Source organism: Oncorhynchus keta, unplaced genomic scaffold, assembly GCF_023373465.1.
Source record: "Oncorhynchus keta strain PuntledgeMale-10-30-2019 unplaced genomic scaffold, Oket_V2 Un_contig_23010_pilon_pilon, whole genome shotgun sequence".
Classification (NCBI taxonomy): Eukaryota; Metazoa; Chordata; class Actinopteri; order Salmoniformes; family Salmonidae; genus Oncorhynchus; species Oncorhynchus keta.
In genome coordinates, this window is record NW_026283158.1 from 1 (window position 1) to 66340 (window position 66340).

General features: G+C 45.0%; 1 pseudogene across 1 annotated transcript; it reads right to left on the bottom strand.

Annotated features, from left to right (window-relative positions):
• Window positions 1–30598: 30598 nt before the first annotated feature.
• LOC127921664 (coagulation factor X-like) lies at window positions 30599–34908 on the bottom strand (annotated as a pseudogene). Its single transcript, XR_008109235.1, has 7 exons — window positions 34900–34908; window positions 33656–33680; window positions 33354–33467; window positions 33113–33247; window positions 32768–32883; window positions 32420–32537; window positions 30599–32239 (listed from the first exon to the last, which is right to left on the bottom strand). The product of XR_008109235.1 is annotated as a coagulation factor X-like (transcript).
• Between the last annotated feature and the right edge of the window lie 31432 nt (window positions 34909–66340).

Below are 66340 nucleotides of genomic sequence, written 5' to 3' on the forward strand. Positions count from 1 at the left end.
CATTATTAGTGAAGGGACATTCTGCTTGGTTCTGGTTCTGGTTACATTTGTAACAAAAAGGGCACTTTCATAGACAGACTTGAATGTCAAATCAAAGCAGGTTCAATAATTCAATTATTAGTGTGTCTTATGGTTGTGGAAGGCTTATATTTAGTATACGTATAACTTCACAGTACCTGAATTCGTTAGATTATTGCAGACTGTTTGAAATGCTTATATATCGTTTTTTTATATATATATATATATATGATTTTAAAAAATCAAATATATTGTGAATTTCCCATAAGTTAAAATAAATAAATAGAGATGTGATTTTTAGGCCATATCGCCCAGCCCTACATACAATCATCAACATGACTACACCACAGCACCAGAGACCAAGTACGGGTAGGGAGACCAAATAAATCTCTTGTCTGACACCATTCCCTCACTGCCAAAGACACAACAATGGTCAAGGCAAAGAAGGGTCCTGTACATGTATGTTGGAGGAGATCCTCTCCCATGTTCCAGAGCAAAGTTACATTGATTCAGTTGTTATGACCTTTAATAAGTGCATCATCATTGATGTATGAGCGGTCAGCAGTGGTCACTTACCCAGTATAGTAGAATCATAGCCCTGGTTAGGTCAGGGTGCTCGCTAGAGGCCAAAAATCATCTGGTCCTAAGTGTTGCTGGCCTTGCCTTTAACTCTTTCACTGACCAAGTCCCTGTTTTAGGCAGATACCTATTTAGAGAATGTTATTTTTACAGGCTCAGTAAACCCCCCTCCCTTAAACAATACTGACCACATGGGAGGGTCCGGAGGGGTTTCCAGAAAGGATTGTTAGTGGGGGGACCCGGGCCCACCCATTGTTAGGTTGGCGGGGGTGATCTTAATTCCTAAATAAAGAATATAATCTCACCTTGAATGTTTCCAAAAATAGAGTAGGGAGGGTGTTTGAGGATGAGAGAACATCAGTGTTTCCCCTAAGATTTTGTTCAGCAGCTGAGGTTTCTCAGATGATCTCATGTTTTTACTCTGGTGGGGGGTTTTCAGTGGCTGCAAGATTTGCAGCGTATAGGAGAAACATAGAACATCCATGGATATGATTGGAAATGTGCATTTACATGAAATCCCCAAATGGTGTCAACCACCATGGAGACCATGCTGCTCATATTATGCACTGTGAGCTGTGACATCAATGGCAGAGCACAGCAGAGGCATCATTCATGTACAATCACTGGGTTGACATATGATTCTGATGTAAACAGTATTGCCGTTTACCCTCACTCAAGCTTAGATGTTGTTATTGATGTTATGCTTGGTCAAGTGGCAGGTGGTCCTTTTCATCAATTACCCTTGAGGCCACTCACTAAGGCATGGCCCTGAGCATCCCATTGGTTCCTGCATGAAATGTGGGTGAAGGAAACTGTCTACCGGTGTACAGCAAGCGACCATTGTCGCCACCACCCCTTCTTCTGTTGGGTTTATTGGCGTTTGGCATCCAACGTTATTGCGCATTACTGCCACCTACTGTACTGGAATCTCCTAGTTTAAAAATGGACCAATATAAGTATAATGAGGGGTTCCTGCAGAAGCAGGAATGTCCACATGCAGGAACGCCCTGAATTGCGGCAGCAATTGCACTCTTCTCGATGATAGAGCTTTCCCAACAACGTGCCCAAAGACAAATACCAGACCACCTGGCAAGTTTACACATTAGAACCCCGCATCTGGTGCAGCCACATGACCAGCACTCACACAGGACTGTCAAGGGGGCAACTTCCACCCCTGTGAATGACGAACCCTACAATAGCCAGTGTCCAGTTTAACCTCTAACAATAGTGTCGTGCTAAAACTGCCAATTGTCCATTGACAATGATTATATCACGTTCACAGAAAACCATGCACGTATACAAATAGAATCTCTCTCTTGAATCACTCCCCTCCCTCTCTCCTTTATATCATCGATACTCGAGGGTAAATCAAGGGAACGTACCTTGTGCGACGTAAACAAATCCGATGGAAACGATTGCAGAATGCACGTGTCACTTGTATAGCGGGGATGTATTGGAAAAGGTCACATTTTAGAGTTGAAGCCCTCCTGCTTCGTTTGCGTTTACACTTTCCACCCACATTCCCACGGCTGTGGATCAGCTCTGCGCCCCCGACCGAATTATTCAACCCTCTCCTGGGTTAGGAAGGTGATAAAACTGTGTTCAACCCTCTCCCGGGTTAGGAACCAGACAGAGAACACTCTGTATTCAAACGTACTTTTTCTCTTCTGGTAACTGTCCCGATTTGACACGCCAGGAGGGAGACGCACTCAGAATGGCAGAATTGGGTTACAGTTGTCGTTTCTCCTAAATCCTTTGTTCAATGGTGCGTTTCCCCAACGAACCCCCTTTTGTGATGAATAAATTAGGAATAATCTAAATAAATAAAAGACACGAATGCAACTTTAATATCCCCGCTGTTAACAAAATATCGTGCGTTAAATCCAGACGGATTCCCTGTCACTGCTGCGCACCTTTACACTGTTCACTGCCCGGGTCGAGGCTCAGCTCCCCCTGCTGCACATCTCGTGACTGACTGCATCAACGTGTATGACAGTTTGGAGCTCTGCAAAGCATGCGTCATTTTAATCCGTCTTTGAACAGCCAGCGAACATGACAGCTCTACGTGGAGCAACGGGAGAAACCACAATCTACTCACTTCACTGCACTCCGTCCTCTCTCTCTATCTCTCTCACTCTCTCCAGTCCGCTTCTGCTCTGTAGGCAGTCCTATATTCTCCCCTCCAACAAATTGGTGTGCTGACCGCGGGTTTTCCCGTCAATTCCTCTTTAGCACCACGTCCATACACCTTTCACCCAAATCTGTCTATTGGCCGGCGATTCAGTACACTCTATTTCGGATTAAAATTGAAATGATAATCCGTGGTTCATTTACGGTTCTTGGCATCAAGTTCTTCCCTTCCACATTCGGTCTGTGGTTGGTTCGGAGCTATGAGTATAACGGTGTTGTGATGCTGGTTTCTCCTTCTGCTTGAACACGCGCGTCCTCAGCCCTTCGATTCGATCTATTCAGGGAGGCGTGAAGTGAGTGACACATAACTCGCCCCGTGCCAGACCTGCGCAGCCTACTATGAGCGCAATCAACCCACTAGGATTGGGGGGTGATCTGTTGTTGTTACCCCTCTACACCGCCTGAAATTGTATCCAACTGCTTCTGCTCGGGATATTGCCTCTTCACCGATATCCCGCGTAACCAGCGGGTTAGTCAGATACCGCTGCTCTGCTTCGGAGGACAATTTGAGTAACAGTCACATTGATTTCTGTCCAGAGAGTCGCGCCTTCGTAATCCCGGTAATCACAGTCTATCTGTCAATATCCCCGTGCCATTGCCACACAGATATAACAGATAAACGCTGCATTCGTTAAAGCATGGAGCCTTTGTTGTCTGCTCTAATGTTCCAATGGGATTGTATTTAATCTGAGATTTGGAGTATTAGTACAGGAAACTCTTTGGTCGTCCTGACCTGGCCCCAGGCCCAATTCTTTAGCATGACCATGGAGGATGGACATAATGACAACACAGACACAGATCTGACACACTGACATTAACACACTTAGACACCTAAATGCAGACACACTTGCACACGCACAGGTTTAAAGTATGTGCACACACATGCACACACACATACCATTAACATGTGCATTGCATGTTAAACAAATGCTCAGAGCTATAACTCACTTGAGCTCTATATGCAAACTCATATAGGCTCGCTGATTCTCTCTCGCTGACTGATGTGACAATAGAGTGACCTCATTGTGTTAATGAGGCAGCCATGTGCATCTCACACACACACACACACACACACACACACACACACACACACACACACACACACACACACACACACACACACACACACACACACACACACACACACACACACACACACACACACACACACACACACACACACACACACACACACACACACACAGTATGCACCTTGAGGCAATCATATGGAGCTGTGGCTGAAGACAGGGGCCTAACCTGACAGGTGCAGTCTAGGAGAGTGACAGGAGGGAGGGAAGGGGGGGGTGAATAGGGGTGAGAGGTGAACGTTTCACCCCAGTGAGAGGGGCTCACTGCAGCCTGAGGTAAAAAGGAGTACTCTCAGATTACAGATGTTACCCTCAGTTAAATGTCACTCATATTCATTACCATCATCTGGGGTGTATTCATTTGGCACCAAACAGAAGAAAATGGACTGAAACAGAGAGGGACTATCTGGACTTGTCCAATAAGATACGTTCCTTTTGATTTTCTGTTGCAAAACATTTTAAAACATAAGGCACTTAACCCTAATTTGCTCCAGGGGCACCTTACTACTACAGTATGGCTGACCCTGTAAAACAACAGACTGCACCAATCCAATGTATGTGACAATCATTTAAAAATATATATAATAATAATATAAAATAAATAAATATGACCCCTTTGTTATAGCGTCTCCTTCCAGTCAAATTACTTAAAAAATATCAAATATGATATACATGAGTGAGTGTACAAAACATTAAGAACGCCTGCTCTTTCCATGACATAGACTGACCAGGTGAATCCAGGTGAAAGATATGATCCTTTATTATCCCAGAAACCCTAGACCCACTCCAATCTGCATACCGCTCCAACAGATCCACAGATGACGCAATCTCTATTGCACTCCACACTGCCCTTTCCCACCTGGACAAAAGGAGCACCTGTGTGAGAATGCTATTCATTGACTACAGCTCAGCGTTCAACACCATAGTGCCCTCAAAGCTCATCACTAAGTTAAGGACCCCGGGACTAAAAGCCTCTCTCTGCAACTTGATCCTGGACTTCCTGACGGGCCGCCCCCAGGTGGTAAGAGTAGGTAACAACACATCTGCTACGCTAATCCTCAACATGGGGGCCCTTCAGGGGTGCGTACTCAGTCCCCTCCTGTACCCCCTGTTCACTCATGACTGCATGGCCAGGCACGACTTCAACAACAGCATCATTAAGTTTGCCGACGACACAAAAGTGGTAGGCCTGATTACCGACAACGACGAGACAGCCTATAGGGAGGAGGTCAGAGACCTGGCCGTGTGGTGCAAGGATAACAACCTCTCCCTCAACGTGATCAAGACAAAGGAGATGATTGTGGACTACAGGAAAAGGAGGGCCGAGCACGCCCCCATTCTTATCGATGGAGCTGAAGTGGAGCAGGTTGAGAGCTTCAAGTTGCTTGGTGTCCACATCACCAACAAACTATCATGGTCCAAACACACCAAGACAGTCATGAAGCGGGCACAACAAAGACCATTCAGGAGGTCTCTAATGCACAGATACAGGTTCAGACCATTCAGTGTTTTTGGTGTGTGTTCATTGTCATAGTGACAACTGCAAATAATATTTCAATGTATGTAGGTCTAATAAAAAATAATATAGTAACTTGTATTTAAATGTGTCAATTCAACAACACCGTTTAGCCTGCACAGCTTTTTGCAGCAAGTGATTTCCATTTTTCCAATTGACTGTCGTGTTCAACTATTTGCATTGCTTCAATGCAACAATGTTATCATATCTGGCCAAAAGTGATGCACCAATGCACTTTCCCAAAATTAATTTTCTATGCTGTAGGTTGTATCAATAGTTTCTGCACTTTGCCTCCATGTTTTAAAATAATTGGAAAATTAAGTGAATATGGTCTGATACACCACGGTTTTCAGCCAACCAGCAATCAGGGCTCAAACCACCCTGTTTATAAGGTCTGATACACCACGGTTTTCAGCCAATCAGCATTCAGGGCTCAAACCACTCTGTTTATAATAATAGATCTGTGATACCTGTAAACACAACATGGCAGTCCCTTTACTAAAGGAAGACACCAGTATATCAGTCACACATTGAAATAAAATGACAGTCCCTTTACTAAAGGAAGTGTCACGGTCGATGAAAGGAGCAGACCAAGGTGCAGTGTGGTGAGCGTATATGTTCTTTAATTAACAAAAGACAGAGAACAAAACAATACACACTACAAAACAAAACCGTGAAGCTTAAGGCTAAATTCCATAAAGAAAGTCAACTTCCCACAAACACAGGTGGGAAAAAGGGTACCTAAGTATGGTTCCCAATCAGAGACAACGACAGACAGCTGTCCATGATTGAGAACCACACCCGGCCAAAACATGGAGACAGAAAATCATAGAAACACAAAACATAGAAATGCCCACCCTAACTCACGCCCTGACCAAACCAAAATAGAGACATAACAAGGATCTCCAAGGTCAGGGCGTGACAGGAAGAAACCAGTAAATTGTACTGTACAGTACATTTATCTCTTAAAGTTGATTATTCTTCCCTAACACAACGCAGACTATATTGCAATTTAAATATAAGCACTTGTGAGCAGCATATGCCTTGTATAATATAAGCCATTTTAGCAGTCATTTTTTATCCTAAGCGACTTACAGTCATGCGTGCGTACATGTTGGGTTTGGGTGGCCCCGGGAATTGAACCAAGAATCCTGGCATTGCAGTGCCATGCTCTACTAACCAAGCCCTACCTTGTGCAGGCGTTCTTTCTTTATTCATAATACCTGTTATACATAGTCCTCTCAAAGACACTTTGGTACCTCTCATTTTAATATCTCTCTCTCTCTCTCTCTCCCTCTCTCGCTCTCTCGCTCTCTCACTCGCTTGCTCACTCTCGTGTGAACTCTGGCTCCTCTAAGCTCATTTCCTCTAACACCTCCACCTGGCAGTCAGGGCTCTCCCCGTCACCCTGCTGTGCCCCAGACTGGCACTGCCATCCATTCCTATGCCACTCTCCAACCCCTCTCCTTGGAGGACTCCTCACCACTCCAGGGCATGGCCGGGCTTCCTCTCCCCATGATGCTGGCTCTATCGCTGTGATACACTGAGACTGTTTCCACAGTCCTGTGTATTACTGAGATGGTTCTCTCAGTCCTGTGTAACACTGAGACTGTTTCCACAGTCCTGTGTAACACTGAGACGGTTCCCTCAGTCCTGTGTAACACTGAGACTGTTTCCACAGTCCTGTGTAACACTGAGACGGTTCCCTCAGTCCTGTGTAATACTGAGACTGTTTCCACAGTCCTGTGTAATACTGAGACTGTTTCCACAGTCCTGTGTAATACTGAGACTGTTTCCACAGTCCTGTGTAATACTGAGACTGTTTCCACAGTCCTGTGTAATACTGAGACTGTTTCCACAGTCCTGTGTAATACTGAGACTGTTTCCACAGTCCTGTGTAATACTGAGACTGTTTCCACAGTCCTGTGTAATACTGAGACTGTTTCCACAGTCCTGTGTAACACTGAGACTGTTTCCACAGTCCTGTGTAATACTGAGACTGTTTCCACAGTCCTGTGTAACACTGAGACGGTTCCCTCAGTCCTGTGTAATACTGAGACGGTTCCCTCAGTCCTGTGTAATACTGAGACTGTTTCCACAGTCCTGTGTAATACTGAGACTGTTTCCACAGTCCTGTGTAACACTGAGACTGTTTCCACAGTCCTGTGTAATACTGAGACTGTTTCCACAGTCCTGTGTAACACTGAGACTGTTTCCACAGTCCTGTGTAATACTGAGACTGTTTCCACAGTCCTGTGTAATACTGAGACTGTTTCCACAGTCCTGTGAAACACTGAGACTGTTTCCACAGTCCTGTGTAATACTGAGACTGTTTCCACAGTCCTGTGTAATACTGAGACTGTTTCCACAGTCCTGTGTAATACTGAGACTGTTTCCACAGTCCTGTGTAATACTGAGACTGTTTCCACAGTCCTGTGTAACACTGAGACTGTTTCCACAGTCCTGTGTAATACTGAGACTGTTTCCACAGTCCTGTGAAACACTGAGATGTTTCACTAGTCCTTATTTCTGTTGCTATACAGTATGTTGTCTGTGTGGCTACTATCCACTGTCAGTCCAGCAACAGTTATGTCACTTGGGGATAAATATAATTTATTGAATTGAACTGAATTGAACAGTGCACTGCTCGATGAGACGACCCATGACACGTGTTCAGAGAGTCAGAGACACACAAAGGACGATAGCCAATCCTGGGTTGTATTCATTAGGTAACAAACGGAAGAAAACAGGCTGAAACAGGGAGGGATCTGATCTGGTGAGGACAGACACGCACACCGGTCGCACGCCTGAGCTGTCCTTAATACGAATGTCAGGATGCGAGTCCATGACCTCACATAGGAAGTAATCACTATGACAGGATGCAGACCTGTAAGGCTAGCTGTACAGGAAGAGAGCTAATTTTAATACTGAATGGTGAGTGGAAGGACGCAACATCAACACTCCTCTTAAAAACAGTGGAAGGAAATGACATCCCCTCTCCTCCTTAATGCAGTGGAAAGACATGACATCCCCTCTCTTCCTTAACACAGTGGAAGGAGATGACATCCCCTCTCCTCCTTAATGCAGTGGAAAGACATGATATTCCCTCTCTTCCTTAACACAGTGGAAGGAGATGACATCCCCACTCCTCCTTAACACAGTGGAAGGAGATGACATCCTCAATCCTTCTAAGCACAGTGGAAGGAGATGACATCCCCACTCCTCCTTAACACAGTGGAAGGAGATGACATCCTCAATCCTTCTAAACACAGTGGAAGGACATGACATCCCCTCTCCTCCTTAACACAGAGGAAGGCCTCTCCTAATTAACCCAGTTAACCCAGTGGAAGGACATGACATCACCTCTCCTCCTTAACACATTGGAAGGAAATGACATCCCCCTCCTTTCCTTAACACAGTGGAAGGACATGACATCCCCCTCCTCCTTAACACAGTGGAAGGACATGACATCCCCCTCCTCCTTAACACAGTGGAAGGACATGACATCCCCCTCCTCCTTAACACAGTGGAAGGACATGACATCCCCCTCCTCCTTAACACAGTGGAAGGACATGACATCCCCTCCTCCTCCTTAACACAGTGGAAGGAAATGACATCCCCCTCCTCCTAAACACAGTGGAAGGACATGACATCTCCCCTCCTCCTTAACACAGTGGAAGGACATGACATCCCCCTCCTCCTAAACACAGTGGAAGGACATGACATCCCCCTCCTCCTAAACACATTGGAAGGACATGACATCCCCCTCCTCCTTAACACAGTGGAAGGACATGACATCCCCCTCCTCCTAAACACATTGGAAGGACATGACATCTCTCCTCCTCCTTAACACAGTGGAAGGACATGACATCCCCCTCCTCCTAAACACAGTGGAAGGACATGACATCCCCCTCCTCCTAAACACATTGGAAGGACATGACATCCCCCCTCCTCCTTAACACAGTGGAAGGACATGACATCCCCCTCCTCCTAAACACATTGGAAGGACATGACATCCCCCTCCTCCTAAACACAGTGGAAGGACATGACATCCCCCTCCTCCTAAACACAGTGGAAGGACATGACATCCCCACTATAACAGAGTGGAAGGACATGACATCCCCTCTCCTAATTAACCCAGTGGAGGGACATGACATCACCTCTCCTCCTTAACACAGTGGAAGGACATTACTTCCCCACTCCTCCTTTCCTTAACACAGTGGAAGGACATGACATCACCTCTCCTCCTTAACACAGTGGAAGGACATGACATCACCTCTCCTCCTTAACACAGTGGAAGGACATTACTTCCCCACTCCTCCTTTCCTTAACACAGTGGAAGGACATGACATCACCTCTCCTCCTTAACACAGTGGAAGGACATGACATCACCTCTCCTCCTTAACACAGTGGAAGGACATTACTTCCCCTTTCCTTAACACTCCTCCTTTCCTTAACACAGTGGAAGGACATGACATCACCTCTCCTCCCCAGTGGAAGGACATGACATCCCCCTCCTTTCCTTAACACAGTGGAAGGACATGACATCCCCCTCCTCCTTAACACAGTGGAAGGACATGACATCCCCCTCTTCCTCCTTAACACAGTGGAAGGACATGACATCCCCCTCCTCCTTAACACAGTGGAAGGACATGACATCCCCCTCCTCCTCCTTAACACAGTGGAAGGACATGACATCCCCACTCCTCCTTTCCTTAACACAGTGGAAGGACATGACATCACCTCTCCTCCTTAACACAGTGGAAGGACAACTTCCCCACTCCTCCTTTCCTTAACACAGTGGAAGGACATGACATCACCTCTCCTCCTTAACACAGTGGAAGGACATGACATCACCTCTCCTCCTTCACACAGTGGAAGGACATTACTTCCCACTCCTCCTTTCCTTAACACAGTGGAAGGACATGACATCACCTCTCCTCCTTAACACAGTGGAAGGACATGACATCACCTCTCCTCCTTAACACAGTGGAAGGACATTACTTCCCCACTCCTCCTTTCCTTAACACAGTGGAAGGACATGACATCACCTCTCCTCCTTAACACAGTGGAAGGACATGACATCAACTCTCCTCCTTAACACATTGGAAGGAAATGACATCCCCTCCTTTCCTTAACACAGTGGAAGGACATGACATCCCCCCTCCTCCTTAACACAGTGGAAGGACATGACATCCCCCTACTCCTTAACACAGTGGAAGGACATGACATCCCCCCTCCTCCTTAACACAGTGGAAGGACATGACATCCCCCTCCTCCTTAACACAGTGGAAGGACATGACATCCCCCTCCTCCTTAACACAGTGGAAGGAAATGACATCCCCCTCCTCCTAAACACAGTGGAAGGACATGACATCTCCCCTCCTCCTTAACACAGTGGAAGGACATGACATCCCCCTCCTCCTAAACACAGTGGAAGGACATGACATCCCCCTCCTCCTAAACACATTGGAAGGACATGACATCCCCCTCCTCCTTAACACAGTGGAAGGACATGACATCCCCCTCCTCCTAAACACATTGGAAGGACATGACATCTCTCCTCCTCCTTAACACAGTGGAAGGACATGACATCCCCCTCCTCCTAAACACAGTGGAAGGACATGACATCCCCCTCCTCCTAAACACATTGGAAGGACATGACATCCCCCTCCTCCTTAACACAGTGGAAGGACATGACATCCCCCCTCCTCCTAAACACATTGGAAGGACATGACATCCCCCTCCTCCTAAACACAGTGGAAGGACATGACATCCCCCTCCTCCTAAACACAGTGGAAGGACATGACATCCCCACTATAACAGAGTGGAAGGACATGACATCCCCTCTCCTAATTAACCCAGTGGAGGACATGACATCACCTCTCCTCCTTAACACAGTGGAAGGACATTACTTCCCCCACTCCTCCTTTCCTTAACACAGTGGAAGGACATGACATCACCCTCCTCCTTAACACAGTGGAAGGACATGACATCACCTCTCCTCCTTAACACAGTGGAAGGACATTACTTCCCCACTCCTCCTTTCCTTAACACAGTGGAAGGACATGACATCACCTCTCCTCCTTAACACAGTGGAAGGACATGACATCACCTCTCCTCCTTAACACAGTGGAAGGACATTACTTCCCCACTCCTCCTTTCCTTAACACAGTGGAAGGACATGACATCACCTCTCCTCCTTAACACATTGGAAGGACATGACATCCTCCTCCTCCTAAACACAGTGGAAGGACATGACATCCTCACTCCTCCTAAACACAGTGGAAGGACATGACATCCCCCTCCTCCTAAACACAGTGGAAGGACATGACATCCCCCTCCTCCTTAGCACAGAGGAAGGCCATGACATCGCCCCTCCTCCTAAACACAGTGGAAGGACATGACATCACCTCTCCTCCTTAACACAGTGGAAGGACATGACATCACCTCTCCTCTATAACACAGTGGAAGGACATGACATCTCCACTCCTCCTTAACACATTGGAAGGACATGACATCCCCCTCCTCCTAAACACAGTGGAAGGACATGACATCCCCCTCCTCCTAAACACAGTGGAAGGACATGACATCCCCCCTCCTCCTAAACACAGTGGAAGGACATGACATCCCCTCTCCTCCTAAACACAGTGGAAGGACATGACATCCCCCTCCTCCTAAACACAGTGGAAGGACATGACATCCCCCTCCTCCTAAACACAGTGGAAGGACATGACATCCCCTCTCCTCCTAAACACAGTGGAAGGACATGACATCTCCACTCCTCCTAAACACAGTGGAAGGACATGACATCCCCCTCCTCCTAAACACAGTGGAAGGACATGACATCACCTCTCCTCCTTAACACAGTGGAAGGACATGACATCACCTCTCCTCTATAACACAGTGGAAGGACATGACATCTCCACTCCTCCTTAACACATTGGAAGGACATGACATCCCCCTCCTCCTAAACACAGTGGAAGGACATGACATCCCCCTCCTCCTAAACACAGTGGAAGGACATGATATCACCCTCCTCCTTAACACAGTGGAAGGACATGACATCACCTCTCCTCTATAACACAGTGGAAGGACATGACATCTCCCTCCTCATTAACACATTGGAAGGACATGACATCCCCCTCCTCCTAAACACAGTGGAAGGACATGACATCCCCCTCCTCCTAAACACAGTGGAAGGACATGACATCCCCTCTCCTCCTAAACACAGTGGAAGGACATGATCCCCATAAACCCCACTCCTCCTAAACACAGTGGAAGGACATGACATCTCCACTCCTCCTAAACACAGTGGAAGGACATGACATCTCCTCTCCTCCTAAACACAGTGGAAGGACATGACATCCCCACTCCTCCTAAACACAGTGGAATGACATGACATCTCCACTCCTCCTTAACACAGTGGAAGGACATGACATCTCCACTCCTCCTAAACACAGTGGAAGGACATGACATCTCCACTCCTCCTAAACACAGTGGAAGGACATGACATCCCCCTCCTCCTAAACACAGTGGAAGGACATGACATCCCCCTCCTCCTAAACACAGTGGAATGACATGACATCCCCCTCCTCCTAAACACAGTGGAATGACATGACATCTCCACTCCTCCTTAACACAGTGGAAGGACATGACATCTCCACTCCTCCTAAACACAGTGGAAGGACATGACATCTCCACTCCTCCTAAACACAGTGGAAGGACATGACATCCCCCTCCTCCTAAACACAGTGGAAGGACATGACATCCCCCTCCTCCTAAACACAGTGGAATGACATGACACTAAACACAGTAGAAGGACATGACATCCCCTCCTCCTAAACACAGTGGAAGGACATGACATCCCCTCCTCCTAAACACAGTGGAAGGACATGACATCTCTCTCCTCCTAAACACAGTGGAAGGACATGACATCTCCACTTCTCCTAAACACAGTGGAAGGACATGACATCCCCACTACTCCTTAACACAGTGGAAGGACATGACATCCCCCTCCTCCTAAACACAGTGGAAGGACATGACATCCCCTCTCCTCCTAAACACAGTGGAAGGACATGACATCTCCTCTCCTCCTAAACACAGTGGAAGGACATGACATCTCCTCTCCTCCTAAACACAGTGGAAGGACATGACATCCCTCTCCTCCTAAACACAGTGGAAGGACATGACATCCCCACTCCTCCTAAACACAGTGGAAGGACATGACATCTCCTCCTCCTAAACACAGTGGAAGGACATGACATCTCCTCCTCCTAAACACAGTGGAAGGACATGACATCTCCTCTCCTCCTAAACACATTGGAAGGACATGACATCCCCCTCCTCCTAAACACAGTGGAAGGACATGACATCTCCACTCCTCCTAAACACAGTGGAAGGACATGACATCTCCACTCCTCCTTAACACAGTGGAAGGACATGACATCTCCACTCCTCCTAAACACAGTGGAAGGACATGACATCCCCACTACTCCTTAACACAGTGGAAGGACATGACATCCCCCTCCTCCTTAACACAGTGGAAGGACATGACATCTCCACTCCTCCTAAACACAGTGGAAGGACATGACATCCCCACTACTCCTTAACACAGTGGAAGGACATGACATCCCCACTCCTCCTTAACACAGTGGAAGGACATGACATCCTCACTCCTCCTAAACACAGTGGAAGGACATGACATCCCCACTCCTCCTAAACACAGTGGAAGGACATGACATCCTCCCTCCTCCTAAACACAGTGGAAGGACATGACATCCCCACTCCTCCTAAACACAGTGGAAGGACATGACATCCCCACTCCTCCTTAACACAGTGGAAGGACATGACATCCCCCCTCCTCCTAAACACAGTGGAAGGACATGACATCCCCACTCCTCCTAAACACAGTGGAAGGACATGACATCCTCACTCCTCCTAAACACAGTGGAAGGACATGACATCTCCACTCCTCCTAAACACAGTGGAAGGACATGACATCTCCACTCCTCCTTAACACAGTGGAAGGACATGACATCTCCACTCCTCCTAACACAGTGGAAGGACATGACATCCTCCTCCTTAACACAGTGGAAGGACATGACATCCCCACTCCTCCTAAACACAGTGGAAGGACATGACATCTCCACTCCTCCTTAACACAGTGGAAGGACATGACATCCCCTCTATAACACAGTGGAAGGACATGACATCCCCTCCTTAACACAGTGGAAGGACATGACATCCCCTCTCCTCCTTAACACAGTGGAAGGACATGACATCCTCACTCCTCCTAAACACAGTGGAAGGACATGACATCCCCACTCCTCCTAAACACAGTGGAAGGACATGACATCCCCACTCCTCCTAAACACAGTGGAAGGACATGACATCCCCACTCCTCCTAAACACAGTGGAAGGACATGACATCCCACTCCTCCTAAACACAGTGGAAGGACATGACATCCCCACTCCTCCTAAACACAGTGGAAGGACATGACATCCCCCTCCTCCTAAACACAGTGGAAGGACATGACATCCTCACTCCTCCTAAACACAGTGGAAGGACATGACATCCTCACTCCTCCTAAACACAGTGGAAGGACATGACATCCCCACTCCTCCTAAACACAGTGGAAGGACATGACATCCCCACTCCTCCTAAACACAGTGGAAGGACATGACATCCTCACTCCTCCTTAACACAGTGGAAGGACATGACATCCCCACTCCTCCTAAACACAGTGGAAGGACATGACATCTCCTCTCCTCCTAAACACAGTGGAAGGACATGACATCCTCTCCTCCTAAACACAGTGGAAGGACATGACATCTCCACTCCTCCTAAACACAGTGGAAGGACATGACATCTCCCCTCCTCCTTAACACAGTGGAAGGACATGACATCTCCTCTCCTCCTAAACACAGTGGAAGGACATGACATCTCCACTCCTCCTAAACACAGTGGAAGTGCATGACATCTCCCCTCCTCCTTAACACAGTGGAAGGACATGACATCTCCCCTCCTCCTTAACACAGTGGAAGGACATGACATCTCCACTCCTCCTAAACACAGTGGAAGGACATGACATCTCCCTCCTCCTAAACACAGTGGAAGGACATGACATCCTCCCTCCTCCTTAACACAGTGGAAGGACATGACATCTCCACTCCTCCTAAACACAGTGGAAGGACATGACATCCCCACTCCTCCTAAACACAGTGGAAGGACATGACATCCCCACTCCTCCTAAACACAGTGGAAGGACATGACATCTCCCTCCTCCTAAACACAGTGGAAGGACATGACATCTCCTCTCCTCCTAAACACAGTGGAAGGACATGACATCCTCCTCTCCTCCTAAACACAGTGGAAGGACATGACATCTCCACTCCTCCTAAACACAGTGGAAGGACATGACATCTCCCTCCTCCTTAACACAGTGGAAGGACATGACATCTCCATAACACAGTGGAAGGACATGACATCCCCCTCCTCCTTAACACAGTGGAAGGACATGACATCCTCCCTCCTCCTAAACACAGTGGAAGGACATGACATCTCCACTCCTCCTAAACACAGTGGAAGGACATGACATCTCCACTCCTCCTAAACACAGTGGAAGGACATGACATCCCACTCCTCCTAAACACAGTGGAAGGACATGACATCTCCACTCCTCCTTAACACAGTGGAAGGACATGACATCCCCACTCCTCCTAAACACAGTGGAAGGACATGACATCTCCACTCCTCCTAAACACAGTGGAAGGACATTACATCTCCACTCCTCCTAAACACAGTGGAAGGACATGACATCCCCCTCCTCCTAAACACAGTGGAAGGACATGACATCCCCACTCCTCCTAAACACAGTGGAAGGACATGACATCCCCTCCTCCTAAACACAGTGGAAGGACATGACATCCCCTCCTCCTTAACACAGTGGAAGGACATGACATCCCCTCCTCCTTAACACAGTGGAAGGACATGACATCCCCCTCCTCCTTAACACATTGGAAGGACATGACATCCCCCTCCTCCTTAACACAGTGGAAGGACATGACATCCCCACTCCTCCTAAACACAGTGGAAGGACATGACATCTCCACTCCTCCTAAACACAGTGGAAGGACATGACATCCCCCTCCTCCTTAACACAGTGGAAGGACATGACATCCCCCTCCTCCTAAACACAGTGGAAGGACATGACATCCCCCTCCTCCTAAACACAGTGGAAGGACATGACATCCCCTCCTCCTAAACACAGTGGAAGGACATGACATCTCCACTCCTCCTAAACACAGTGGAAGGACATGACATCCCCCTCCTCCTTAACACAGTGGAAGGACATGACATCCCCTCCTCCTTAACACAGTGGAAGGACATGACATCCCCCTCCTCCTAAACACAGTGGAAGGACATGACATCCCCCTCCTCCTTAACACAGTGGAATGACATGACATCCTCACTCCTCCTTAACACAGTGGAAGGACATGACATCCTCCTAAACACAGTGGAAGGACATGACATCCCCTCTATAACACAGTGGAAGGACATGACATCCCCCTCCTCCTTAACACAGTGGAAGGACATAACATCCCCTCCTCCTAAACACATTGGAAGGACATGACATCCCCTCTCCTCCTAAACACAGTGGAAGGACATGACATCCCCCTCCTCCTTAACACAGTGGAAGGACATGACATCCCCACTCCTCCTAAACACAGTGGAATGACATGACATCCCCCTCCTCCCAAACACAGTGGAAGGACATGACATCCCCCTCCTCCTAAACACAGTGGAAGGACATGACATCCCCCTCCTCCTAAACACAGTGGAAGGACATGACATCCCCACTCCTCCTAAACACAGTGGAAGGACATGACATCTCCACTCCTCCTAACACATTGGAAGGACATGACATCCCCCTCCTCCTAAACACAGTGGAAGGACATGACATCCCCTCCTCCTAAACACAGTGGAAGGACATGACATCCCCCTCCTCCTAAACACAGTGGAATGACATGACATCTCCACTCCTCCTTAACACATTGGAAGGACATGACATCCCCCTCCTCCTTAACACAGTAGAAGGACATGACATCCTCCCTCCTCCTAAACACAGTGGAAGGACATGACATATCCACTCCTCCTAAACACATTGGAAGGACATGACATCCCCCTCCTCCTTAACACATTGGAAGGACATGACATCCCCTCCTCCTAAACACAGTGGAAGGACATGACATCCCCACTCCTCCTAAACACAGTGGAAGGACATGACATCCCCACTCCTCCTAAACACAGTGGAAGGACATGACATCCCCACTCCTCCTAAACACAGTGGAAGGACATGACATCCCCTCCTCCTAAACACAGTGGAATGACATGACATCTCCACTCCTCCTTAACACATTGGAAGGACATGACATCCCCCTCCTCCTAAACACAGTGGAAGGACATGACATCCCCACTCCTCCTAAACACAGTGGAAGGACATGACATCCCCCTCCTCCTAAACACAGTGGAAGGACATGACATCCCCACTCCTCCTAAACACAGTGGAAGGACATGACATCCCCCCTCCTCCTTAACACAGTGGAAGGACATGACATCTCCACTCCTCCTAAACACATTGGAAGGACATGACATCCCCCTCCTCCTTAACACAGTAGAAGGACATGACATCCTCCCTCCTCCTAAACACAGTGGAAGGACATGACATCCCCCTCCTCCTTAACACATTGGAAGGACATGACATCCCCCTCCTCCTAAACACAGTGGAAGGACATGACATCCCCCTCCTCCTAAACACAGTGGAAGGACATGACATCTCCACTCCTCCTTAACACATTGGAAGGACATGACATCCCCCTCCTCCTTAACACAGTAGAAGGACATGACATCCCCACTCCTTAACACATTGGAAGGACATGACATCCCCTCTCCTCCTAAACACAGTGGAAGGACATGACATCCCCCCTCCTCCTTAACACAGTGGAATGACATGACATCCTCACTCCTCCTTAACACAGTGGAAGGACATGACATCCCCCCTCCTCCTAAACACAGTGGAAGGACATGACATCCCCTCTATAACAGAGTAGAAGGACATGACATCCTCACTCCTCCTTAACACAGTGGAAGGACATGACATCCCCCTCCTCCTTAACACAGTGGAAAGACATGACATCCTCACTCCTCCTTAACACAGTAGAAGGACATGACATCCCCCCTCCTCCTAAACACATTGGAAGGACATGACATCCCCTCTCCTCCTAAACACAGTGGAAGGACATGACATCCCCCTCCTCCTTAACACAGTGGAAGGACATGACATCCCCACTCCTCCTAAACACAGTGGAATGACATGACATCCCCCTCCTCCCAAACACAGTGGAAGGACATGACATCCCCCTCCTCCTAAACACAGTGGAAGGACATGACATCCCCCTCCTCCTAAACACAGTGGAAGGACATGACATCCCCACTCCTCCTAAACACAGTGGAAGGACATGACATCTCCACTCCTCCTTAACACATTGGAAGGACATGACATCCCCCTCCTCCTAAACACAGTGGAAGGACATGACATCCCCTCCTCCTAAACACAGTGGAAGGACATGACATCCCCACTCCTCCTAAACACAGTGGAAGGACATGACATTTCCACTCCTCCTTAACACATTGGAAGGACATGACATCCCCCCTCCTCCTAAACACAGTGGAAGGACATGACATCCCCACTCCTCCTAAACACAGTGGAAGGACATGACATCCCCTCCTCCTAAACACAGTGGAATGACATGACATCTCCACTCCTCCTTAACACATTGGAAGGACATGACATCCCCCTCCTCCTTAACACAGTAGAAGGACATGACATCCTCCCTCCTCCTAAACACAGTGGAAGGACATGACATATCCACTCCTCCTAAACACATTGGAAGGACATGACATCCCCCTCCTCCTTAACACATTGGAAGGACATGACATCCCCCTCCTCCTAAACACAGTGGAAGGACATGACATCCCCACTCCTCCTAAACACAGTGGAAGGACATGACATCCCCACTCCTCCTAAACACAGTGGAAGGACATGACATCCCCACTCCTCCTAAACACAGTGGAAGGACATGACATCCCCCTCCTCCTAAACACAGTGGAATGACATGACATCTCCACTCCTCCTTAACACATTGGAAGGACATGACATCCCCCTCCTCCTAAACACAGTGGAAGGACATGACATCCCCACTCCTCCTAAACACAGTGGAAGGACATGACATCCCCCTCCTCCTAAACACAGTGGAAGGACATGACATCCCCCTCCTCCTTAACACAGTGGAAGGACATGACATCCCCCTCCTCCTTAACACAGTGGAAGGACATGACATCTCCACTCCTCCTAAACACATTGGAAGGACATGACATCCCCCTCCTCCTTAACACAGTAGAAGGACATGACATCCTCCCTCCTCCTAAACACAGTGGAAGGACATGACATCTCCACTCCTCCTAAACACATTGGAAGGACATGACATCCCCCCTCCTCCTTAACACAGTAGAAGGACATGACATCCTCCCTCCTCCTAAACACAGTGGAAGGACATGACATCCCCCTCCTCCTTAACACAGTGGAAGGACATGACATCTCCACTCCTCCTAAACACAGTGGAAGGACATGACATCCCCCTCCTCCTAAACACAGTGGAAGGACATGACATCTCCACTCCTCCTTAACACATTGGAAGGACATGACATCCCCCTCCTCCTTAACACAGTAGAAGGACATGACATCCCCACTCCTTAACACATTGGAAGGACATGACATCCCCTCTCCTCCTAAACACAGTGGAAGGACATGACATCCCCCCTCCTCCTTAACACAGTGGAAGGACATGACACCCTCCCCTCCTCCTAAACACAGTGGAAGGACATGACATCCTCACTCCTCCTTAACACAGTGGAAGGACATGACATCCTCACTCCTCCTTAACACAGTAGAAGGACATGACATCCCCCTCCTCCTAAACACAGTGGAAGGACATGACATCCCCTCTCCTAACAGAGTGGAAGGACATGACATCCTCACTCCTCCTTAACACAGTAGAAGGACATGACATCCCCCTCCTCCTAAACACAGTGGAAGGACATGACATCCCTCTATAACACAGTAGAAGGACATGACATCCTCACTCCTCCTAAACACAGTGGAAGGACATGACATCCCCCCTCCTCCTTAACACAGTGGAAAGACATGACATCCTCACTCCTCCTTAACACAGTAGAAGGACATGACATCCCCCTCCTCCTAAACACAGTGGAAGGACATGACATCCCCTCTATAACAGAGTAGAAGGACATGACATCCTCACTCCTCCTAAACACAGTGGAAGGACATGACATCCCCCTCCTCCTTAACACAGTGGAAAGACATGACATCCTCACTCCTCCTTAACACAGTAGAAGGACATGACATCCCCCTCCTCCTAAACACATTGGAAGGACATGACATCCCCTCTCCTCCTAAACACAGTGGAAGGACATGACATCCCCCTCCTCCTTAACACAGTGGAAGGACATGACATCCCCACTCCTCCTAAACACAGTGGAATGACATGACATCCCCCCCTCTCCAAACACAGTGGAAGGACATGACATCCCCCTCCTCCTAAACACAGTGGAAGGACATGACATCCCCTCCTCCTAAACACAGTGGAAGGACATGACATCCCCACTCCTCCTAAACACAGTGGAAGGACATGACATCTCCACTCCTCCTTAACACATTGGAAGGACATGACATCCTCCTCCTAAACACAGTGGAAGGACATGACATCCCCACTCCTCCTAAACACAGTGGAAGGACATGACATCCCCCCTCCTCCTAAACACAGTGGAATGACATGACATCTCCACTCCTCCTTAACACATTGGAAGGACATGACATCCCCCTCTTCCTTAACACAGTGGAAGGACATGACATCCTCACTCCTCCTAAACACAGTGGAAGGACATGACATCCCCACTCCTCCTAAACACAGTGGAAGGACATGACATCCCCCTCCTCCTTAACACAGTGGAAGGACATGACATCCCCCTCCTCCTAAACACAGTGGAAGGACATGACATCCCCACTCCTCCTAAACACAGTGGAAGGACATGACATCCCCACTCCTCCTAAACACAGTGGAAGGACATGACATCCCCACTCCTCCTAAACACAGTGGAAGGACATGACATCCTCACTCCTCCTAAACACAGTGGAAGGACATGACATCCCCACTCCTCCTTAACACAGTGGAAGGACATGACATCCTCACTCCTCCTAAACACAGTGGAAGGACATGACATCCCCACTCCTCCTAAACACAGTGGAAGGACATGACATCCCCCTCCTCCTAAACACAGTGGAAGGACATGACATCCCCCTCCTCCTTAACACAGTGGAAGGACATGACATCCCCCTCCTCCTTAACACAGTGGAAGGACATGACATCTCCACTCCTCCTAAACACATTGGAAGGACATGACATCCCCCTCCTCCTTAACACAGTAGAAGGACATGACATCCTCCCTCCTCCTAAACACAGTGGAAGGACATGACATCTCCACTCCTCCTAAACACAGTGGAAGGACATGACATCCCCTCCTCCTTAACACAGTGGAAGGACATGACATCCCCCTCCTCCTAAACACAGTGGAAGGACATGACATCCCCCTCCTCCTAAACACAGTGGAAGGACATGACATCTCCACTCCTATAACACATTGGAAGGACATGACATCCCCCTCCTCCTTAACACAGTAGAAGGACATGACATCCCCACTCCTTAACACAGTGGAAGGACATGACATCCCCTCTCCTCCTAAACACAGTGGAAGGACATGACATCCCCCTCCTCCTTAACACAGTGGAATGACATGACATCCTCACTCCTCCTTAACACAGTGGAAGGACATGACATCCCCCCTCCTCCTAAACACAGTGGAAGGACATGACATCCTCTATAACAGAGTAGAAGGACATGACATCTCCACTCCTCCTAAACACAGTGGAAGGACATGACATCCCCCTCCTCCTTCACAGTAGAAGGACATGACATCCCCACTCCTAAACACAGTGGAAGGACATGACATCCCCCTCCTCCTTAACACAGTAGAAGGACATGACATCCCCCTCCTCCTAAACACAGTGGAAGGACATGACACACTCCTCCTTAACACAGTAGAAGGACCATCCCCCTCCTCCTAAACACAGTGGAAGGACATGTAACACAGTGGAAGGACATGACATCCTCACTCCTCCTTAACGCAGTGGAAGGACATGACATCCCCCTCCTCCTTAACACAGTGGAAGGACATGACATCCCCCTCCTCCTAAACACAGTGGAAGGACATGACATCCCCCTCCTCCTAAACACAGTGGAAGGACATGACATCCCCTCCTATAACACAGTGGAAGGACATGACATCCTCCTATAACACAGTGGAAGGACATGACATCCCCTCTCCTCCTTAACACAGTGGACATGGAAGATGGGCTGTTATGGCACTCTGGCAAGAAGGAAAGGTCAGTTACATGAACACATGAACACATAAATGCAGGCAAAGTGGGTGGGGTTATACGGATGGGGCCAAACACACATTTACAGAATAGCAGTTTGTTATTCATTCTATGTTATCGAATTCTCTCCTTCTCTCTTTCTTTCTCTCTCGGAGGACCTGAGCCCTAGGACCATGTCCCAGGACTACCTATAAAAGGCTCCTTGCTGTCCCCAGTCCACCTGACTGTGCTGCTGCTCCAGTTTCAACTGTTCTGCCTTATTATTATTCGACCATGCTGGTCATTTGAATTTCTTGAACATTACCGGCACAGCCACCCCAAGGTTTCTTCTAGTTTTGGCCTTTCTAGGAGTTTTCCTGACCTGCATTGTATTGTCCTTTAAGTTCCTCCTCTTCGTAATTCATTTTACAAGCTTGTATATTATACACACATTAGGTTTCTTCTAGGTTTTGGCCTTTCTAGGGAGTTTTTCACCAGCCATTGTTTGCTGTTTGGGGTTTTAGGCTGGGTTTCTGTACAGCACTTTGAGATATCAGCTGATGTACGAAGGGCTATATAAATAAATTTGATTTGATTTGATTTTGATTTGAAATATAAAATAATTGTATTGTCCTTTAAGTTCCTCTTCCCAATTCATTTTACAAGCATTACTTAGCCTGGGGACAAGGTTACACACACACACACACACACACACACACACACAGACACACACACACACACACACACACACACACACACACACAGACACAGACACAGACACAGACACAGACACACACACACACAGACACAGACACAGACACAGACACAGACACAGACACACACACACACACACACACACACACACACACACACACACACACACACACACACACACACACACACACACACACACACACACACACACACACAAACACAAACCAACAGTGCGTCCTGTCCTGGTGTTTTCTCCTTCTCCCTGCCGGTGAAATGTGCCTACTTGCTGATTGAGGTAAGTAACGTAACCCAGGCTACAGGGTAAGAACAGGGATTATCCTGACATCAGCTGTCTGTGCAGCTCCAGCCCATTCTACAGGCCTTATTGCCATGGTGACTTAAGCCCTCCGGCTGTCGAGAGGTCATGACCTTTAGACATTTAGGGGAGGCCTGCCCTCTGATGCTAATGGCATACACTAAAGGTCAGCTGAGCGTGACCTCATTATGTGCCAATGTACAGGTAACTACTAAAATAAAGGAAACACTTGAGTAAATGAGGGATACAAAGTATATTGAAATCAGGTGCTTCCACATAGGTGTGGTTCCTGAGTTAAGGAATTAACATCCCGTCATGCTAATCTTGGCTAACATGGCTAGAATAAGGGATCTCCGTAACTTTGAAAGAGGGGTATCTAACGAGCATAAGTTTTTTTTTATTTCACCTTTATTTAACCAGGTAGGCTATTTGAGAACAAGTTCTCATTTGCAACTGCGACCTGGCCAAGATAAAGCATAGCAGTGTGAACAGACAACACAGAGTTACACATGGAGTAAACAATTTGTGTGTGTCTCAGTCACCAGATATAAACCCAATTGAACACCAATGGGAGATTCTGGAGAGATGCCTGAGACAGTGTTTTCCACCACCATCAACAAAAGAACAAATGTTGGAATTTCTCATGGAAGAATGGTGTCGCCTGCCTCCAACAGAGTTCCAGACACTTGTAGAATCTATGTCAAGGTGCAGTGAAGCTGTTCTCATGGTGGCCCAACACCCTATTAAGACACTTTATGTTGGTATTTCCTTTATGTTTGCAGTTACCTGTAGATCTACGCACGCACGCACGCACGCACGCACGCACGCACGCACACACACACACACACACACACACACACACACACACACACACACACACCCTTAATCTGTCCCTCTTCAAAAGCAGCCACATGGACCCCATTACATTCTATCTTCCTTCACAGAGCCTTGAAGAAGGTCATCTGTTAACTGCTCAGGTTGCTCTATGGGGCTGAAGGGGGTCTTAACCCATTAACCCTTTGTGGGTTATGGACAGGTTAGCAGAACAAAGGCCAACTCAGGATGTACTGTTCAATGTGATCCAAACAGAGGCCTGGATAGGGACAGGTAACAACACTGTTTTGATGTATTCTCCTGAGTGATTGGATTGCGTGCGTCATGTTAGGTAGGATCAATTATAGACTTGACTGGAATGTGATTAATCATTATATACTGAAGATCTGGGCATGTGTGTGTGTTGTGACTGTGTGACTAACCGATTGATTTATGACTAATGTAAAAGTCTAGTAGGCCTGAATAAACAACACCAATGACTGCTCTGTCTCTCTCTCTTTCTCTCTCTCTCGTTCTCTCTCTTTCTTTTTCTGTAAAGGAGAAGCCTTCATCTGCATCTGCAGTTTAAAAAATATTTTATTTATGCATTTACTGTTTTCAAACCGCTATTGCGTCTGCAGTTTTGAAGTAAAAACTGTCCCCCAACCCAACCTCAGACCCAGGTGGTGGCCCACGGAGGAGCAGGGTTACCTCCACACTGCTGCACAATTACCCAGCCAAGTGAAGTCTGACGTTGTCTGGCATCCTTGGGGCTCAAATGTGAGGTGGGCCTCAGCCTGCACCACTAAGCTCAGTGGAGAGCATCATCTCTGGGCCAAGAGTGAGAAATCTAGGGTGAGGGCTGGGTGGTTGGTTAGAGCATGAATGGAGAGAAAGTGAGAGGTGGATATCAGATGGGGATTATGGTATAATCATAGATATGCCATCATAGACTACTGCCCCTCCATTATATCACATGCACAATTGTGCGTGCGCACACAAATCAAATTTATTTATATAGCCCTTCGTACATCAGCTGATATCTCAAAGTGCTATACAGAAACCCAGCCTAAAACCCCAAACAGCAAGCAATGCAGGTGTAGAAGCACAGTGGCTAGGAAAAACTCCCTAGAAAGGCCAAAACCTAAGAAGAAACTTAGAGAGGAACCAGGCTATGTGGTGTGGCCAGTCCTCTTCTGGCTGTGCCCGGATGGAGATTATAACAGAACATGGCCAAGATGTTCAAATGTTCATAAATGACCAGCATGGTCAAATAATAATAATCACAGGCAGAACAGTTGAAACTGGAGCAGCAGCACAGCCAGGTGGACTAGGGACAGCAAGGAGTCATTATTCCAGGTAGTCCTGAGGCATGGTCCTAGGGCTCAGGTCCTCTGAAAGAAAGAGAGAAAGAAAGAATTAGAGAGAGCATAATTAAATTCACACAGGACACCGGATAGGACAGGAGAAGTACTCCAGATATAACAAACTGACCCAAGCCCCCCGACACATAAACTACTGCAGCATAAATACTGGAGGCTGAGACAGGAGGGGTCAGGAGACACTGTGGCCCCATCAGAGGACACCCCGGGACAGGGCCAAACAGGAAGGATATAACCCCACCCACTTTGCCAAAGCACAGCCCCCACACCACTAGAGGGATATCTTCAACCACCAACTTACCATCCTGAGACAAGGCCGAGTATAGCCCACAAAGATCTCTGCCACGGCACAACCCAAGGGGGGGCGCCAACCCAGACAGGAAGATGACATCAGTGACTCAACCCACTCAAGTGACACACCCCTCCTAGGGACGGTATGAAAGAGCTCTAGTCAGCCAGTGACTAAGCTCCTGTAATAGGGTTAGAGGCAGAGAATCCCAGTGGAAAGAGGGGAACCGGCCAGGCAGAGACAGCAAGGGCGGTTCGTTGCTCCAGAGCCTTTCCGTTCACCTTCACTCTCCTGGGCCAGACTACACTCAATCTTAAGACCCACTGAAGAGATGAGTCTTCAGTAAAGACTTAAAGGTTGAGACCGAGTTTGCGTCTCTCACATGGGTAGGCAGACCACTCCATAAAAATGGAGCTCTATAGGAGAAAGCCCTGCCTCCAGCTATTTGCTTAGAAATTCTAGGGACAATAAGGAGGCCTGCGTCTTGTGACCGTAGCGTACGTGTAGGTATGTACGGCAGGACCAAATCAGAGAGATAGGTAGGAGCAAGCCCATGTAATGCTTTGTAGGTTAGCAGTAAAACCTTGAAATCAGCCCTTGCCTTGACAGGAAGCCAGTGTAGGGAGGCTAGCACTGGAGTAATATGATCAAATTATTTTGTTCTAGTTAGGATTCTAGCAGCCGTATTTAGCACTAGCACTGAACTGAACTGAAGTTCATTCAGTGCTTTATCCGGGTAGCCAGAAAGTAGAGCATTGCAGTAGTCTAACCTAGAAGTGACAAAAGCATGGATTCATTTTTCTGCATCATTTTTGGACAGAAAGTTTCTGATTTATGCAATGTTACGTAGATGGGAAAAAGCTGTCCTTGACACAGTCTTGATATGTTCTTCAAAAAGAGATCAGGGTCCAGAGTAATGCCGAGGCCCTTCACAGTTTTATTTGAGACTGACTGTACAACCATTAAGATTAATTGTCAGATTCAACAGAAGATCTCTTTGTTTCTTGGGACCTAGAACAAGCATCTCTGTTTTGTCTGAAAGTTTGCTGCCATCCATTTCCTTATGTCTGAAACACATGCTTCTAGCGAGGGCAATTTTGGGGCTTTACCATGTTTCATTGAAATGTACAGCTGTGTATCATCCGCATAGCAGTGAAAGTTAACATTATGTTTTCGAATGACATCCCCAAGAGGTAAAATATATAGTGAAAACAATAGTGGTCCTAAAACGGAACCTTGAGGAACACCGACATTTACAGTTGATTTGTCAGAGGACAAACCATTCACAGAGACAAACTGATATCTTTCCGACAGATACGATCTAAACCAGGCCAGAACTTGTCCGTGTAGACCAATTTGGGTTTCCAATCTCTCCAAAAGAATGTGGTGATCGATGGTATCAAAACTAGCACTAAGGTCTAGGAGCACGAGGACAGATGCAGAGCCTCGGTCTGATGCCATTAAAAGGTCATTTACCACCTTCACAAGTGCAGTCTCAGTGCTATGATGGGGTCTAAAACCAGACTGAAGCATTTCATATACATTGTTTGTCTTCAGGAAGGCAGTGAGTTGCTGCGCAACAGCCTTTTCTAAAAATTTTGAGAGGAATGTTAGAGGAATATTTTCTGGGTGAAGGTTTGGCTTTTTCAAGAGAGGCTTTATTACTTCCACTTTTAGTGAGTTTGGTACACACACACACACACACACACACACACACACACACACACTTTGACATAGGACCTCATATACAGGCTTAGACATATTGCAGACAGATAATCCTTACAAAGACAGGGTCATTTGATGTTACCCCGGGCCCCCCAACACACACACACACACACACACACACACACACACACACACACACACACACACACACACACACACACACACACACACACACACACACACACACACACACAATCATATCCTCAGCTGGAGACATGGTGGATTTGAGGTCACAGCATGTGGCTAGTATAGGGGGTTATGGGGTAGCTAGTGGATTACAGTTTTGTAGGGCAGCAGTCCGATTTATAGTTAAGTACACCGACAGGACAGACCACCAACCTACACATTACCCCTAAACTCTCTCTCTCTCTGAAGATGAGTACAGCTATTTAGATACTGGCTTTGTCCTGAAATGACACCCTATTCCTTTTACAGTGCACTACTTTTACAGACCCTGGTCAAATATAGTGCACGACTTAGGGAATAGGGTGCCATTTGGAGCGTAATCACTGTTAACTATATTCCCCAGCTGTCTCTATCACATTTCAATGTCTGTCAGCTCAAAGTGACAGCACTTTATATTAAGGGCCATAATCCCACTTCTCTCTGTCACATCAATAACAGGCTCTCTCATGTTCCTCCATTCTCACCTTTTCATCAAACCCAGTGAGTCTCATTCCCTAAACCGCTCTCTCTCTCTCCACCTCCTTTTTCATTCTCTACATTAGAGTTGCCATATTGGGGGAATTTTTTCCATCTTACAAATTGACTACTTCGGCTGTGTTTACAGCCCAATTCTGATATTTTTTACACTAATTGGTCTTTTGACCAATCACATCAGATTTCTTTCACATCAGATCTTCTCAGAGCTAATATGATGGTTCAAAAGACCAATTAGTGAAAAAATATCATAATTGGGCTGCCTGTTGTGTGAATGCTGCCTTATAGTAGATTTGGTGGGAATTTTGCTCAGTTTCTGTGTGAAAGTGTCAATTAAATGTGGCAACACTGCTGTGTATCCACCTGAAGTGTCCGCGTTGTTTTCTACACATTGCCCATTTCCCTGCAGGGCTGGGCAGTACTGGTGTGTATCCACCTGAAGTGTCTCAGTTGACTGCCCAGTTTCCCTGCAGGGATGGGCAGTACTGGTGTGTATCCACCTGCAGTGTCCGGTTGGCCAGGCACAGGGAAGGAAGGAGCTCCACCAAATTCATCTCTATTGGACAGAGGCTAAAGGAGCTGGGGGCATATTTTGGAGCTGGGAGACATCTCACCTAGTTGAGAATGCCATGGCAGTACCAGGGCCCCAAGTGCGGTTGAGGCCCCCCAGGGCTTTGGCAGGGGTGTTCCACCGAATCCCTTTTCAAGTGCCCAATGAAAGTGTCAGGAAAGGTTCGGTTATTGGCCATTTGGCGTCTCTCCTTTCTTTTCTTTGTCTTTCTTCCCTTGCCAGGACCGCCGCCTCTTTCTTGGGTTATTCACAGGAGGCTGGGAGCTGTCCCAGGAGGACCAGGCCGAGGCCCCGCCAAGGAGGCTTTGGGAGCTGTCCCAGGAAAGGGACCAGGCCTTTGAGGTCGCCAAGGAGGCTGGGAGCTGTCCCGGACCAGGCCGAGGTCGCCAAGGAGGCTGGGAGCTGTCCCGGACCAGGCCGAGGTCGCCAAGGAGGCTGGGAGCTGTCCCGGACCAGGCCGAGGTCGCCAAGGAGGCTGGGAGCTGTCCCGGACCAGGCCGAGGTCGCCAAGGAGGCTGGGAGCTGTCCCGGACCCAGGCAGAGGTCGCCAAGGAGGCTGGGAGCTGTCCCGGACCAGGCCGAAGTCGCCAAGGAGGCTGGGAGCTGTCCCGGACCAGGCCGAAGTCGCCAAGGAGGCTGGGAGCTGTCCCGGACCAGGCCGAAGTCGCCAAGGAGGCTGGGAGCTGTCCCGGACCAGGCCGAGGTCGCCAAGGAGGCTGTGAGAAGATGGAGAGTAGGGTCTTTGCAATGGATTGTGGGAAAATGTTGCCAAACAACGCTAGGGGGAATGTGGCTGTGATGGCAGCTTGATATTAGACACAATAGTGAAATGATGCAGCGTCTGTAGCAGTGGGAGTAGAAGTGATCATTCTAGACTCAAATGCCAGCTATTACAGATAAGATCACCAAATCTGTCTGTGTGAGTCTCCTGCTTCTTGCTAGATTGCTCTCGGCATGCTAGTGGAAGTCCTTTACAACACCAGGAAAAGCAGTGCTTCTGATCCATATAAGAGCTTTGAGAAGGTGCTGGAGATCAACGTAGGCTACAGTTGACGGCATTGCAAAGTTATAGACGGCTTCACTCGTCGTCATTGTGACACATTTACTTTGACAGAGATGTTCCTTAATGCGCTGCAGAACATTGACCCATATTCCTCAGTAATTCATTAAACTGACACCAGATCAGAGGTGAACTTTTATTAATACATTCTTAGTAAAGTGATTAACATTAAAAAGTATACAGTGCAATTACCAACCCTTCTCTCCAAGAAAAGAACATCAGTTAAGAGTAAGACAAGAGCAACAGAACACGCATGCTGCATTATTTAACGTTCCCCTAGTCTATCTGCAGTCAGCCAGGTACTATATTTGGTAGCACATGATACAATAGTATTTTAATGTAAAGACCGCCACCTTGTGGGATAAACAGAGAACTACACAGATGTGGGTTGTGTTCATTAGGGCAGTGGTTCCCAACCTTTTTCGCTAACTGTACCATCAACAGAATTTTGCTTTGCCTAGAGAACCCCTGAAATACCCCCGCACGTACATTTTACCAGTAAGCTTATGGTCTCATGAGTCTTCTCAAGTACCCCCAACTCATATACTATACGATAGGTGGAAATCAACTTATAGGCCTAATTATTATTTTGAAAAATTAAAAGACAACAAATAATTTAAGCAAAAGACATCAGCCATACGGACAACCAGACCCTTCCAATGAAAAAGGACCTAAGATAAGAGTACGGTATGTTACACAAACGGAATGCATCTCCATTTCCCCCATTTTCTCTGGCCCTCTCTTTACGTTGTGTTTTCCCTCCTTCATCATGCTCCCTGTTCAGCTTTCTTCCCTCCCTCCTCTTCTCCTCCCACATGACCCCTATCCCTTTCCACCTCTATCCAATATTACAATATCCTTCATTTATTTATTTCCTTGACAGTGTCACCTCCGTTCTCCCTGTCTTGTCTTCCCTAATTCCTATCCATTTAAGCCTTTGTCCAATACCATCAACCCTCACAATTATTCTCCTAACCCCCTCAACCTCTCCCTCTCTTCCCTGTACCCTCCCTCCCCCTGATCACTACCCCTGAATCCCAAACCCCTAGTCACAAAGCACTTATATAGATCTGAGATGATTGGACCAGTAGGTAGCTCCATCTGGCCTTCTGATAGGCCAGACGGGAATTGGCGCCATATAGCTTAAAGGACATCTTTCCAATCCTCTCAGATCTAACCTACTGCATAGGGGGTGGGGACTAGTGGTTGATTTGGGATTCAGAGCCCCCTTAGCGTGAGTCCATGAGGGGCTGCAGCCAGAGCAGGAAACGGGACACCTTCTGGTAGATGTAACCCTGACTACAGTCTGCCCCTGCTGGTCTGGAGACTACCCCGGTCAGATAGAACACCTCCCTGTGGAGAGATAGGATGGGACTCCCCGGCCCCAGGATGCAGTCACCCTTGGGTCTCACCGTCGTACAGCCCATCTTGTTGGTGACCAACCCCGGGTGCCTCTCCCACACTGGGGCAAACGCTCATATGCCAGGTGGTTGAGAGTGAGCGGGCCTTGGACCTCCGTGGCGTCCACGGGGTCCTTCCAGCCAGTGACCACGGCCGGATACTCGCCAGTCATCAGGACGACCTCTGCAAAGTCACGTTCGGGCAAGCAGGCAGCGACCACATGTTTCTTATAGACGATGCGCTCGCGGAGCTCGAGGACGGCCAGGTCGTTGTCAGGGCGACCGGGTACGTAGCGGGGTGGACGTGGACGACTTGGACATAGAGCGTCTGTTCGCCATCTTCAGATGCGGTTAGGCGTTTGCCTGGGAGGGGAGGGACGAAGTACTCAAAATCAATGAAGGAACACATAGTGTAAAGCAAATCAAAAACATACCCTCGCACACACACGCAGGAATGAATGCACACACACACACACACCACTTCCACCACCAGTGGAGCCTGAGCCTGTAGACTGGACATGATGCCCCATGATGAGCACTCACCGACAGCCACCTGGAAGTTGACATATTTCTGGGCACACTGGGCTGTAGTTAGAACCAGGTTCTCCTTCAGAATGACACCACTACAGAACCCTACAGACTCTGTACTCTTCAGAATGGCCTGCACAATGACAACACAACAGTTACAATATACAGCAGTGATGACACCGCAAAATACATTATCACAACGATGGGAATATTGGGTTAATGTGCTGCAGCTTTGATAGTGAGGGGTTGACTTCATGAGAAAAAATTATCTGAGAGCATAGTAGTGCCTGTCAGTGGACAGTGTGTACCTAGTTTGAATTGTGTGTGTGTGTGTGTACCTCATAGTGGTGTGTGTTTTCGTACCTGCCAGGGACACTCTCCAGAGTTGCAGGCTAGTCCCTCAAAGTTGCTGGCGATGTTGGTTGACTGTCTCTTTGTCCACTGGCTTAGGCTGTTCACCTTCCCACAGGGGAATGTCACTGAGAGAGGGATTGAGGGAGAATTACTGAGTATAGTTTAATATAGTACAGTTTAGTATCTAGTATAGCATAACATTAGCCTCGTATGAACCATCCTGATCTCGCAAGCTTACATTCTGTTTCACTATCCGCTAGCGAGATCAGGATGTTGTGTATGAGGCTAGAGTATAATAATACAGAATCACTTAACATATAGGATAGCATAGTATAGTAGTATATGGTGACTGACCTGCAGGCATACACTTCACCCTCTCCTTCTCCTCTAGTTTCCAGCCACGGGCACAGGAACACTCATAGGACTGGTATCCTGGCTTACAGAACTGACTGCAGCCCTTGGTCTTGTCCAACATACACACTGTCTGATCTACAATCACACACAGAGAGAAAGACAGAGAGGCTTCTTCACTGTTGACGTGTTTTACAACATAAGTTCCCCACCAACTCGGTGTTGGGTCCTTCACGTCTCTCACCTGTCTCACAGTGGACTCCAAAGAAGCCTGACTTGCAGACACAGTCGTATCCCCCCACGCTGTCTGAGCACATGGCTCCATTCTTACACGGCTTCTCTGCACACTGGTCCCCATCTGTACACACACAGGGTTAACAACACAGCCAGTCAAATGGTACATTCAGTAATACAAGACACATGTTCTGGGGTGAAGCTATTTTAACTGTCACACCAAATCACATGGATTTCAACTGAGTGGTAACCCAAAATACTAAGTACTCTGATATGTTCCAAGAGAACGTCAGTCAAAATCATTACACTTACCTATGTAGACTGACCAGAAGATATCCTGAAAGATCAAAACAAAGTCCACTGTCAGTTTGATTCACAATGTCTACAGAATCATCAGAAGTCCACTGTCAGTTTGATTCAAAATGTCTACAGAATCATCAGAAGTCCACTGTCAGTTTGATTCACAATGTCTACAGAATCATCAGAAGTCCACTGTCAGTTTGATTCACAATGTCTACAGAATCATCAGAAGTCCACTGTCAGTTTGATTCAAAATGTCTACAGAATCATCAGAAGTCCACTGTCAGTTTGATTCAAAATGTCTACAGAATCATCAGAAGTCCACTGTCAGTTTGATTCAAAATGTCTACAGAATCATCAGAAGTCCACTGTCAGTTTGATTCAAAAGGAAGAATCAGCTGAAGTCCACTGTCAGTTTGATTCAAGAAGGGAATCTAATAGAATCATCAGAAGTCCACTGTCAGTTTGAATAAATCTGTTCAGAATCATCAGAAGTCCACTGTCAGTTTGATTCAAAATGTCTACAGAATCATCAGAAGTCCACTGTCAGTTTGAAAATGTCTCCCTAAAGAATCCTGAAGGAGGTGAGGAAAGAAAGTCCTCTGTCAGTTTGATTCGGTAGGAGTCCAATGCCTCCTTAGCTGCCATCAGAAGACCTCAAAATGTCTACAGACACTCCCTCTCCAGGTTGGCAGGGAGCAGGCTCTCCTCGTTCCACTGTCAGTTTGGCCCAGAATCTTCTCCACTGTCAGTTTGATTCACTTCACTGGCCTCCACTGTCAGTTTGATTTGTCCAGGAATCACAGAAGTCCACTGTCAGTTTGATTTAAAATGTTGTTGTACTTTTGATACTCATTCACCAAAAAATATATTTTTTATCTCAATTGATAGTCTATTTTTCATATAACCTGATTCCACTTAAAATTTAGGTCACATAATTTGAAAATAGTTTAATACAGATTCTCGGCCTAAATCTGTCAAATCTATGTAGTAGAGTACAAAAGTAACATTCTTTGTTACTAATTAACTAAGGCCTAAACCCAGTGCCAAAAAAGCACAGAACTACACCAATAGACCTAAACACTCTTCACACAGTACCTTTGACTCTACGGATCCCCACTCCCAAAAAAGGTCTCAGATTCCATTAAGAATGTAGCCTAATGCCTCCATGACAAACTATCCTTGTCTAATGTCATCCTGCCCCTTCCCATGTCCTTTCTAGTGGATAAACAGGCCATCTGTTCCTGTCTTGGTACAAAAGTCATTCTTTGTTACTAATAAACAGACCCCTAAACCCATGTCCTGGTGCACAGAACTACACCAGTGGATAAACAGGCCACTTCCCTGTCTTGGTGTCCTGTCTACTGGATAAACAGGCCCCTTCCATTAAGAACCTGTCCTGGTGTCCTATCTTGTGGATAAACAGGCCCCTTCCCACCTGTCCTGGTGTCCTGTCTAGTGGATAAACAGGCCCCTTCCCTGTCTGGTGTCCTGTCTAGTGGATAAACAGGTCCCCTTCCCTGTCCTGGTGTCCTGTCTAGTGGATAAACAGGCCCCTTACCTGTCCTGGTGTCCTGTCTAGTGGATAAACAGGTCCCTTCCCTGTCCTGGTGTCCTTTCTAGTGGATAAACAGGTCCCTTCCCTATCCTGGTGTCCTGTCTAGTGGATATACAGGCCCCTTCCCTGTCCTGATGTCCTGTCTAGTGGATAAACAGGCCCCTTCCCTTCCCTGTCCTGGTGTCCTGTCTAGTGGATGTGAGTTCCTCCTTTCAATGTTAAGAGCTTTGGAACCCAGTGAGCCCCTAAATAATACATTTTCATTACTGGCTGGATTTGCCATACAGGGAAAATAACCATCCAAGGAAAGTCCCTCTGTGCCCTTTTGTTGGGGGCGGCAGGAAGCCTAATGGTTGGGCCAGAACCCGAAAGGTCGCTGGTTTGAATCCCCGAGCCAACTAGGTGATAAATCTGTTGAAGTGCCCTAGAGCAAGGTAAATAACCCTACTGTAATTACTCCTGTAAGTCGCTCTGGATAAGTGCATCTGCTAAATGACTAAAATGTCAAATGTGTTAAACAGGCCCCACCAGCCAGCAGCCTGTCGTGTCCCTGGTCCCTTACCTGTCTTGGGGTTTTTAGTGTCTAGTCTGGCCGTCACAGCTCCCAGTAGCAGTAAGGAAAGCAGGGTGGCAGTGGTGGCTAGGGAGCCCATGGTGGCAGCTAGAGAACAGTCTGTCTGAGTCTGTCTGGCTGTTTGTCTGTCTAATCCTGTCAGATCACCTCAGCAGAGTTCAAAGTTCACACCTAAAAACAACAAGGACCAGAGTTCAGAGATTCCCACATTCTGACATAGACATCACAGATGACATAACTTTCTGTCAGGATGAGCTTCAAAGAGGAGGGTCATTTTATGTGCAGGATCAGAGTAACCTACAAAACAAGAGGATGAAGACTAATTGTTGTGAGTGTTGTTAAAAGCTTTTGGATCTTGGGATCATCATTAAAATCTTAAACTTCAGTCTTGCAGCTTCCTCTCTCTATATATAAAAATACCTCAAAATCAACAACCTGTTTGTTATAATAGAGTTAAGACATCAGATGATCCCATTAGAACAGTGACAATGCATTTTCTAAAGAACCCCCGGACTTGGTTACAATGCTGCCATCGTGTGGTATTATACCCCGTTTATTGTTGTTTCATCCATTTCCAATCATAAACAACAAAGAGGGATAACATCAAACACCCAAAACAAACTAGATTCATTGGTATTAATCCTAGTCAAATAGTTAGTTTAATAGATTGGCTGTAACAGAACAAACAAAACAGGCCTGTGTGTTATTATTTAGTCCAACATGAATATGAACTGGCTTCATGTTGTGAATGATGCTGCTGTCGTCTATAAAACAACATATGACACGACCAGACTAATCTGACATGATGCTGTAAAAGCTTGGGCTACCACAAACTGCTAAAAACATACGAATGTATGGATCTTAAACGATACTTGAAAATATAGAGGCCTATCATGCATCCACGCTATATTGTGCTACCTAAATCGCAACGCGTATCCCATTATTGGAGAGATGGACCGCTATTCAGGGCGCGGCAAAACCCATGATGATTAGAACGGTAAAAAAAAAAAAAGAACGGTATAACCTACCGCGTCGGACTTCAGTCGGGGCTTGGGCGGAATGAGAAGGATGACAGAAGCCTGTTCGGTTGGTTCTCTCTCTGGTCCCGACACGCAGTTCACCGTGTGGATCCTCGGCTCTGAGATCGCAATAGAGGTTGACAGCATCACACTCCAATGTTGCTTTTTCAGGCCACTACGACGTGTGTAATCAACCACGCGAGGGCGGTCTTGGATACTTTATTCAAAGCCATTAATACAAATACTGTATGTAGGCTACTATACTGTATTGGTCCGTTCTACTGTAACCCGATCATGGATTGTTGATGCTACTGTATGTACTGGCCATTGAGAGGTTTGAAGCAGCCGCCATATTGGTACTCCTGAGAAGGAGCAGTTCTCCAATGCTTCAAGGACAAAATTACATGCATTAGTATTTTTTTTCTAGTTGGGACAGTAACATTAGTACTCTCTAAAAAAATTACTTGATTTGTATGTTTAGTTCACATAATATAATGTAAAAGTATGCATTAAGGTGTCTGTAGTAGAATATACATGGCAAAAATTAATGTAAATGTTAATAAATGCATTTCTATAGCTTCCAAAATCTTTTTGATTTACACTGGAGAAATACTAATTTTACACTGGAGGAGAAATACTAAAATGGCTTCGTAGTGGCTTCAAAACAGCGCCCCCTGTCAGTCATCCAGTGTTTATACACATTGTTAATATTATCCTATGGTTCTATGTAGGCCTCTTCACTGTTGAAGTTGAGACTGGTGTTTTGCGGGTACTATTTAATGAAGCTGCCAGTTGAGGACTTGTGAGGCGTCTGTTTCTCAAACTAGACACACTAATGTACTTGTCCTCTTGCTCACTTGTGCACCGGGGCCTCCAATTCCTATTTTATTCTGGTTAGAGCCAATTTGAGCTGTTCTGTGAAGTGAGTAGCACACAGCATTGTACGAGATCTTCAGTTTCTTGACAATTTCTCGCATGGAATAGCCTTCATGTCTCAGAACAAGAATAGACTGATGAGTTTCAGAAGAAAATGCTTTGTTTCTGGCCATTTTGAGCCTGTAATCGAACCCACAAATGCTGATGCTCCAGATACTAAACTAGTCTAAAGAAGGCCAGTTTAATTGCTTCTTTAATCAGCACAAAATTATAAACTTGGATTAGCTAACACAATGTGCCATTGGAACACAGGAGTGATGGTTGCTGATAATGGGCCTCTGTACCCCTATGTAGATATTCCATAAAAAAATCTGCCGTTTCCAGCTACAATAGTCATTTACAACATTAACAAAGTCTACACTGAATTTCTGATCAATTTCTTGTTATTTTAATGGACAAAAAAACTGATTACATGTTGGGGAGTAACAGATTACATGTTGGGGAATAACTGATTACATGTTGGGGAATAACTGATTACATGTTGGGGAGTAACTGATTACATGTTGGGGAGTAACTGATTACATGTTGGGGAGTAACTGATTACATGTTGGGGAGTAACTGATTACATGTTGGTGAGTAACTGATTACATGTTGGGGAGTAACTGATTACATGTTGGGGAGTAACTGATTACATGTTGGGGAGTAACTGATTACATGTTTGGGAATAACTGATTACATGTTGGGGAATAACTGATTACATGTTGGGGAATAACTGATTACATGTTGGGGAATAACTGATTACATGTTGGGGAATAACTGATTACATGTTGAGGAGTAACTGATTACATGTTGGGGAATAACTGATGACATGTTGAGGAATAACTGATTACATGTTGGGGAGTAACTGATTACATGTTGGGGAGTAACTGATTACATGTTGGGGAGTAACTGATTACATGTTACATGTTGGTGAGTAACTGATTACATGTTGGGGAGTAACTGATTACATGTTGGGGAGTAACTGATTACATGTTGGTGAGTAACTGATTACATTTTGGGGAGTAACTGATTACATGTTGGTGAGTAACTTATTACATGTTGGGGAATAACTGATTACATGTTGGGGAGTAACTGATTACATGTTGGGAGTAATTGATTACATGTTGATTACATGGGAATAACTGATTACATGTTGGGAGTAACTGATTACATGTTGGGGAGTAACTGATTACATGATTTGTTGGGAATAACTGATTACATGTTGGGAATAACTGATTACAATTGATTACATGTTGGGGAATAACTGATTACATGTTGGGGAATAACTGATTACATGTTGGGGAGTAACTGATTACATGTTGGGGAGTAACTGATTACATGTTGGGGAGTAACTGATTACATGTTGGGGAGTAACTGATTACTCTTTTATCTTTTCTTTTATATGTAATGTAAGTGCCTTGATGTATTTGCACCCCAAGTAGAGTAGCTGCTGTCTTGAAAAAGGCACAATTTAAAGTTTGTTCCACCTGAGTGAGTCTGACCACAAGTCAGAGACCACTATGATGACACACCAAATGCGTTAAATGAATTACTTTTGTCTTCTTCTAATAATGCCATTTACAGGGAAAGTAATCCAAAAGTAATCAGATTGAGCTATTGTGTTTAGGTAATCAAAATGTTACTGATTACAATTTTGGACATAACTAGTAACTGTAATCGGTTACATTTAGAAAGTAGCCCACCCAACCCTTCTCTCTATCGTCTCCCTCCCTCACCTCTTCCTTCCTGCATCTCATAATATATAAACAATATATGCCATTTAGCCAAGGTTTTATCCAAAGAAACATGCATTTGACTTATTGGTGGTCCTGTGAATCAAACCCACTATTCTGGAGTTATAAGCTCAATGCTCTACCAAATGAGATAGAAAGGACATCAGGACAACTCTCCCTCTTTTCTTCCTTCTCTACCTCCCTCCCTCCCTTCCACCCTCCCTTCGTCCCATTAGTTTGCCCTCCGTGTTAGGGAGCTCTCCTATCCCCCACACTACCAGTACCCCAGCCCACCCTGACCTTCTCTCCTGACTCTCCCTGGTGCCAATGATAATTCCATTTTACTTCGCCGGTGTGATCGGAATCATAATCACAGAGGCTTTGAAGTCGGGCATCAAACGAGATGGAAATCTGTCCATTATAGATCAATGTGAGAGGGCAAATGCACACAGACCCAGACAGCAGCAGCAACAACAAGAACACCAAGGGGAGAGGAAGGGCGAGATAGAGAGGGAATAAGAGAAAAGAGGAAGAGGGAGAGGGAAGGCAGGTGGGAAAGGAAGGGAGGAAAGAGAGAGAGAGAATATTTGAGGGAGATGTTTGATCACTTGTCAGCTTGGACAAAATTTCTAACTTAAACAGGCGACATGGCAAACAAGAATTGAATCTCAAACCAGTAATACTTTACCTTTGTCTGTATGAGTGTGTGTGTATGCACCCGTGTGAGTGTGTGTGTATGTGTGACAGGTTAAAGGAAATATTCATAGCCTGTTATACATTAAAAAGTATTTGTAAATTCATAGTATGTGAGGATCTTAAAACATCTAAGGTTAAAAAGATGCATTCAGTATTAGTTGATAGAGATTGATAACATTCATATAATTGTGTTAAAGTTAAAATCTGTCAAAGGGTACGAATTGTGAGAGTAATGTGTAAACGTTATATTGATTACTTTATTTTGTAGTGCCTAAAAGTGTTAATCTGTGATCTACGAAATGTTCTTAATCTATGAGCCGGAGATCGATTGCTCTGGTCTCCACCCATATTCCTGGGGGAAATCGCGGTCTTTTTCATTGAACTAAACGTTGAATTGAGAATACAACACCATACCACTCTCGTGATTATTTCTCCCCTGTTTTCAGGTACTTTATTGATGATACAAATAGTCATTTAAATGTTTAAACTCGCTAACATGTCAAGAGTGTTTAAAGTGTGTTTTAGTAACGTCTTGAGGAAGTTAGAGTTAAGTTTGAAGAGAGTAATATTAGCCCCAGCTCGATGGCTCTGTGACTTTATTTAAGTGAAGAATAGCATCGTACTGAGAGTAGCTGCCATTTTATGTCGATTGTGAATGAACATGCACGTTGTTAATAAGATATTTTGCTGTGTTATTTGTATAATGGGTTTTCTGTTGTTTTGTAATGTGTTACTTTTGTGAAAGATTGAACTAAACGTTGAATTGAGAATACAACACCGAACCAAGGCTATCACTGTCGTGATTATTTCTCCCCTGTTTTCAGGGCGTAACATCACACGTGTGAGTGAGTGAGTGTGTGTGTGTGTGTGTGTGTGTGCACACGTGTGAGTGAGTGAGTGAGTGTGTGAGTGTGTGTGTGTGTGTGTGTGTGTGTGTGCACACGTGTGAGTGTGTGTGTGCACACGTGTGAGTGTGTGTGTGCACACGTGTGAGTGAGTGAGGTGTGTGTGTGTGTGTGTGTGTGTGTGTGTGTGTGCACACGTGGCAGTGTGTGTGTGCACACGTCACACGTCACACGTGTGTGTATGCACATACCTAGTGTTGATCTATTTCCTCCAGTCCAATAACAGAGGCATTATAAAGGCCTGCTTCACCAGCTGATCCCCAGAGCTGGCCTGGTCTGCCCAGCTAGTCTAGCCCAGAGAGGGTCACTGTGGCTGGGGAGGGGAGAGGGAACGTGCCCGGCCTGCTGGATCTGGAGGTGGTGGTGGATATACAAATGATCAGGATATGGAGATTTCCCATCGGACGGCATTCTGATTGGAAATGTGTATAAATAAATAACTAGTTATAATACAGTTCCAGTCAAAAGTTTGGACACACCTACTCATTGCAGGGGTTTTCTTTGTTTTTACTAGTTTCTACATTGTAGAATGTAGAAAACTATGAAATAACACATGGAATCATGTAGTAAACAAAAAAGTGTTAAACAAATCAAAATATATTTTATATTTGAGATTCTTCAAAGTAGCCACCCTTTGCTTTGATGACAACTTTGCACACTCTTGGCATTCCCTCAACCATCTTCATGGGAAAGTTACCTGGAATGCATTTCAATTAACAGGTGTGCCTTTTTAAAAGTTAATTTGTGGAATTTTTTCCCTTAATGCATTTGAGCTAGTCAGTTGTGTTGTGACAAGGTATACAGAATATATCCCTATTTGGTAAAAGACCAAGAACAGCTCAAATATGGCAAGAACAGCTCAAATAAGCAAAGAGAAACGACAGTCCATCATTACTTTAAGACATGAAGGTTAGTCGATACTGAACATTTCAAGAACTTTGAAAGTTTCTTCAAGTGCAGTCGCTAAAACCATCAAGCGCTATGATGAAACTGGCTCTCATGAGGACCGCCACAGGAAAGCAAGACCCAGATTTACCTCTGCTGCAGAAGATAAGTTCATTAGAGTTACCAGTCTCAGAATTTGCAGCCAAAATAAATGCTTCACAGAGTTCAAATGACAGACACATCTCAACATCAACTGTTCAGAGGAGACTGCGTGAATGAGGACTTCATGGTCGAATTACTGCAAAGAAACCACTACTAAAGGACACCAGTAAGAAGAAGAGACTTGCTTGGGCCAAGAAACACGAGCAATGGACATTAGACTGGTGGAAATCTGTCCTTTGGTCTGATGAGCCCAAATTTGAGATTTTTGGTTCCAACGGCCGTGTCTTTGTGAGACGCAGAGTAGGTGAACGGATGATCTCCGCATGTGTGGTTCCTACCGTGAAGCATGGAGGAGGTGGGATGGTGTGGAGTGCTTTGCTGGTGACACTGTCTGTGATTTATTTAACCAGCATGGCTACCACAACATTCTGCACTGATATGCCATCCCATCTGGTTTGCACATAGTGGGACTGTCATTTGTTTTTCAACAGGACAATGACACAACACACCTCCAGGCTGTGCACAGGCTATTTGACCAACAAAGAGAGTGATGGAGTGCTGCATCAGATGACCTGGCCTCCACAATCACCGACCTCAACCCAATTGAGATGGTTTAGGATGAGTTGGACCGCAGAGTGAAGGAAAAGCAGCCAACATGTGCTCAGCATATGTGGGAACTCCTTCAAAACAGTTGGAAAAGCATTCCAGGTGAAGCTGGTTGAGAGAATGCCAAGAGTGTGCAAAACTGTCATAAGGAGGGGGTGTTGGTGTGTATGGAGGGGGGTTGAGTGTGTGTGTGTGTGTGAGAGAGAGAGAGGGGGGCAGTAACACAGTAAATGGACATGACATGCAGTGTAAATGGTGTGTTTCTTCTTTAATGATCCATCTCCATCCCTGCTTTCTGTTTCTTTAAAGATGTCCGCTCAAGGAGGGGCACCTCTCTCTCATCTTCTCTTTTGAAGAGATTGAGAAGAAAAGAGGTGGAGAGCAGGGTAAGGAGGGGAATTGAGTTGGAGGGAGGGAGGGAAGAAGGAGTGTAAGAAGAAAAACAAAGAGAGAGAATAATAGAGAGACCTGGGTCCCCTGTATCAGTGAATCAAGCAGCTGATTATGCCTGCATACCAAACCAAAGGCTATTATACTGAACATCCATCATAAATACAACCTGTCGCTCACGGCAACGCTGATGGATAGAACACAACAGGCTGCAGAGGGAAGGGGGATCCCTGAGTCTCCCTCCATCTCTCCCCCACCCCTCCATCTCACTCACTCACTCTGTTATTTTCCTTCTCCTACGTTCCCTTCCTCCTCAAACATCTCTCCCTCTCCCAGACTCCTTCTTCCTCTCGTTCCCTCTCTCCCTCTCCCAGGGTCCTTTTCCCTTTCGTTCTTTCTCTCGCTCTCCCAGACTCCTTCTCCCTCTCCTTCCCTCTCTCCCTCTCCCAGACTCCTTCTCCCTCTCGTTCCCTCTCTCCCTCTCCCAGACTCCTTCTCCCTCTCGTTCCCTCTCTCCCTCTCCCTCTCCCAGACTCCTTCTCCCTCTCCTTCCCTCTCTCCTTCTCCCACACTCCTTCTCCCTCTCCCTCTCCTTCCCTTTCTCCCTCTCACAGACTCCTCTCTCTCCTTCCCTCTCTCCCTCTCACAGACTCCTTCACTCTCTCCTTCCCTCTCTCCCTCTCACAGACTCCTTCTCCCTCTCTCCCTCTTCCAGACCCCTTCTCCCTCTCCTTCCCTCTCTCCCTCTCAGACTCCTTCTCCCTCTCCTTCCCTCTCTTCCTCTCTCCCTCTCACAGACTCCTTCTCCCTCTCTCCCTCTCACAGACTCCTTCTCCATCTCCCTCTCACAGACTCCTTCTCCCTCTCTCCCTCTCATAGACTCATTCTCCCTCTCCTTCCCTCTCTCCCTCTCATAGACTCCTTCTCCCTCTCCTTCACTCTCTTCCTCTCTCCCTCTCACAGACTCCTTCTCCCTCTCTCCCTCTCACAGACTCCTTCTCCCTCTCTCCCTCTCACAGACTCCTTCTCCCTCTCCTTCCCTCTCTTCCTCTCTCCCTCTCACAGACTCCTTCTCCCTTCCCATTTTGATTCCCTCACTATCACTCCTTTATTTTTTCCTGTTCCAATTGTGACAGCATTGTAAGTGTATGTGCACTATCCCATAGGAATGTGTGCACATGTGACACATGATGAGACTTATGGTGAGTTAGGCCATAATGTCCATCCCAATCTGTGCCCGTGTTAAGTACCTGAGTATACCTAGATATGGCAGTGTGCCTGGGTAAGTCTGACAGTGACACTGTGCATATATGTGTGTGTGAGTCTACCTGTGTTTGTGTCTGTGTGCGAATGTGTGTGTGTACCTGCGTAAGGGTGTGTGTGTACCTCTCCTAATGGCGTGGGTAATGAGGATGTAACGGGTGTGTTAACGACACAGACAGTGGGAAGATAGATGTCACTGCAGCCCTGGGGAGACCTATCGATAGGCCAGCCTGTCAGGCAGGCAGCCAGGCAGGCTGTCACTACAGGGGCCAGAAGAGATAGTGGCAGCCGATAGGGACCACACAGTGAGACAGTCTGTTAATGCCCTGTCCTGACACACCACCACCAGCCGTCACGACTGACGAGAGATACCGTAATACCTCCCAGGATGTGTTGAGGTCAACGGTGTTGTAATGATGTGTGTAGTATCATTATTCAGGGTGTAATGATGTGTGTAGTATCATTATGCAGGGTGTAATGATATCTGTAGTATTTTATGCAGGGTGTAATGATGTGTGTAGTATCATTATGCAGGGTGTAATGATGTGTGTAGTATCATTATTCAGGGTGTAATGATGTGTGTAGTATCATTATTCAGGGTGTAATGATGTGTGTAGTATCATTATGCAGGGTGTAATGATGTGTGTAGTATCATTATGCAGGGTGTAATGATGTGTAGTATCATTATGCAGGGTGTAATGATGTGTGTAGTATCATTATGCAGGGTGTAATGATGTGTGTAGTATCATTATGCAGGGTGTAATGATGTGTAGTATCATTATGCAGGGTGTAATGATGTGTAGTATCATTATGCAGGGTGTAATGGGTGTAATGATGTGTGTAGTATCATTATGCAGGGTGTAATGATGTGTGTAGTATCATTATGCAGGGTGTAATGATGTGTGTAGTATCATTATGCAGGGTGTAATGATGTGGGTAGTATCATTATGCAGGGTGTAATGATGTGTGTAGTATCATTATGCAGGGTGTAATGATGTGGTGTAATGATGTAATGATGTAGTATCATTATGCAGGGTGTAATGATGTGTGTAGTATCATTATGCAGGGTGTAATGATGTGTGTAGTATCATTATGCAGGGTGTAATGATGTGTGTAGTATCATTATGCAGGGTGTAATGATGTGTGTAGTATCATTATGCAGGGTGTAATGATGTGTGTAGTATCATTATGCAGGGTGTAATGATGTGTGTAGTATCATTATGCAGGGTGTAATGATGTGTGTAGTATCATTATGCAGGGTGTAATGATGTGTGTAGTATCATTATGCAGGGTGTAATGATGTGTGTAGTATCATTATGCAGGGTGTAATGATGTGGGTAGTATCATTATTCAGGGTGTAATGATGTGTGTAGTATCATTATGCAGGGTGTAATGATGTGGGTAGTATCATTATTCAGGGTGTAATGATGTGTGTAGTATCATTATGCAGGGTGTAATGATGTGTGTAGTATCATTATGCAGGGTGTAATGATGTGTGTAGTATCATTATGCAGGGTGTAATGATGTGGGTAGTATCATTATGCAGGGTGTAATGATGTGGGTAGTATCATTATGCAGGGTGTAATGATGTGTGTAGTATCATTATGCAGGGTGTAATGATGTCTGTAGTATCATTATGCAGGGTGTAATGATGTGGGTAGTATCATTATGCAGGGTGTAATGATGTGGGTAGTATCATTATGCAGGGTGTAATGATGTGGGTAGTATCATTATTCAGGGTGTAATGATTTTGTGTAGTATCATTATGCAGGGTGTAATGATGTGTGTAGTATCATTATGCAGGGTGTAATGATGTGTGTAGTATCATTATGCAGGGTGTAATGATGTGGGTAGTATCATTATGCAGGGTGTAATGATGTGTGTAGTATCATTATGCAGGGTGTAATGATGTGTGTAGTATCATTATGCAGGGTGTAATGATGTGTGTAGTATCATTATGCAGGGGGTGTAATGATGTGGTAGTATCATTATGCAGGGTGTAATGATGTGTGTAGTATCATTATGCAGGGTGTAATGATGTGTGTAGTATCATTATGCAGGGTGTAATGATGTGTGTAGTATCATTATGCAGGGTGTAATGATGTGTGTAGTATCATTATGCAGGGTGTAATGATGTGTGTAGTATCATTATGCAGGGTGTAATGATGTGTGTAGTATCATTATGCAGGGTGTAATGATGTGTGTAGTATCATTATGCAGGGTGTAATGATGTGTGTAGTATCATTATGCAGGGTGTAATGATGTGTGTAGTATCATTATGCAGGGTGTAATGATGTGTAGTATCATTATGCAGGGTGTAATGATGTGTGTAGTATCATTATGCAGGGTGTAATGATGTGTAGTATCATTATGCAGGGTGTAATGATGTGTGTAGTATCATTATGCAGGGTGTAATGATGTGTGTAGTATCATTATGCAGGGTGTAATGATGTGTGTAGTATCATTATGCAGGGTGTAATGATGTGTGTAGTATCATTATGCAGGGTGTAATGATGTGTGTAGTATCATTATGCAGGGTGTAATGATGTGTGTAGTATCATTATGCAGGGTGTAATGATGTGTGTAGTATCATTATGCAGGGTGTAATGATGTGTAGTATCATTATGCAGGGTGTAATGATGTGTAGTATCATTATGCAGGGTGTAATGATGTGTGTAGTATCATTATTCAGGGTGTAGTATCATTATTCATTAGGGTGTAATGATGTGTGTAGTATCATTATTCAGGGTGTAATGATGTGTGTAGTATCATTATGCAGGGTGTAATGATGTGTGTAGTATCATTATTCAGGGTGTAATGATGTGTGTAGTATCATTATGCAGGGTGTAATGATGTGTGTAGTATCATTATGCAGGGTGTAATGATGTGTGTAGTATCATTATTCAGGGTGTAATGATGTGTAGTATCATTATTCAGGGTGTAATGATGTCTGTAGTATCATTATTCAGGGTGTAATGATGTGTGTAGTATCATTATGCAGGGTGTAATGATGTGTGTAGTATCATTATGCAGGGTGTAATGATGTGTGTAGTATCATTATGCAGGGTGTAATGATGTGTGTAGTATCATTATGCAGGGTGTAATGATGTGTGTAGTATCATTATGCAGGGTGTAATGATGTGTAGTATCATTATGCAGGGTGTAATGATGTGTGTAGTATCATTATGCAGGGTGTAATGATGTGTGTAGTATCATTATGCAGGGTGTAATGATGTGTGTAGTATCATTATGCAGGGTGTAATGATGTGTGTAGTATCATTATGCAGGGTGTAATGATGTGTGTAGTATCATTATGCAGGGTGTAATGATGTGTGTAGTATCATTATGCAGGGTGTAATGATGTGTAGTATCATTATGCAGGGTGTAATGATGTGTAGTATCATTATGCAGGGTGTAATGATGTGGGTAGTATCATTATGCAGGGTGTAATGATGTGTAGTATCATTATTCAGGGTGTAATGATGTGTGTAGTATCATTATGCAGGGTGTAATGATGTGTGTAGTATCATTATGCAGGGTGTAATGATGTGTGTAGTATCATTATGCAGGGTGTAATGATGTGTGTAGTATCATTATGCAGGGTGTAATGATGGGTAGTATCATTATGCAGGGTGTAATGATGTGTAGTATCATTATGCAGGGTGTAATGATGTGTAGTATCATTATGCAGGGTGTAATGATGTGTAGTATCACTATGCAGGGTGTAATGATGTGTAGTATCATTATGCAGGGTGTAATGATGGGTAGTATCATTATGCAGGGTGTAATGATGTGTGTAGTATCATTATGCAGGGTGTAATGATGTGTGTAGTATCATTATTCAGGGTGTAATGGGTGTAATGATGATGTGTAGTATCATTATGCAGGGTGTAATGATGTGGGTAGTATCATTATGCAGGGTGTAATGATGTGGGTAGTATCATTATGCAGGGTGTAATGATGTGTGTAGTATCATTATGCAGGGTGTAATGATGTGGGTAGTATCATTATTCAGGTGTAATGATGTGTGTAGTATCATTATGCAGGGTGTAATGATGTGTGTAGTATCATTATGCAGGGTGTAATGATGTGTGTAGTATCATTATGCAGGGTGTAATGATGTGCAGGGGTAGTATCATTATGCAGGGTGTAATGATGTGTAGTATCATTATGCAGGGTGTAATGATGTGTGTAGTATCATTATGCAGGGTGTAATGATGTGTGTAGTATCATTATGCAGGGTGTAATGATGTGTGTAGTATCATTATGCAGGGTGTAATGATGTGTGTAGTATCATTATGCAGGGTGTAATGATGTGTGTAGTATCATTATGCAGGGTGTAATGATGTGTGTAGTATCATTATGCAGGGTGTAATGATGTGTAGTATCATCATTATGCAGGGTGTAATGATGTGTGTAGTATCATTATGCAGGGTGTAATGATGTGTGTAGTATCATTATGCAGGGTGTAATGATGTGTAGTATCATTATGCAGGGTGTAATGATGGGTAGTATCATTATGCAGGGTGTAGTGATGTGTGTAGTATCACTATGCAGGGTGTAATGATGTGTGTAGTATCATTATGCAGGGTGTAATGATGTGTGTAGTATCATTATGCAGGGTGTAATGATGTGTAGTATCATTATTCAGGGTGTAATGATGTGTAGTATCATTATGCAGGGTGTAATGATGTGTGTAGTATCATTATGCAGGGTGTAATGATGTGGTAGTATCATTATGCAGGGTGTAATGATGTGTGTAGTATCATTATGCAGGGTGTAATGATGTGTAGTATCATTATTCAGGGGTAATGATGTGTAGTATCATTATGCAGGGTGTAATGGTGTAATGATGTGCAGGGTGTAGTATCATTATGCAGGGTGTAATGATGTGTGTAGTATCATTATGCAGGGTGTAATGATGTGTGTAGTATTATTATTCAGGGTGTAATGATGTGTGTAGTATCATTATGCAGGGTGTAATGATGTGTGTAGTATCATTATGCAGGGTGTAATGATGTGTGTAGTATCATTATGCAGGGTGTAATGATGTGTAGTATCATTATGCAGGGTGTAATGATGTGTGTAGTATCATTATGCAGGGTGTAATGATAATGATGTGTAGTATCATTATGCAGGGTGTAATGATGTGTGTAGTATCATTATGCAGGGTGTAATGATGTGTGTAGTATCATTATGCAGGGTGTAATGATGTGTGTAGTATCATTATGCAGGGTGTAATGATGTGTGTAGTATCATTATGCAGGGTGTAATGATGTGTGTAGTATCATTATGCAGGGTGTAATGATGTGTGTAGTATCATTATGCAGGGTGTAATGATGTGTGTAGTATCATTATGCAGGGTGTAATGATGTGTAGTATCATTATGCAGGGTGTAATGATGTGTGTAGTATCATTATGCAGGGTGTAATGATGTGGGTAGTATCATTATTCAGGGTGTAATGATGTGTGTAGTATCATTATGCAGGGTGTAATGATGTGTGTAGTATCATTATTCAGGGTGTAATGATGTGGGTAGTATCATTATTCAGGGTGTAATGATGTGGGTAGTATCATTATGCAGGGTGTAACGATGATGGGTAGTATCATTATGCAGGTTGTAATTATGTGTGTAGTATCATTATTCAGGGTGTAATGATGTGCGTAGTATTTTTATGCAGGGTGTAATGATGTGTAGTATCATTATGCAGGGTGTAATGATGTGTGTAGTATTTTTATGTAGGGTGTAATGATGTGTGTAGTATTTTTATGCAGGGTGTAATGATATCTGTAGTATTTTTATGTAGGGTGTAATGATGTGGGTAGTATTTTTATGCAGGGTGTAATGATGTGCGTAGTATTTTTATGTAGGGTGTAATGATGTGGGTAGTATTTTATGCAGGGTGTAATGATGTATGTGTAGTATTTTTATGCAGGGTGTAATGATATCTGTAGTATTTTTATGTAGGGTGTAATGATGTGGGTAGTATTTTTATGCAGGGGTGTAATGATGTGTGTAGTATCATTATTCAGGGTGTAATGATGTGCGTAGTATTTTTATGCAGGGTGTAATGATGTCTGTAGTATTTTTATGCAGGGTGTAATGATGTCTGTAGTATTTTTATGCAGGGTGTAATGATGTGTGTAGTATATTTATTCAGGGTGTAATGATGTGCGTAGTATTTTTATGCAGGGTGTAATGATGTCTCTAGTATTTTTATGCAGGGTGTAATGATGTGTGTAGTATTTTATGCAGGGTGTAATGATGTCTGTAGTATTTTTATGCAGGGTGTAATGATGTGATGTAGTATTTTTATGCAGGGTGTAATGATGTCTGTAGTATTTTTATGCAGGGTGTAATGATGTGTGTAGTATTTTTATGCAGGGTGTAATGATGTGGGTAGTATTTTTATGCAGGGTGTAATGATGTCTGTAGTATTTTTATGCAGGGTGTAATGATGTGTAATGATGTATAGTATATTTATGCAGGGTGTAATGATGTCTGTAGTATTTTTATGCAGGGTGTAATGATGTGTGTAGTATTTTATGCAGGGTGTAATGATGTGTGTAGTATTTTATGCAGGGTGTAATGATGTGGGTAGTATTTTTATGCAGGGTGTAATGATGTGTGTAGTATCTTTATGCAGGGTGTAATGATGTGTGTAGTATCTTTATGCAGGGTGTAATGATGTGTGTAGTATTTTTATGCAGGGTGTAATGATGTGGGCAGTATTTTTATTCAGGGTGTAATGATGTGTGTAGTATTTTTATGCAGGGTGTAATGATGTGGGCAGTATTTTTATTCAGGATGTAATGATGTGTGTAGTATGTTTATGCAGGGTGTAATGATGTCTGTAGTATTTTTATGCAGGGTGTAATGATGTGGGTAGTATTTTCATGCAGGGTGTAATGATGTGGGCAGTATTTTTATTCAGGTGTAATGATGTATGTAGTATTTTTATGCAGGGTGTAATGATGTCTGTAGTATTTTTATGCAGGGTGTAATGATGTGGGTAGTATTTTTATGCAGGGTGTAATGATGTGTGTAGTATTTTATTCAGGGTGTAATGATGTGTGTAGTATATTTATGCAGGGGTGTAATGATGTGTGTAGTATTTTTATGCAGGGTGTAATGATGTGTGTAGTATTTTTATGCAGGGTGTAATGATGTGTGTAGTATATTTATGCAGGGTGTAATGATGTCTGTAGTATTTTTTATGCAGTAGTATTTTTATGTAATGATGTGTGTAGTTTTTTATGCATGGGTGTAATGATGTGTGTAGTATTTTTATGCAGGGTGTAATGATGTGTGTAGTATATTTATGCAGGGTGTAATGATGTGCGTAGTATTTTTATGCAGGGTGTAATGATGTAGGGGTAAGGGTGTAATGATGTGCGTAGTATATTTATGCAGGGTGTAATGATGTGCGTAGTATTTTTATGCAGGGTGTAATGATGTGGGTAGTATTTTTATGCAGGGTGTAATGATGTGTGTAGTATTTTTATGCAGGGTGTAATGATGTGTGTAGTATTTTTATGCAGGGTGTAATGATGTGTGTAGTATTTTTATGCAGGGTGTAATGATGTGGGTAGTATTTTTATGCAGGGTGTAATGATGTGGGCAGTATTTTTATGCAGGGTGTAATGATGTGTGTAGTATTTTTATGCAGGGTGTAATGGACGTTGCACTGCTTTCCAAGTTGTACCACTTTTTATGCAGGTGTAATGATGTGTGTAGTATTTTAGGGTGTCCTGCTCCAGCTCACAGCAGGACTAGAACCTGGGACCACTGCCTCGCAAGCACACCTGACTGGCGCCCTAAAAGGTTCTTACCCAGTTGCACCACAGAAAAGCTAGCAATTTTGCTCTTTGAGTGAAGACATTTCAGGTTGATAGGGTTGAGTGTGTAATGACAATGTTTTTAACACTATAGACCAGAGTGCTCCTGACCCTCTGGCTTTTCCAGAGTTCTGCTAGCTGCTGAGAGTCTAATAGTCTAATACATTACCTTCATCTTCCTCTCCCCATCCACCTTTTCTCTCTCTCTCTCTCTCTCTCTCTCTCTCTCTCTCTCTCTCTCTCTCTCTCTCTCTCTCGCTCTCTCTCTCTCCATCGTTCTCCATGATTAACGTCTTCTGGTGTATATTTTATTTAACGTTTCATTGTGCTGTTGGTGCAGCCCCCTCCCTAACTCCTCCTGGCTTTGTAAATGTTCCATGTTGGAGAAGAGAATTAAGGGCATTTGAACCACACTCCTTCTCTTATTCAATCCATTTATCTCTTATCCATCCCTCCATCCTCCCTTTCTCCATCCCTTCATTATTATAAATCAGCTGATTATGCTGGCATACTAAACAAACAGCCTGGCTATTACACTGAACATCCATAATTAATACAACCTTTCACTCAGCGCAAATCTGATGGATAGAACACAACAGGCTGCAGGATGGGATCCCTGGTCTTCCTACACCTCTCTATCTCCTCTGTTCATCTCCTCCCTGATTCCTACCATGTTCCTTTTCCTTCAGCCTCTCATCATCTGAGTCCCCCTCCAAACATTATCCTCTCTCTCCTGATCTCTCTCCCATTCTCTCTCTCCTGTTCTCTCTCTCCCGTTCTCCCTCTCCCGTTCTCTCTCTCTCTCTTTCACTTTCTCTCTCTCTTTTCTCTCTCTCACTTTCTCTCTCTCTCTCTCTCTCTCTCTCTCTCTCTCTCTCTCTCTCTCTCTCTCTCTCTCTCTCTCTCTCTCTCTCTCTCTCTCTCTTTCTCTCTCTCTCTCTCTCTCTCTCTCTCTCTCTTTCTCTCTCTCTCTCTCTCTCTTTCTCTCTCTCTCTCTCTCTCTCTCTCTCTTCTTCTCTCTCTCCCTGTCTTTACCCCTCCCACTCATCTCTCCTTCTCTCTCTCCTTCTCCTCCCGCTCTTCTCTCTCTCTCCACCTCCCTCCCTCCTACCCCCTCCCTCCTCTCTCTCCTTCCTTCCCTCTCTCCCCTGCCCATAGGTTCCATTCTGTGAAATCTTGGCAGGTGAGTGAGTGTTATATTTTATTCAGCAGTGAGCCAGCCTCCCCCTGTATAATGTCTGCATCCCAAATTACATCATATTCACTACATAGTGCACTACTTGACCAGGACCCATAGGAACATAGGGTGCCAATACGGTGTTATCCATTTAATCAGGTCAGTGGGGGCCTAACCCCTAGCACCCGAAACCACTCTTGTGCAAAGTCACGCCTGATATCACTGAACATTGATTTTATGTCCACACCTGCAACTACAGTGAATATATTATGTTTGTCATATGTTCTGTATGTATTCAGTTCAGCTGACAACAATGTGAATCGATTGTATTCTGTAATTCATATGTACACATTGTTATGAACACATTTTCACTATTCACTCACAATGTAGGACCCGCAAACAATGTAGTGCTAAGATGTTATTCAAATGTAGAGAAAGAGGATTTGTATGCAGAACATTGAGCATAGAAATGGAATGAAGAGGTTGTATTTCTATGGAACGAAGTAGGGCAGTGGAGTCATGTGTGTTGTGAACAAACAGTTGGACCATTCTGTAATTGTAGAGACAGAGGATTTCTATGCAGATGATTAAGCAAATAAATATAATTAATAGATTGTATTTCTATGGAATCAAGCAAATAAATAGAATGAATAGATTCTATGCAGAGGATTAAGCATAGAAATAGAATGAATATATTGTCTATGGAATCGAGCAAAGGTATGAAGTAGGGCAATACATATATATGTGTTATGAATAAACAAATACCTTCCACCCATAGGACCCTGGTTCAGAATGTTATTCAATGTAGAGACAAAGGATGTATTGCACTAGATTAAGCATAGAAATAGAATGACACAGATTACCTCATAGTTTACACTGTAGACAATCAGGATATCTAGTTAACTATGCACACAGGTGTTCCCACACATGTACACAACACGTGTACACACGCATGACCATTGAACTTGTTGACACATGAGCAATCACACACAATCACACATGAGATGACAGATGGGAGTTCAATGGTGCGTGTGTACATGTGTTGTGTACATGTGTGAGAACACCTGTGAGCACACACAACCGTTGAACTTGTTGGCACACAAGCAATCACACACAATCACACGCACGCACGCACACACACACACTCACTCACACACACACTACCCCCATCTGTCATCTCATCATCCCTCCAATTTGATATGTCCTTTGTGTAGACTATACTATGTACTATACTATACAAGGGAAACATAACCAGTCCTCCTCCTTCCTCCGCTCCCTCACTCTCACTGCCTTCCAGTCTTCTCCTCACTCACACATATCCAAATAATCTTTATCCCTCTCTCCTCTCCTTCCCGTCTGCTTTTCCCTCTTTTGCTCCCTCACTTCTCCTTACTCACTCCTCTAGTGTGTCCTGGCTCTCTCTCTACCCCCTCCCTCCTGTCTCACTCACTCCATCTCTCTCTCTCTCCCTCTCTCTGTCTTAACCCCTCCCTCTCTAAATCTCTCTTTTTCTCTCTCTCCATCCTCTCTGTCTCTGTCTTTCTCTCGGTTCATTCTGATTCTCTCTCAGTCACACATGCATGCAGCATCTTCCCTCCCCACTTACTTTCTCTCTCAACTCTCCTCCTCCTCTCTCCCTCCTCCTCTCTCCCTCTGTCACACACACATATCATCTCTTATCTTCCCGTCTGTGTCGTCTGTGTCTCAACAACTGTCTCTCTCACACAGACACTTACAGCCTCTTCTCCCCCCTCCGTCTCTCTCTCTCTTCTTCTCTCTCACTCAGACACGCAGAAACGCTCGCGCAACCCCAGCTTCAACACATACCTCACACTTATGCCGACTGGCACCCAAGGACAGAGCACCCTCTCTCTCTCTCTCCCTCTCCCTCTCCCTCCCTCCCTCTCTATCTCTCTCCCTCTCTCCCTCTTTCTCTCCCTTTCTCTGTCTCAGTCCTGCTGTCTGGGTCTGTGAGAGTGTGTGTGTTTCTGGGCTTCCCCGACTCCGAGCCGAGCTGAGCTCACACACTCCTGAGCATTTAAGGACGAGGACCAGGAGGAAGAGGAAGGCCATGGAGCACAGCCACATCTTCACCCTCCTTTCCCCCCCCAACAGCAGTGCCTGGAGCCCGGGGCAGCAGCTGGCCGACACTCCCCAGGGTTGCCCCCTCGGACCACTGCCCGTCATCTACTACAGCGCCCTGCTCTGCCTCGGCCTGCCCGGTAAGAGGGACAGGGGGAGAGGATGGATTAGAGAGAGAGTGTGTGTGTGACTGTGTGTGCGTGTGTGTGTTGTGCCTGTCCTACTATGTATATGTATTTTGTGTGAATATGTATTTGTTTGTGTTTGTATGACAGTGTGTGTGTGTTTGTTATACTCTAAGTGAGTTTTTGTTTGAAGTCTGTGTTTTGTACTCAGCTGCTCTAGTCATTCATTTATATCTCACATTGACCTTGTCTTATCTGTGTGCCAGTGTGTGTGTATGTGTCTGTGCCAGTGTGTGTGTGTGTGCCCATGCCGCACACACAAACACAGAACTACTTGCGTGTGTGTGTGCCTGTGCGAGTGTGTGTGCGCTCGCACGTCAGTCTGTTGGATCAACAGAGATAAAAAGCCAGACAAATGAAAAAAGGGATGAAATTTTATTTTCTGTTACTCAGCTCAAATTTCACCTCTTTTAAATGATCCGGCTTCTGTTCACCCAGTGAATTATAATGAAGCAGAAAGAGAGACCTGAAGGATTTATCCAGGTGATGACTGGTCCTGAAATGTGACTATTTCCTACGGAGACGTGACCTCTAGGACATAATGTGGGACTGTCTTTCCTACGTAGCCGTCAACTCTAGGACATCGTTTGGGACTGTCATTCCTACACAGATGCCACCTCTAGGACATCATTTGGGATTGTCTTTCCTTCACAGACACGGCTCTCTGACCTCTAGGACATACTGTGTGTTAACCGGCTCTCTGACCTCTGAAAGATATTGATGCATTCCAGTCATGTCTGATCCAAAGACGTATGGGTCAGTTCAGACCTGGGCTGATCGCTTGACTGTAATATGTGTTTGGAGTAGAACATATTGTGCCTAGAGAACTACGTCTGTGTTATAGCTGCGGGTAGACACACTTAAATGAACACACTGTACCATTAGTCTGTACTGAGACTGCCGTGGCTTTCAGGTGCATAGCCTACAAGCCATCATGTTGTTGGGTTACTTACAGTACTTCATCATTTCTGTAAAGACTTATTGGTGAGTTCATTCACAAGACAGATTTTGTGTCTGCTTCCCTACTGTGTGGTCTATGGATGGACTCTTACCCAGTCTGGGCAACAGGGTCTCATTAGAATGTGTCAAAATAGTGACATTTAACCACTGTAATTACAGTGCATTCGGGAAGTATTCAGACCCCTTGACTTTTTCCACATTTTGTTATGCTACAGCCTTATTCTAAAATTGTTTTTTTAAATCCTCATCAATTTACTCACAATACCCCGTATTGACAAAGTAAAAGCATTGTTTAAGAAATTTTTGCAAACGTATTTAAATAAGTATTCAGACCCTTTACTCAGTACTTTGTTAAAGCACCTTTGGCAGCGATTACAGCCTCAAGTATTTTTGGGTATGAAGCTACAAGCTCGTCACACCTGTATTTGGGGAGTATTTCCCATTCTTCTCTGCAGATCCTCTCTCGCTCTGTCAGGTTGGATGAGGAGCGTCGCTGCACAGCTATTTTCAGGCCTCTCCAGAGATGTTCGATCGGGTTCAAGTCCGGGCTCTGGCTGGGTCACTCAAGAACATTCAGAGACTTGTTCCGAAGACCATTCCTGCGTTGTGTATTGGCTGTGTCCTTAGGGTCGTTGTCCTGTTGGAATGTGAACCTTCGCCCCAGTCTGAGGTCCTGAGAGTTCTGGAGCAGGTTTTCATCTGTACTTTGCTCTGCTGAAAAACATCCCCACAGCATGATGCTGCCACCACCATGCATCACCGTAGGGATTGTGCCAGGTTTCCTCCAGATGTGACACTTGACATTCATGCTAAAGAGTTCAATCTTGGTTTCATCAGACCAGAGAATCGTGTTTCTCATGGTCTGAGAGTCCTTTAGGTGCCTTTTGGCAAACTCCTTTAGGTGCCTTTTGGCTGTTATGTGCCTTTTACTGAAGAGTGTCTTCCGTCTGGCCACTCTACCATAAAGGCCTGATTGATGTAGAGCTGCAGAGATGGTTGTCCATCTGGAAGGTTCTGCCATCTCCACAGAGGAACTGTGGAGCTCGATCAGATTGACCATCGGGTTCTTGGTCACCTTCCTGACCAAGGCCCTTCTCCCGATTGCTCAGTTTGGCCGGGTGGCCAGCTCTAGGAGTCTTGGTGGTTCCAAACTTCTTCCGTTTCAGAATGATAAAGGCCACTGTGTTCTTAAGGACCTTCAATGCTGCAGACATTTTGTTGGTACCCTTCACCAGGTCTATGTCTCGACACAATTCTCTCTCGGCGCTCTACAGACAATTCCTTCGATCTAATGGCTTGGTTTTTGCTATGACAACTGTGGGATCTTATATAGACAGGTTTGTGCCTTTCCAAATCATGTCAAATCAATTGAATTTACCACAGGTGGGCTACCATCAAGTTGTAGAAACATCTCAAGAATGATCAGTGGAAACAGGATGCACCTGAGCAAAATTTTGAGTCTCATAGACAAGGGTCTGAATACTTATGTAAATAAGGTATTTTGTTTTTTATTTTTAATACATTTGCAACAATTTCTAAAAACCTGTTTTCGCTTCATCATTATGGGATATTGTGTGTAGATCGATGAGGGAAAATATTTTGAGAATAAGGCCGTAACAAAACAAAATGTGGAAAAAGTCAAGGGGTCTGAATACTTTCCGAATGCTCTGTATATGTCACATATTACCTCTGGTCTTGTTCTATGTGTTGTGGTGGCTAGAGAGTGAGTGGGAGAGAGAGGCTAGGGGTCAGGACAAATGCTGATGTCCAATATATGATTAAAGTCTATGTTCTGCCCTTGAGGCTATAGCAGATATATTCACTCTGCTTCAGCTCCAGACCAGAACTTCACCTCAATTTGTTTCAAGATGGAAAAAAAGATTGTAACCCTCAATTCTAAAGCTATTACCCTACGTTCTTTAATGTATTATACTCCAGTTTTATTTTCAACATTGCATGTTTTAAATGTGTTCACTTAAAGAGGCTATTGCACTCAATGCTAGTTTTAAGTAGAGTGAAGTGGAGTGAATTGACTGGCCCTTATTCTGAGCAGTAATACTGTGATCTGTGTTTGATAAGAGTTTCATAAGGGATGTCCTACTTTCTATTACAATGTATCAGGAGTAAGAGATTTCAAGATGTACACTCTGTTCTCAATAAGGGAATCTGCAATTCAAGGTAATAGAAGTGCTTTGTATGCCAAACTATCATGTCAACTATCAAACTGTTTCCTGCACGTCGCCTGCTGTCTTGAAGAAAGAAAGCCCCTTTAACCTCCTCAGGCTCCATTTTTCTGTTGGAAGGTAAATCTATACTATAGTAGCTGACCACGATCAATTATGTTTGCAGCCCTGAATGCTGAATCCTTGGAAGATGGAAGGAGTTTGAATCTTCTGATTTTGAAATGGTTGATTTTGACTTGTTCTACTACAGTAGTTTTGATGACATCATTCCACCTGACCTGGACTGATAGCTTGACTGTGATGTTCATTTGGAGTAATAATATTGCTGCCGAGATACCTACTTGTCTGTGTTGTAGCTTGGAGTTAGTCGCACTCCCACTGGGCACAGACGTCAATTCAACGTCTATTCCACATTGGTTCAATGTAATTTTGTTGAACTGACATGGAAACAATATTGATTCATCCAGTGTTTGCCCAGTGGGATGTAATTAACACACTGTGCCATTAGTCTGTTCTGAGACTGCTGTGGGCTTTGGGTACATATGTAAATCATCTTGTCTTTAGGTTACTTACAGTGACCTCGATGTAGAATGACATAAAGAGAGAGGGATGGATAGATGTGAAGATGGAGGTAGAGAGAGTGCATGATGAGAGGATGTGAGAAAGAGAATGTTATTTCTAGGACAAAGATAAGAGGTGTTGAGAAAAAGATGTGCAACAGACTTGAGGGTGAAAAGTGAAACTGAGGATGAGAGAGATAACGAGGAAGAAGTTTAAATAGAGAGGAAGATCAGGAGAGAAAGAGAGGTGAGAATGGAGAGAGAGAGCTGTAAATCAGGAGAGAGAGGTGCAGAGCCAGAAAAGGAGAGTGAGAGAAAGAGAAAGAGAGAGATGAAGAAGGAGAGAGAGGTGCAGAGCCAGAGAAGGAGAGTGAGAGAAAGAAGAGAGAGATGAAGAAGGAGAGAGAGGTGCAGAGCCAGAGAAGGAGAGTGAGAGAAAGAGAAAGATGAAGAAGGAGAGAGAGGTGAAGTTGGAGGGAAAGAGAGAGAAAGGGGTGAAGAGGGAGAGAACGACAGAGCGATAGAATGACGGAGAGGGAGAACGACAGAGTGATAGAATGACGGAGAGGGAGAACGACAGAGCGAGAGAACGACGGCGTGATAGAACAACAGAGCAAGAGAGGTGAACATGGAAAGAAAAAAGAGAGAAGTGAGAGAAAAAATGGATAGAGAAATTAGAAGAGAAAGAGAGAGGTGAAGAGAGAGAAGGACAAAGAGAGGGAGAGAGATTAATAACAGCAGAGTCAGTGAAGTGGCACCCTGAGACCTGAGTGAGGAAGCCAGACGACAGAGCTATGACGAATTGCCACCTATTTAATTAATCGCTCACCCGTTCTTAACGGGAGCTCTCTCTCTCTCTGCCTCACGAGGCTGCTGCTCTATGGGAACTAAACCAGCGTGTTCAGGCAGCAGCAAACATCACAGTACCCTACAGTACCGCAACACTGGGCCGGGGATGTGTTATAGTCTGTGTCTATGCTTATGTGTGACTAACAGGAATTCAACATTTCCGTTGTTGTATTGAAGTTATGGTTTGTAGCCTAGGCAAAGCAATGAAACACAAGTATAAGTTTAGGTATTGATACAGCAGAGTTAGGTGTCATAAAAATGATTGAGGACTTTTATGTGGTGGTTGTGGAAATGAAATAATGTCTTCTTATACCATAGATAGTTTGACCGTCTCTACTGCATGTTATTGAGAGGACATCCTTTTGGGGGGATTCTTGTTTATGGTTGGTGTTACCTAGAGTCATTAGCCAGGCTAAGTCCTGGCTAGACCATGAGGAATATCAAAAACATCCAGGCAAATGAGGAATATCTGAAAAGTGTTCAGTCATGGTGTATCCAGGCTAGGTCATACCATGAGGAATATCTGAAACAGTGCTAGGTCATACCATGAGGAATATCTGAAACAGTGTTGAGTCATGGTGTAGCCAGGCTAGGTCATACCATGAGGAATATCTGAAACAGTGTTCAGTCATGGTGTAGCCAGGCTAGGTCATACCATGAGGAATATCTGAAACAGTGTTGAGTCATGGTGTAGCCAGGCTAGGTCATACCATGAGGAATATCTGAAACAGTGTTGAGTCATGGTGTAGCCAGGCTAGGTCATACCATGAGGAATATCTGAAACAGTGTTCAGTCATGGTGTAGCCAGGCTAGGTCATACCATGAGGAATATCTGAAACAGTGTTATGGCCAGGCTAGTCATGGGAATATCTGAAACAGTGTTCTGTCATGGTGTAGCCAGGCTAGGTCATACCATGAGGAATATCTGTCATGGTGTAGCCACAGTGTTCTGTGTTCTGTCATGGTGTAGCCAGGCTAGGTCATACCATGAGGAATATCTGAAACAGTGTTGAGTCATGGTGTAGCCAGGCTAGGTCATACCATGAGGAATATCTGAAACAGTGTTCTGTCATGGTGTAGCCAGGCTAGGTCATACCATGAGGAATATCTGAAACAGTGTTGAGTCATGGTGTAGCCAGGCTAGGTCATACCATGAGGAATATCTGAAACAGTGTTCAGTCATGGTGTAGCCAGGCTAGGTCATACCATGAGGAATATCTGAAACAGTGTTGAGTCATGGTGTAGCCAGGCTAGGTCATACCATGAGGAATATCTGAAACAGTGTTGAGTCATGGTGTAGCCAGGCTAGGTCATACCATGAGGAATATCTGAAACAGTGCTATACTAGGTCATACAGCTATAAACTCTTAGAAGAAAGGGTTCCAAGTGGGTTCTTCAGCTGTCCCCATAGGAGAACCCTTTTTGGCTCCAAGTACAACTCTTTTTGGATCCAGGTAGAACATTTTTGGTGACATGTAGAACCCTCTGTAGAAAGGGTTCTACATGCAACCCAAAAGGGTTCTACCTGGAACTAAAATGGTTCTTCAAAGGGTTATCCTGTGGGGACAGCTGAAGAATCAAATCAAATCAAATGTATTTATATAGCCCTTCGTACATCAGCTGATATCTCAAAGTGCTGTACAGAAACCCAGCCTAAAACCCCAAACAGCAAGCAATGCAGGTGTAGAAGCACGGTGGCTAGGAAAAACTCCCTAGAAAGGCCAAAACCTAGGAAGAAACCTAGAGAGGAACCAGGCTACGTGGGGTGGCCAGTCCTCTTCTGGCTGTGCCGGGTGGAGATTATAACAGAACATGGCCAAGATGTTCAAATGTTCATAAATGACCAGCATGGTCCAATAATAATAAAGCAGAACAGTTGAAACTGGAGCAGCAGCACGGCCAGGTGGACTGGGGACAGCAAGGAGTCATCATGTCAGGTAGTCCTGAGGCATGGTCCTAGGGCTCAGGTCCTCCGAGAGAGAGAAAGAAAGAGAGAAAGAGAGAATTAGAGAAAGCACACTTAAATTCACACAGGACACCGAATAGGACAGGAGAAGTACTCCAGATATAACAAACTGACCCTAGCCCCCCGAAACATAAACTACTGCAGCATAAATACTGGAGGCTGAGACAGGAGGGGTCAGGAGACACTGTGGCCCCATCCGAGGACACCCCCCGGACAGGGCCAAACAGGAAGGATATAACCCCAACCACTTTGCCAAAGCACAGCCCCCACACCACTAGAGGGATATCTTCAACCACCAACTTACCATCCTGAGACAAGGCTGAGTATTGCCCACAAAGATCTCCACCACGGCACAACCCAGACAGGAAGATCACATCAGTGACTCAACCCACTCAAGTGAAGCACCCCTCCCAGGGACGGTAAGAAAGAGCCCCAGTAAGCCAGTGACTCAGCCCCTGTAATAGGGTTACAGAGGCAGGGAATCCCAGTGGAAAGAGGGGAACCGGCCAGGCAGAGACATCAAGGGTGGTTCGTTGCTCCAGAGCCTTTCCGTTCATCTTTCCACTCCTGGGCCCAGACTACACTCAATCATATGACCCACTGAAGAGATGAGTCTTCAGTAAATACTTAAAGGTTGAGACCGAGTTTGCGTCTCTTACATGGGAAAACAGACCATTCCATAAAAATGGAGCTCTATAGGAGAAAGCCCAGCTGTTTGCTTAGAAATTCCAGGGACAATCAGGAGGCCTGCGTCTTGTGAACGTAGCGTACGTGTAGGTATGTACGGCAGGACCAAATCGGAAAGATAGGTAGGAGCAAGCCCATGTAATGCTTTGTAGGTTAGCAGTAAAACCTTGAAATCAGCCCTTGACTTGACAGGAAGCCAGTGTAGGGAGGCTAGCCCTGGAGTAATATGATCAAACTTTTTGGTTCTAGTCAGGATTCTAGCAGCCGTATTTAGCACTAACTGAAGTTTATTTAGTGCTTTATCCGGGTAGCCGGAAAGTAGAGCATTGCAGTAGTCTAACCTAGAAGTGACAAAAGCATGGATTAATTTTTCTGCATAATTTTTGGATAGAAAGTTTCTGATTTTTGCAATGTTACGTAGATGGAAAAATGGTCTTGATATGTTCTTCAAAAGAGAGATCAGGGTCCAGAGTAACGCCGTTTTACTGTACAACCATTAAGATTAATTGTCAGATTCAACAGAAGATCTCTTTGTTTCTTGGGACCTAGAAGAAGCATCTCTGTTTTGTCCGAGTTTAAAAGTAGAAAGTTTGCAGCCATCCACTTCCTTAAGAAACACATGCTTCTAGCGAGGGCAATTTTGGGGCTTCACCATGTTTCATTGAAATGTACAGCTGTGTGTCATCCGCATAGCAGTGAAAGTTAACATAATGTTTTCGAATGACATCCCCAAGAGGTAAAATATATAGTGAAAACAATAGTGATCCTAAAACGGAACCTTGAGGAACACCAAAATTTACAGTTGATTTGTCAGAGGACAAACCATTCACAGAGACAAACTGATATCTTTCCGACAGATAAGATCTAAACCAGGCCAGGACTTGTCCGTGTAGACCAATTTGGGTTTCCAATCTCTCCAAAAGAATGTGGTGATCGATGGTATCAAAAGCAGCACTAAGGTCTAGGAGCACAAGGACAGATGCAGAGCCTCAGTCTGATGCCATTAAAATGTCATTTACCACCTTCACAAGTGCAGTCTCAGTGCTATGATGGGGTCTAAAACCAGACTGAAGCATTTTGTATACATTGTTTGTCTTCAGGAAGGCAGTGAGTTGCTGCGCAACAGACTTTTCTAATATTTTTGAGAGGAATGGAAGATTCGATATAGGCCGATAGTTGTTTATATTTTCTGGGTCAAGGTTTGGTTTTTCAAGAGAGGCTTTATTACTGCCACTTTTAGTGAGTTTGGTACACATCCGGTGGATAGAGAGCCGTTTATTATGTTCAACATAGGAGGGCCAAGCACGGGAAGCAGCTCTTTCACTAGTTTAGTTGGAATAGGGTCCAGTATGCAGCTTGAAGGTTTAGAGGCCATGATTATTTTCATCATTGTGTCAAGAGATATAGTACTAAAACACTTGAGCGTCTCTCTTGATCCTAGGTCCTGGCAGAGTTGTGCAGACTCAGGACAACTGAGCTTTGAAGGAATACACAGATTTAAAGAGGAGTCCGTAATTTGCTTTCTAATAATCATGATCTTTTCCTCAAAGAAGTTCATGAATTTATCACTGCTAAAGTGAAAGCCATCCTCTCTTGGGAATGCTGCTTTTAGTTAGCTTTGCGTCAGTATCAAAAAGGAATTTCGGATTGTTCTTATTTTCCTCAATTAAGTTAGAAAAATAGGATGATCGAGCAGCAGTAAGGGCTCTTCGGTACTGCACGGTACTGTCTTTCCAAGCTAGTCGGAAGACTTCCAGTTTGGTGTGGCGCCATTTCCGTTCCAATTTTCTGGAAGCTTGCTTCAGAGCTCGGGTATTTTCTGTGTACCAGGTAGCTAGTTTCTTATGAGAAATGTTTTTAGTTTTTAGAGGTGCAACTGCATCTAGGGTATTGCGCAAGGTTAAATTGAGTTCCTCAGTTAGGTGGTTAACTGATTTTTGTCCTTTGGTGTAGACAGAGGGAATCTGGAAGGACATCAAGGAATCTTTGTGTTGTCTGTGAATTTATAGCATGACTTTTGATGTTCCTTGGTTGGGGTCTGAGCAGATTATTTGTTGCAATTGCAAACGTAATAAAATGGTGGTCCGATAGTCCAGGATTATGAGGAAAAACATTAAGAGCCACAACATTTATTCCATGGGACAAAACTAGGTCCAGAGTATGACTGTGACAGTGAGTGTGTCCAGAGACTTGTTGGACAAAACCCACTGAGTCGATGATGGCTCGAAAGCCTTTTGGAGTGGGTCTGTGGACTTTTTGCATGTAAATATTAAAGTCACCAAAGATTAGAATATTATCTGCTATGACTACAAGGTCCAATAGGAATTCAGGGAACTCAATGAGGAACGCTGTATATGGCCCAGGAGGCCTGTAAACAGTAGCTTATAAAAAGTGATTGAGGAGGCTGCATAGATTTCATGACTAGAAGCTCAAAAGACGAAAACTTCTTTTTTTTTTTGTAAATTGAAATTTGCTATCGTAAATATTAGCATCACCTTCGTCTTTGCGGCATGCACGGGGGATATGGTCACTAGTGTAGCGAGGAGGTGAAGCCTCATTTAACACAGTAAATTCATCAGGCTTAAGCCATGTTTCAGTCAGGCCAATCACATCAAGATTATGATCAGTGATTAGTTCATTGACTATAATTGCCTTTGAAGTAGGGGATCTAACATTAAGTAGCCCTATTTTGAGATGTGAGGTATCATGATCTCTTTCAATAATGACAGGAGTTTTCAATTTGTCAGAGCTAATGGTGGGAGGCTTGGCGTCTCAGACCCGTAACGGGAGGAGTAGAGACAAGAGAAGGCTCGGCCTCTGACTCCTACTTGCTGCTTAATGGGGAAAACCGGCTGAAAGTTTCTGAGGCTGAATGAACACCGTTGCCAGCATTTCCTTCCAGAAACCGTGAGAAAGTTGTCCGGCTGCGGGGACTGTGCAGGGATTTATACTACTATCTGTACTTACTGGTGCTAGATGCTGTTTCATCCTTTCCTACACTGAAATTACCCTTGCCTAACGGTGCGTCTGAAGCTGGGCTTGTAGCACAGCTATCCTCGCCGTAAGGAGATCGTTCTCCTGTATATTATGAGTACAGGGACTGCAATTAGAAGGCATCATGTTAATGTTACTACTTAGCTTCGGCTGGTGGAGGTCCTGACGAACCATGTCCAGATAAAGCGTCCGGAGTGAAAAAGTTGAGGGAAAAAAATATAGCGGTAATTAAAAAGTAAAAACCGTAAAAAGTTGTCAGGTAGCAAAATAGGTTGGCAACAAAAGCCACAGCAACACGTAAACAAGTCTGCAAGTTGTGACGGAAATGACGGAAAAAAACAACCAGTCAAGAACCCTTTAAGAGTTTATGCACCATTGCAGCTGTTCTACTGCTGTTGATCCCTGATGTCAATAACTCTCTGTACCTTTTAATTCACAACCAATTAACCAACGTCTCACCAGGGAGCAGCTCCTGTGCTTACTGTTAACAGAGTCCTGATGCATGGGTG